This window comes from Canis aureus, chromosome 23, assembly GCF_053574225.1.
Source record: "Canis aureus isolate CA01 chromosome 23, VMU_Caureus_v.1.0, whole genome shotgun sequence".
Taxonomy (NCBI): domain Eukaryota; kingdom Metazoa; phylum Chordata; class Mammalia; order Carnivora; family Canidae; genus Canis; species Canis aureus.
The window spans coordinates 20,682,129-20,754,217 of record NC_135633.1 but is presented as its reverse complement, the minus strand read 5'-3'; the positions used below and the strand labels follow the sequence as shown (position 1 = coordinate 20,754,217).

General features: G+C 37.8%; 4 protein-coding genes across 4 annotated transcripts; 3 read left to right on the top strand and 1 right to left on the bottom strand.

Moving 5' to 3' along the window:
* The first annotated feature begins 16,178 nt into the window (after positions 1-16,178).
* LOC144295299 (olfactory receptor 10A2) lies at positions 16,179-17,132 on the top strand. Its single transcript, XM_077867684.1, has one exon. It carries the CDS (start codon positions 16,179-16,181, stop codon positions 17,130-17,132), a length of 954 nt encoding a protein of 317 aa, XP_077723810.1.
* Positions 17,133-36,802: 19,670 nt separating this feature from the next.
* Positions 36,803-37,756, top strand: LOC144295298 (olfactory receptor 10A2-like). Its single transcript, XM_077867683.1, has one exon. The coding sequence runs from the start codon at positions 36,803-36,805 to the stop codon at positions 37,754-37,756; it is 954 nt and encodes a 317-aa protein (XP_077723809.1).
* Positions 37,757-47,957: 10,201 nt separating this feature from the next.
* On the top strand, positions 47,958-48,905 carry LOC144295297 (olfactory receptor 10A4). The gene has a single exon (XM_077867682.1). It carries the CDS (start codon positions 47,958-47,960, stop codon positions 48,903-48,905), a length of 948 nt encoding a protein of 315 aa, XP_077723808.1.
* Positions 48,906-51,182: 2,277 nt separating this feature from the next.
* Positions 51,183-52,130, bottom strand: LOC144295296 (olfactory receptor 2D2-like). Its single transcript, XM_077867681.1, has one exon. It carries the CDS (start codon positions 52,128-52,130, stop codon positions 51,183-51,185), a length of 948 nt encoding a protein of 315 aa, XP_077723807.1.
* Positions 52,131-72,089: the final 19,959 nt, after the last annotated feature.

Genomic DNA, 72,089 nt, shown 5'->3' with positions numbered 1-72,089 from the left:
TCATGTTTTGCTGATTTTATTTAGTCATATATTTGGATTTCTTTCTCTTTATTCTTTGCATTTTTATTAGTGTTTCTTGATATATGGTTACATTAGGCTTCTATATAACCATTTCTGCATATAGCAGTCTATATTAAGCACAAATGTGTTCTTCCAATCACCAAACCTGAACACAAAAATAACCTTTCTTTTTGATTCTTCATTGAATTATTTTTACCTTCCATCAAGGAACATGTCGAATTCTGAGAGAATAATGGGAATGAGGTGCTGCTATTTAGTTGGTGCTCTTTCAGTAAATGGGTCAGAGAAGTAATTATAAACTGTAATGTTAGAAAACCATAGCTGGGGGAATCACAATGCCAGATTTCAGGTTGTACTACAAAGCTGTGGTCATCAAGACAGTGTGGTACTGGAACAAAAACAGACACGTAGATCAATGGAACAGAATAGAGAATCCAGAAGTGGACCCTAAACTTTATGGGCAACTAATATTCGACAAAGAAAGAAAGACTATACACTGGAAAAAGACAGTCTCTTCAATAAATGGTGCTGGGAAAATTGGACATCCACATGCAGAAGAATGAAACTAGACCATTCTTTTACACCACACACAAAGATAAACTCAAAATGGATGAAAGATCTAAATGTGAGACAAGATTCCATCAAAATTCTAGAGAACACAGGCAACACCCTTTTTGAACTTGGCCACAGCAACTTCAAACAAGAAACATCCATGAAGGCAAGAGAAACAAAAGCAAAAATGAATTATTGGGACTTCATCAAGATAAGAAACTTCTGCACAGCAATAGAAACAGTCAACAAAACTAAAAGACAACCTACAGAATGGGAGAAGATATTTGCAAATGGCCTATCAGATAAGGGCTAGTTTCCAAGATCTGTAAATAACTTATTAAACTCAACAGCAAAGAAACAAACAATCCAATCTTGAAATGGGCAAAAGACATGAACAGAGATCTGACAAAGGAAGACATAGACATGGCCAACAAGCACATGAGAAAAGGCTCCGCATCACCGGCCATCAGGGAAATACAAATCAAAACCACAATGATATACTACCTCACACCAGTGAGAATGGGGAAAATTAACAAGGCAAGAAACCACAAATGTTGGAGAGGATGTGGAGAAAGGGGAACCCTCTTGCACTGTTGGTGGGAATGTGAACTGGTGCAGCCACTCTAGAAAACTGTGTGGAGGTTCCTCAAAGAGTTAAAAATAGATCTGCCCTATGACCCAGCAATTGCACTGCTGGGGATTTACCCCAAAGATACAGATGCAATGAAACACCGGGACACCTGCACCCCGATGTTTATAGCAGCAATGTCCACAATAGCCAAACTGGGAAGGAGACTTGGTGTCCATTAAAAGATGAATGGATAAAGACGCTGAGGTATATGTATACAATGGAATGTTCCTCAGCCATCATAAATGATAAATACCCACCATTTGCTTCGACGTGGATGGAATTGGAGGGTATTATGCTGAAGAAATAAGTCAATCAGAGAAGGACAAACATTATATGATCTCATTCATTTGAGGAATATAAAAAATAGTGTGCTTTAACGTGTTATAATACCACACCTTGATCATTGTTGTAATAGAAGCATTTAACCAGTCTTGGACTCCTGTACATTGTTTCTTGGCAATAAACTTTTTCCTCATCCCTTAGTGTTAATTCCCATTTCTGTTGTCATTGCCATTGGCCTTGTTACTTATTCCTATTTTTGGCTCCACCTTCATTGACATATTCTTTCACTTAATAAGCAAACATTTATATGCTGAATTCTGATCCTACAACAATGAACAAGGCGTTGCCCTATAGGAGCTCTTAGTTCCTTAAGTGAGACAGACAAGTAAATAAACAGCTACAGAACAAAAAGTGCAATTCAAACTGCTTAACTACGTTACAATTCTACATTTAATTCTGCCAACAGAATTGGTTTTCAATTAGTCTCTACATGCTAATTCGTACCTGGCAGAATTCTTCCTCATTCTTTGTTTCCGCTCCCATGTTCTCATTTGCCACTTCTATTGGCCTGGCCAGGCCTTTATTCCTGAATTATTAGTATATAAAGCTTCTCACTGTTCTCACAGTTTCCATGCTTATTTCCCAATCCCCCTTTTTACACTCACTATTAAGTACTGGATTTACACAGTCCCTGCCCTCAAAGACACTACGGTCCAATTAAAAGTGAATTAACAAAGAATTCATAGATAAATGTTAAATCGTATAATGCTATTATTGCTGTGAAGCAAAAGACTAGATTCTTTGAGGAATGATACAAGGGACTTAGAGAACTCCTTTCTGAATAAGTAACATCAGGAAATCAGAAAATGGTACCAGGTAATGGAGTAGGAATCAACCAGGTGGAGATTCGGAGGAAAACATTAGAAACAAATGGATTAATCCATGCAAAGATCCTACTGCAGGAAAGATTTTGGCGCATTTCCTGCATGATAAAGAAAGCAGCCAATCTGAACAGTTAAGTGTAATGTGGAAACAGTGTTGGTAGCAGTAATAGCAGCGATGTTTGCCATGATATAGTCAACTAGAATGCCTCTTTCCCTCCTTGCTGCCCACCTTCCAGTCTCAGGCCGAATAGTATCTTGATGAAAGTTTGCCTTATATGACATTTACCAGGACTTGGCATGTTTTCTACACTTAATTTCATTTCCTTCTCACAAGAGTATTGGAACTTGGAGTAATTTACATATCTTTCTCTAGATCATAAGGCTAGAAATTCATAGGGGAGAAACCAGAATGAAAGTGTTATTTTGTTTCAGTGTCTTTAATTTTTATTAAAAATTTAATAAATATACAGGGTAAAATTAGTCAAGTATAAAGTAAAATACAATCAAAAGATTTCCCTCTCAATCCTCACCAATGTACTTCACCAGTTTTCTTCCCCAAAGGCAAGGATTACTATCAATTTCTTGCGTCTTGGGGGCGGGGCAAGATGGCAGAGGGGTAGGGTCCCCAAGTCACCTGTCCCCACCAACTTACCTAGATAACATTCAAATCATCCTGAAAACCTACGAATTAGACCTGAGATTTAAAGAGAGAGCAGCTGGAATGCTACAGAGAAAAGAGTTTGTGCTTCTATCAAGGTAGGAAGACGGAAGCAAAAAATAATAAAATAAAAAAGAATCCAGTGGAGGCCCGAAGCTGTGCAGATAGGCACCCTCCACCCCCAGGGCATCCAGGCCACTGTGGACTGTGACACTGTGTTAGTTACTGTGGGAGCTGAATCCAGGGCTGGAGAGCAGGCCGCCGCCAGTGGTGTTGTTCCTCCTGGTGTCACCCTGTACCTGGGATGGAGCTCGGCAGCCAGGGAACAGGGGCCTCAAGGGAAAACAGCTCCCACTGAGCTGAGCACACACCTGAAAATCAACACAGCAGCCTCTATCCCAGAAGACCAGCTGGAAGGACAGGGGAAGAGCAAGTCTTGGTCGAGCAGTGCTGGAAAGCTCGAGGGGAAGTCGAGGAATTTACAGTATATGAAATCAGAGGATACCCTACTTGTTATTTTTCTTTTTTTTCTTCATTTTTCCAGTACAACTTGTTTTTAGCCACTCTGCACTGAGAATAATAACTCTTTGTGACAGAATTACAAAATTTGATTTACAATTTGATGTCCGAAAGGCAGTTCAAAAGCATAATTATAAAGCTACTGGTGGCTCTAGAAAAAAACATAAAGGATTCAAGAGACATCATGACTGCAGACTTTAGATCAAATCAGGCCAAAATTAAAAATCAATTAAATGAGATGCAGTCCAACCTGGAGGTCCTAACAATGAAGTTAATGAGGTAGATGAAAGACTGAGAGACATAGAAGACAAGTTGATGGCAAGGAAGGAAGCTGAGGAAAAAAGAGAAAAACAATTAAAAGACCATTAGTAGAGCTTAAGGGAAATAAAGGAAGCCTCAGAAGGAAAAATCTATGTTTAATTGGGGTTCCAGAAGGTGCTAAAAGGACAGAGGACCAGAAAGCATATTTGAACAAATCATAGCTGACAACTTCCCTAACCTGGGGAAGGAAACAGGCATTCAGATCCCGGAGATAGAGAGATCCCCCCCAAAAATCAATAAAAACCGCTCTACACCCTGACATTTAATAGTGAAACTTGCAAATTCTAAAGATAAAGAGAAAATCCTTAGAGCAGCAAGAGACAAGAAATCCCTGATGTATATGGGGAGAAATATGAGATTAATAGCAGACCTGGCTGGCAGGCCAGAAAGGGCTGGCAGGGTATATTCAGGGTCCTAAATGAGAAGAACATGCAGCCAAGAATACTCTATCCAGCAAGGCTCTCATTCAGAATAGAAGGAGAGATAGGCAGAAGATAGGCAGAAACTGAAAGAATATGTGACCACCAAACCAGCTCTGTAAGAAATATTAAGGGAGTCTCCCTAAAAGAAAGACGAAGTCCAAGAAATAATCCACAAAAACAGGGAATGAATAGGTATTATGATGACACTAAATTCATATCTTTCAATAGTAACTCTGAATGTGAATGGGCTTAATGATCCCATCAAAAGGCTCAGGGTTTCAGATTGGATAAAAAAGCAAGACCCATCTACTTGCTGTCTACAAGAAACTCATTTTAGGCCTAAGGATACCTACAGGCTGAAAACAAAAGGTTGGAGAACCATTTACCATTCAAACGGTCCTCAAATAAAGCAGGGGTAGCAATCCTCATATCAGATAACTTAAAGTTTATCCCAAAGACTGTAGTAAGGGATAAGAGGGACACTCTATCATACTTAAAGGGTCTATCCAACAAGAGGACCTAACAATCATGATTATTTATGCCCCAAATGTGGGAGCTGCCAAGTATATCAATCAATTAATAATCAAAGTAAAGATATACTTAGATAATAATACACTTATACTGGGAGACTTCACAGTGCTTTCTGCAAATGACAGATCTTCTAAGTACAACATCTCCAAAGAAACAAGAGCTTTAGAGGATACATTGGACCAGATGGATGTCACAGATATTTACAGAACTTTACATCCAAATACTACTGAATACACATTCTTCTCAAGTGCACATGAAACTTTCTCTGGAATAGACCACATACTGGGTCACAAATCAGGTCTTAACCAATACCAAAAGATTGGGATTGTCCCCTGCATATTTTCAGATGCTTTGAAATTTGAACTCAATCACAAGAAGAAATTTAGAAGAAATTCAAACACGTGGAGATTAAAGACCATCCTGCCAAAAGATGAAAGGGTCAACCAGGTAATTGGAGAGGAATTAAAAAGATTCATGGAAACTCATGTGAATGAAGATACAACCATTCAAAATCTTTGGGATACAGCAAAAACAGCCCTGAGAGGGAAATACATCACAATACAAGCATCCCTCAAAAAATTGGAAATAACTCAAATGCACAAGCTAATCTTGCACCTAAAGGAACTGGAGAAAGAACAGCAAATAGATCCTACACCCAGCAGAAGAGAATTAATAAAGATTCCAGCAGAACTCAATGAAATAGAGACCAGAAGAACTGTGGAACAGATCAACAAAACCAGGAGTTGGTTCTTTGAAATAATTAATAAGATAGATAAACTATTAGCCAGCCTTATTAAAAGCAAAAAAGACTATAATTAATAAAATCACGAGTGAAAAAGGAGAGATCGCAACCAATACCAAGGAGCTATCAATGATTTTTAAGACATATTATGAGCAGCTATACGCCAATCAATTAGGCAATCTAGAAGAAATGGGTGCATTTCTGGAAAACCACAAACTACCAAAACTGGAACAGGAAGAAATAGAAAACCTGGACAGGCCAATAAGCAGGGAGGAAATTAAAGCAGTCATGAAAAACCTCCCAAAACACAAAACTCCAGGGCCAGATGGCTTCACAGAGGAAATCTATCATACGTTTAAAGAAGAAACAATACCTATTCTACTAAAGCTGTTCCAACAGATAGAAAAGGATGGAATACTTCCAAACTCGTTCTATGAGGCCAGCATCACCTTTCTTCCAAAACCGGACAAAGATCTCACCAAAAAGGGGAATTATAGACCAATATTCCTGATGAGCACAGGTGCAAAAGTTCTCACCAAGATACTAGCCAATAGGATCCAAAAGTACATTAAGAAGATTATTCACCATTACCAAGCTAGATTTTTTATTTTTGATCAACCCCCTATTGGTAGAATTAAGATAATTTTCTCATAATTTTGATTTTTTATTTTTGATCAACCCCCTATTGGTAGAATTAAGATAATTTTCTCATAATTTTAATGGTAAAACTTGTGCTACAATAAAAGCTATAAACTTTCTCGTGCCTAAAACTGTTTGGACTACTATGTCTATCTTATTTTGCTCACTGGCCCTTTCAAAACAAATAGCTTCAATTCACTTGATCAGTCTTTGGACAAGGGATACATCCTCAGTTTTTTCATCTTCCTTACCAAGGCTAGTATTAGCAAAAACAACAAAAGCAAAACAAAAATATACAAAAAAACATGTTATAGGGCAGCCCTGGTGGCGCAGCGGTTTAGCGCCGCCTGCAGCCCAGGGCTTGATCCTGGAGACCCTGGATCAAGTCCCACGTCAGGCTCTCTGTATGATGCCTGCTTCTCCCTCTGCCTGTGTCTCTGCCTCTCTCCCTCTCTGTCTCTATGAATAAATAAATAAAATCTTTAAAAAAAAAAACATGTTATATTACAGGAGGTCTAAAAAAATAATAAAGGCAGTCTACTTGACTGAGTCCTTTTTCTCAGCAGTTTCTTGTTTCTTCCCACCTGGATCTTGTTTTTTGCAACTACTTATTCTTATATGCTTACTTGTTTATTTGTTCAATGCCTGGCTTTCCCCATTCCAATGAAAACTTTATGAGCATAGAGATGTTGTTTTGTTCATTTATCTTTCTCAGTGTCTAGAACAATTCCAGCATGTAGTAACCACTCAATAAATATTTGCTGATGAACAATTATTGGCTATATGATAGGCTGTTGTAACATTATATTCATAGAAGATATGAATACACATGCTGTAGTATAATTTACTAGCATTAAAGCTAATAATATATCCATCTAATCATATCAATGCTATAAAATAACATATTATCTTTGTCTTATCAATATAGAAAGTGAAATTTAGAGAGCTTAACAAAATTGGTAAGCATCACAAATCAGAGAGATGTAGTGCCTGAATTAAACTGAAGTCGCTCAGAATCCAAAACTTTTCTGCTTTTCTCTACACAATGCTGCATTCCCAGAGTATAGATTTTATTCCCTGCACTTTATCCTATTGGCATCTGATATTCCTTAGGGCCCCAAAGGACAGTGGATCCAAGAAAGGTCATGTACCCTTGAGGAAGGGAAGGAAGAGAAGCCAAGGTGAGCCCAATTATACCTGGGGGGAAATACAGATGCCAGCCCTTCAGCTGATCCTGAGTACAAAAAATATACAGTTGAGAATAACTCCCTGAAGTCAGGACTGGGAGTATGGCCAACCCAAGTAATTGGCTCACTTGGGCCTGACAAAGAAGTCAGTAAAGACCTGGCTTCAGGTCCAGCCATTAATGGCTCCTCCAGGATAGAGAATATGATTTTCCTTCTGGTTCTTCTGACAGCAGTACCAGAGCTCTTCAAATAGTCAAGGTCAAGCATAAAGTATGGGTGTCAGGCAGAGCTGAACACAGCAGATCTCCCTAGAGATGGGTGGGTACAGGTAAGCCTTCCTTCAAGGACCAGGTCGGTCAAGGGCTCTTCTTGGAGTTCAGATGTTCTCCTAGACCAAGTTTGGCAAGGTTTGGAGGGACACCTCATTCTATTCCTGCATCCACACTGGTAATATCTCATCAGTTTCTCTCTTCCCTAGCCTCAATTTCCTTTTTCTACATCATAAGTGAGATGGGAGACCACAAAAAGATTGAGATTACCAGTTTTCCAAATCTTCCCTCTAAAACTTTCTGTGTCAGAAAGGCTCCAAACCCTGCAGCCTCCACAGGACAGATAATTCCTCCAAATTGGACTCTCCTCTGATTAACTCAGGGAAGACTTGCCTCAATGGAACATTCATTAAGCAGAGCACATCAGTGTATACTACTTACTTAGGGCAACTTTATGGGTGCAAAAGGCCTGGAGGAGTGGATTCCTATTCTTGGGCACTCAAATGATTAGCAGGGTGATGTACCTGAAGAAGTCCTAGAGGGAATGGGTGGGATGGAGCCTGTGGGCTGATCATGAGCCACCAGGTTCTCTGATGCCTTGCAGTCAAGAGCCAGTGTGCCATCTCTTCTTCCTCAGTAGTTTCCAAAAGTTCTACGGGAATCCAACGGGCCATTACACCTCTCCTCCCTCTTCTTTCAAATCCTCTTCACCAGCACCAAACACTCCACTTTGTCCTGAAATGGAGTTTCTAATGAAAGCGGTTTTAGTGTAGAGTGTGAGTAGATGTGGAATCCAATGGAAACTCCAGGAGTAATAAACTTTCTGATATTCTTGTATTCATATTTCCATCCAATTATCCAAAAGTACAGGTGAATAGCTAAATCTGGATATGCATTGGGCTTATGCCTATACATAGTGAGCAGTTTCTGGCCAGAAGGACCTTGCAGATTAAACTGGGAAATTCTGGTATCAATAGCTAATTAAAACATACTGAATAACCAGTATTTTAAAAAGTACCCAGGGATAAGCCTATTTGGAAACATCACAGAGGAAACGTATCTGAGTTTTGACAATGGGAAGGAAGAAGTTTGCTAGGTAGAAGAGGTGGCATGAATAAACCCAGATGATGTTATGTGCAGAGACATTAGAGCAGAGATTGGCCAACTACAACCCATGGGCGAAATCCAACTAGTCCCCTGTTTTACATGGCACAGAGCTAAAATGGACTTTTACATTGTTTTTTTTTTTTTGACTTTTACATTGTTTTTAAACATTTCATTTATTTATTTGACAGAGATAGAGCATAAGCAGGGGGAGTTGTAGGCAGAGGGAGAGGGAGAAGCAAGTTCCCTGCAGAGCAGGGAGTCTATGTGGGGCTTGGTCCCAGGACCCTGGAATCATGACCTACATTCAAGGCAGACTCTTAACCCCCTAAGCCACTCAGATGCCCCTAGACATTTACATTTATTAAGTAGTGAAATAAACAAAGAATAGCGTATAACATCTGAAAATTACATGAAATTCAAATTTTGATGACTATAAATCTATTTTATTAGAACTCAGGTATGTTCATTTGTTTGGGTATTGCGAATATTAGTATGCCCAATGCTTTTTTGTTTACTTGCAGATTAGATATTTTAGGCGTGTGTGTGTGTGTGTGTGTGGGTGCGCGTGCATTTGTTTAGATATTGAGCAGCTGCCACAGAGAACGCATGATCCACAAAGCCTAAAATATTTTATATCTGGCCCTTTACAGAAAAACTTTGTTGACCTCTGGTGTAGAACCATGAAGCAAAGTAGTTATCAATAAATGATAAGAGACTCAGCATTGGTGGAGATCAAGGTACCTGGATGATGAGGAGGTAAAAGGTAAGACCTAAGAACTGTTCTGTATTTGTATTGTGTGTCTTGCTGAAAATCCAACTGTTGCTTTTTAGAAAAAAATATGTTGATTTACAGCCAAATCTATACTATCCCTCTCCTTAGCATTGAGCTTTATGATTATTTTCACTTTTCTAAGTTTGATGGGAAAAACTGAATTTCTTTGTTATTCACAGAATTGTTTAATTTTTATTTCTTTCTACTACTGGGAAAATTGAATTACTTTATATGCTTCTTCCTTTTTTATTTTTTACTTTTTAATAATAAATTTATTTTTTATTGGTGTTCAATTTGCCAAGATACAGAATAACACCCAGTGCTCATCCTGTTAAGTGCCCCCCTCAGTGCCCGTCACCCATTCACCCCCACCCCCTGCCCTCCTCCTCTTCCACCACCCCTAGTTCATTTCCCAGAGTTAAAAAAGATTTTATTTATTTATTCATGAGAGACACAGAAAAAGAGAGGCAGAGACACAGGCAGTGATAGAAGCAGGCTCTATGTAGGGAGCCCGATGTGGGACTCAATCCTGGAACTCCAGGGTCATGCCCTGAGCCTAAGGCAGTCTTAACCACTGAGCCACCCAGGCATCCCTATATGCTTCTTCCTTATTGGCATTATTGGCAAACTGAATCTTTGTGGCCTCTAGTTTTTGTGGCCAGCGATAATGTTTTTTTTTTAAGATTTTATTTATTTATTCATGAGAGATAACAGAGAGAGAGAGAGAAGCAGAGACATAGGCAGAGGGAGAAGCAGGCTCCATGCAGGGAGCTGGAGGTGGGACTAAATCCTGGGACTCTAGGATCACGCCCTGAGCTGAAGGCAGACGTTTAACCACTGAGCCACCCAGGCATCCTGAGATAATGTTTTTCTTTAATGAGGTGTATGACATCTTTACAAATCACTAGAAGTTTTTAATTCGTTGTTGAATAACTACAAATAGCATTCCAAGTTTATCATTTGTTTTTTTATTTTTTTTATTTTTAAAATTTTTTTAATAAATTAATTTTTTATTGGTGTTCAATTTACCAACATACAGAATAACACCCAGTGCTCATCCCTTCCAGTGTCCCCCTCAGTGCCCGTCACCCATTCACCCCCACCCCCCACCCTCCTCCCCTTCCACCACCCCTAGTTAGTTTCCCAGGGTTAGGAGTCTTTATATTCTGTCTCCCTTTCTGATATTTCCCACACATTTCTTCTCCCTTCCCTTATATTCCCTTTCACTATTATTTATATTCCCCAAATGAATGAGAACATACACTGTCCTTCTCAGATTGACTTACTTCACTCAGCATAATACCCTCCAGTTCCATCCACATTGAAGCAAATGGTGGGTATTGTATTTAAACATTTTAAGAGTTCATTTTGAGTTACAGGGGCACTTGGGTGGTTCATTTGGGAGACCATGTGACTCTTGATCTTGGGTTCATAATTTCAAACCCCATGTTGGGCATAGAGTGTACTTCAAAAAAAAAAAAAAAGAAAGAAAGAAACCTAAAGAAAGAGTTGTTTGAGTCACAAAAGTATTGTATTCTCAATCATATATGTGTTTATCTCCATACAAAATAATACATCATCAAGATGAATAATGTGGAATACATGAAATAAAAAGAAGAAATTTGATACACTTATCACAGACTAAGATTGTGACATTTATATGAATACTGCTTCAGTTTTTCTATGTATGGATATAATGTAATATTTTAAAGTAAATATCTTCCCACTGAACATACTATTTTGTAAATTACACCATCTACCTAGCTAAGTATATTGAATATTTCTCATTCTCACTGCAGAACTCCATAGCAGAGATAGAACACTATTTAACTAAGTTTTAATTTTCATTCTTTTTGTTCATTTGTTTCCTGCTACATTACCATAAAGTTGAGAGGAGCATTCTGTTAAATACAATTTGCACTCAAACTTAATATAAAATTATAGATTTGGTATTGTGCAAATATCTTTGATATATTTTGTGAAGTCTATGTATCATTTTGGCTTATCATGTATATTTCCCTTCACTTTTTAAAAAAGATTTTATTTATCTTTTTGAGAGAGAGAGTGAGAAAGAGCATGAGTGGGGAGGAGAGGCAAAGGGAGACAAAGAGGGAGAGGCAGACTCCCTGCTAAGTAGGGAGCCTGACTTGTGTTTCCATCCAGGGACTCTGGGATCATGACCCGAGCAGAAGGCATACACTTAACCAACTCAGCTACCCATGTGCCCCTTCCTTCACTTTTAACATAAATGAGTACCATAATTTTTAAAAATCTGATTTATTTACTTTATAAAAAACTAGATTAGTTAATAAATTTAAAACTTCTACTCTGTGAAAATACAAGATACAGACTGGGAGAAATATTTGCAAAACACATATGTGACAAAGGATTTGTATCCAAAATATGCAAAGAACACCTTAGAATTCAACAATAACAAATGAACTCAGTAAAAAAATGGCGGAACATCTGTATAGACATCTCAAACAAAGATGATGTATCAATGGCAAGTAACATATGAAAAGATGATCAACCTCACTTGTCACTAGAAAATTTCAAATTAAAACCAGAATGAGATACATTGATAAGAATGGCCAAAATCCAAAACCAAAAGCCAAAAACCAACCAGCCAAACAAACAAAAAACCTGACAAAGTATGAAGCAGCAGGAACTCTCATTCATTGATAGTGAAAGTGCAAAATTAACCACTTTGGGACATGGTTTAGCAGTTTTTCTACAGAAATAAACATAATGTTACCATATGATTCAGCAATCACATCCCTATCATTTGCCTAATTGATTAAAAACATATGTCTACACAAATCCTGGACTCAAATGTTTATAGAAGTTATATTTATAATCACCCCAAACTAGAAGAAAGTACAAGTTACAAGATGAAGAGGTAAATTAATGTGGTACATCTATTCAATGATAAAGAGAAATGAGTTATCAAAGAATTATATGACATGGATGAACCTAGAATCTTATTTTTTTAGAAAGTTTTAAATTTATTTCTTCTCTGAGAGAGAGAGGGCAAGAGGGGCACAAACTGGGCAGGTAGGGTGGGGCAGAGGAAGAAGCAAGCTCCCCACTGCAGAGGAAACCCCCCTCCAGGACATGGGGCTCAATCTCAGGATCCCAGGATGATGACCTGAGGCATCATCTGAGGAAGGCAGATGCTTAACCCACTGAGCCACCCAGACACCCATAAAATCTTATGTTTTTAAGTTTGAGTATAGTTGACACACAATGCTATGTTAGGTTGAGGGTTACAAGTTAGTGACTTGACAAGTACATAGTATACATTATGCTATCTTCAACACAAGTGTAGCTACATCTGTCCCATTATATCACTATTATCATTTCATTAACTGTATTACTCATGCTCTGCCTGTTATCCCCATGATTTACTCATTCCATCATTGGAGGCCTATATTTCCCACTCCCCCTTCACCCATTTTGCCCAACACCCCATCCCCTACCCTCTGACAACCATCAATTTGTTCTCTGAATTTATAGTTCTGATTCTACTTTTTGTTTATTCACTTTTTTAGATTCCATTTATGAGTGGAATCATATGGTATTTGTCTTTCTCAGTCTGACTAAAAATCCTGTTTTTAATTTCCATTCACTTTCTGGTAACTTCTAACATTTTTACCATGTTTATAGACACTCTGATTTTAAAGGTATAATTATATCCTTTGCCTACTTTCCCCCCATGTATTAAAAACACTTTTTATCATGATAAAAACACTTAATATGAGATATACCTTTATTTTTTATTTACACAGTACAGTATTAGTAACTACAAGCACACATTGTAAAGCAGATGTCTAGAATATCACTCTAATATATCCTTATGCTCAGAATTGGCTATTATATTTATTAACTGAAGAATTATTTTTATTAATTTATTTATTAATTTTTTTGTCCTTATAATTATTTTTTTATTGGAGTTCAATTTCACACATATAGTATAACACCTAGTGCTCATCCCATCAAGTGTCCTCCTCAGCGCCTGTCACCCGGTTATCCCATTCCCCTGCCCGCCTTCCCTTCCACTACCCTTTGTTCGCTTCCCAGAGTTAGGAGTCTCTCATGTTTTGTCACCTATTATTTTAAATAAATATTCAGGTTGCATTAAGAAAGTAGCCTTCTGGGGGACCTCGGTGGCTCAGTGGTTGAGTATCTGCCTTTGGCTCAGGTCGTGATCCTGGGGTCCTGGATCAAGTCCTGTATCAAGCTCCCCGTTGGGAGCCTGCTTCTCCCTCTGCCTATGTCTCTGACTTCTCTGTGTCTCTCATGAATAAATAAATAAAATCTAAAAAAAAGTAGTCTTCTATCTATGATTAGTAAAATATACTAAGAAATGAATTCATCAAATATTTTCAGGATCTACTGAGATTAATATATTTTTCTTAATTGAATTTTTAAAAGAGATTTTATTCATTTATTCATGAGAGACACAAAAAGAGAGGCTGAGACACAGGCAGAGGGAGAAGCAGGCTCCTCACCAGGAGCCCAGTGCCTGGACTCTGGGAACACGCACTGAGCAGAAGGCAGATGTTCAACCACTGAGCCACCTGGGCATCCCTCTCACTTGAATGTTGATGGGATTAATTATATTTGATTATTTTAAAATTACAAACCAACTTGCATTCCTAGAATAAATGCTACTTGGCCCTACAGATAATTTTTGATTAACAAATATCTCAATTTATTTGATATTTTTGCACTGTAAGTAATTAAGTAAGATTGATCTTTGGGCTTTTTTGAGTGTGTATTATACTTGCAACATTTGAAAACAGGTATATGTAATTGTCATAATGTTAGTTGGGAAACACTGCATCTTTTTCTTCGTTCTGATAAATCACAAGACTTACTGTCCTTGAGGACTCAATTACTATGTGCATTAAACTATCCCAGTTCATGGCCTATTTGGTAAAGTTTTGATAAAATTACTTAACCCACTCACATTTTATCTCTTTTTTTAAAAATCAAAGTGAACTTTACCTATTAGTAGAAAACCACTAATTTCATCTTTAAAATCTGCATTTTTGTGTTCTTATATTCTTTTTTTTAAATATTTTATTTATTTATTAATGATAGAGAGAGAGAGAGAGAGAGAGAGAGAGAGGCAGAGACACAGGTAGAGGGAAAATCAGGCTCCATGCTGGGAGCCCTAGGTGGGACTCGATCCTGGGACTCGGGCTCTGGGCCAAAGGCAGGTGCTAAACTGCTGAGCCACCCAGGGGTCCCCTGTGTTCTTATATTCTAAAAATATAATTGTGTTCTTATATTCTAAACATTGCTGTTCTGTTTCTAAGGGTATTTTTCATAATCTTAAGATTGCATATTTCTGTCTCCTCTCTTTATTAGATTTTTCAACAGTTTATCTCCACTTTTTAACTTTTCAAAGGACAAACTTTGGTCTATTTACTAATTTACAATCTCTAAATAAATTTCTGCTTTTAATTCGATTTCCTCCCTTCTGTATCTATTTTGTTTTCTAGCTTATTTGAAAACCCAGTTAATTTATTTTAGTTATTTATTATGGTATAATAATAAGTCTTAATTTTCCCTTCCAAAAATTTTTAAACTGCATATACTGTGTTTTGTCATGTTTGTCATCAGCAGGAATCTGCTGTTTTTCCAAATTCCTGTATTTATTGCTTCATCAGGATATAACTGATACTTAACATTGTGTAAGGTATACAATGTGATGATTTGATATATGAACGTATTGTGAAATGATTACCACATTAAGATTAATTCACATATCATTCGCTTCACATAATTACCTTCTGAGTGCGTATGTGTGTGTGTAAAGACATTTAAAATCTACTCTTGGCAACTTTCAAGTATTTACTGCAATATTGCTAACTACTGTCACCATGGTGTACATATATCCCCTTATTTGTTTTATAACTGGAAATTTGTGCCTTTTAATAATAATCACCATTTCCCCCAACTCCTAGCCCCTGACCACCATGAATCCATTCTCTGTTTCCATTAGTTTGGCTCTTAGACTCTACATATAGTGAGATCATATAGTATCTTTCTTTGTCTCACTTATTTTACTTAGCATAATGCCTTCAAGATCTATCCATGTTGTTTGCTGCAAATGGCAGGATTATCTCCTTTGTTGTGGTGAATGATATTCCTCTGTGTGTGTGTGTGTGTGTGTGCACGCGCGTGTGTGTTTGTGACATTTTCTTTATCCATTCATCCACTGATACATTTAAGTTGTTTCCATGACTTAGCTATGGTGAATAATGCCACAATGAACATGGGAGAGTAGATATCAACCACACCGCAAAGTTATTAAGTGTGCAGTAGTAAATGAGTGTGAGTAGATATAGTCTGATTTGTTTCAGCAAATATGGTAAAAAAAAAAAAAAACAGGAAATATGTCATAAAAAGAGTAACAATAGGAAGTGATGAACCATTACACATTCCAGACTCAGGCTCTGGCCATTCTTCCTAGTGTCTTTATTCTTAGACAACGCAAGGCCCTTCACCTTCCAGCTAAGATCCTGACCTTGTCTCTTTTCCTTTCCAAAAGGGAGTCTGAAAAACAAACCCAGATTCTGACACTTACAATCAAGAATCTCTCTCCAAGACCACAGTCGGGATTCATTTCTATGGCTGGAGGAAACTGGACAAGAGTTGAGGAATTTATCCTCATGAGCTTCTCTTCTCTACCTACTGAAATACAGTCGTTACTCTTCCTGACATTCCTAATAATCTACCTGGTCACCCTGATGGGAAACACCCTCATCATTCTAGTTACTTTGGCTGACCCCATGCTGCACAGTCCCATGTACTTCTTCCTCAGGAACCTGTCCTTCTTGGAGATTGGCTTCAACCTAGTCATTGTGCCCAAGATGCTGGGAACCCTGCTTGCCTGGGACACAACCATCTCCTTTCTTGGCTGTGCCACACAGATGTATTTCTTCTTCTTCTTTGGAGTTGATGAATGCTTCCTCCTGGCCACCATGGCATATGACCGCTATGTAGCCATCTGCAGTCCCTTGCACTACCCAGTCATCATGAACCAAAGGACACGTGCCAAATTGGCTGTTGCTTCTTGGTTTCCAGGCTTTCCTGTTGCTACTGTGCAGACCACGTGGCTCTTCAGTTTTCCATTCTGTGGCACCAACAAGGTGAACCACTTCTTCTGTGACAGCCCACCTGTGCTGAGACTGGTCTGTGCAGACACAGCACTGTTTGAGATCTATGCAATTGTTGGAACCATTCTGTTTGTCATGACACCTTGCTTGCTGATCCTGTGCTCCTATACTCGCATTGCTGCTGCCATCCTCAAAATTCCATCAGCTAAAGGGAAGCATAAAGCCTTCTCTACATGCTCCTCTCACCTCCTTGTTGTGTCCCTGTTCTATGTATCTTTAAGCCTCACTTACTTCCGGCCTAAATCCAATAATTCTCCTGAAAGCAAAAAGCTGCTGTCATTGTCCTACACTGTTGTGACTCCCATGTTGAACCCCATCATTTATAGCCTGAGAAATAATGAAGTGAAGAATGCCTTTGGCCGGACCTTCCGTAAGGCTTTAGGCCTTAGAAACTGCATCTCATAGGCATTAAGAAATGAGAATAAAGTGTACTGAATGGGGAGCAATCAGTTTCCTATCTGGGCTTCCTCTGTCTCTCTTCCCATCTCTGTTGGGATGAAACTCAGCTGCTGAATGTCAGTGGGGGCGAAGAGAGCACAGAAGTAGATTAGAACTATTGCTACCACCTGAAAAACTCCTGTGCATTAGTTTTCTTATTGATACAGTGATGTTTTGACATTTCTATCAGCAATCCATTCTACATATTTTTACCTTGTTAATATGTGCCAATGTTACATACACTGGGATAAAATGAAACTGCTTATGGTATGAACTTGGAGACAGTAAAGTCATTTTGGCACTTTATCTTGTTTTGGATCAGTTCAATTTCATTCCTTTGGAAAAAAAACCTATAGTCCTGTTTACATAATGTATTCATTTCATTTTGTCCACTTCTGAGGCCGTACTGGTATTTAAGGCTAGTTGGTATTTAACATGCATAGTGGAAAGTGGAAAGTAATCTCCATGCATATTCCTCTATAACCCCAAGAACCTTAATCAGTCCCTTCCTCAGGCTATTTTTCCCAGGTAATATTGTATTGCAAAAAATTATACTCAATATTATCAACTCAACACCAGTAAAGACTTTCCTTATTTGGCTGACAAATAATCTACTTAGAAACGTACTTTGCTTGAAGCCTCATAGTCATTTTTTATTTTTGTGAAGAAATTCTACTTGAGATATTCCATTTAATATTTTCAGATTTTTCTGTTGCTTTTTTGTGAGTTGGAGATAATTTTGATAAGTATTTAACCTAGAGATGTCTACATATATTGTATTCTTTAGCATGGAGTATCATAAAATAATAAACACAATGATTTACCATCTAATTTGATAATAGAGTGAGCTACACTCCACTGCACTTTTTAAAAGTTTTTCATTTTAATTTCATTTAGTTAACATATAGTGTTATATTAATTGCAGGTGTACAATATAATGATTCAACAATTCTATAGATCCTTTGGTGCTCATCACAAGTGAGCTTCCTAATCCCCATCACCGTTTAACCCATCTCCGTCCCCCGCTCCTCCCCGTCAGTAACCATCAAATGGTTCTCTATAATTAAAATTCTGGTACTTAATTATGTGTCTCTCTTTTTTCCCCTTTGCACATTTGTTTTGTTTCTTAAATTTCATATATGGTTAAACCATATGGTATTTGTCTCTCTGACTAACTTATTTCACTTAGCATTATATTCTCTTGCTCCATCCATGTCATTGCAAATAACAAGATGATTTAGTTCTTTTTTTGTGGCTGAATTACATATATATTTATGCAGCTTTGGTGAATACATGGGTTTGGTACCGAGCAGAGAGAAGATGCACATGGCACTCGAGTGTGAGGAAAAATAGAAATGAAGGTACATATATGCACACAAAATTTTGCCTCATTTGTTTGCTGACATTTATCTTCTACCACTGCAACCATTGCCATGAAGAACATGACCATATTTCTGAAGAACATCACAGACATCATTGTGGAATGACAGAATTGGAGTCAAGCAAATTTTCAGTGCTGGATGCTGAAAATGAAGAAAAATATATTGAAAAGCTCTCACTGATATGGTGAAAATGAAAGATTATTGTATAATATATTACATATAATAATATATAATATATTATTAATAATTATAATAATTATCTATATATTTTATGTGTGTGAAGATGTGTGTGTATATATATATTTATATAACTTCTTTATTCATTCATCAGTTGTGAACACTTGGGCTGCTTCTATAATTTGGCTATTGTAAAAAATGCTGCTGTAAACATAGGGGTACAAATCCCTATAAACTATTTTTTTGTATTCTTTGAATAAATACTTAGTAACACTCCAGTCTTCTTTAAAATGTGACATTTGAGAGCCTCCTAGTGACTCAGTAGGTTAAACGTCCAAATCTTGATTTAGCTCAGGTCATGGCCTTAGGGTCGTGTGATGGAGACCCACATCAGGCTCCATGCTTAGCACAGGGTCAGCTTGAGATTTCCTTTCTCCAGCTCCCTTTGTCCCTCCCCCAACTTTTGTGCACTCTAAATAAATAAATAAATAAATAAATAAATAAATAAATAAAATCTTTAACAAAAAAAGAGATTCTCTCTTTCCCTCTCCCTCTTATCCCACCCTGCCCTCTTATCATGTGCTAGCTCTCTCTCTCTTAAAATTTTTTTATAAATTTATTTTTTATTGGGGTTCAATTTGCCAACATATAGAATAACACCCAGTGCTCATCCCTTCAAGTGCCCACCTCAGTGCCCGTCACCCAGTCACCACCACCCCCTGCCCACCTCCCCTTCCACCACTCCTAGTTCATTTCCCAGAGTTAGGAGTCTTTCATGTTCTGTCTCCCTTTCTGATATTTCACACTCCTTTTTTCTCCTTTCCCCTTCATTCACTTTCAATTTTTTTTATATTCCCCAAATGAATGAGACCATGTAATGTTTGTCCTTCTCTGATTGACTTATTTCACTCAGCATAATACCCTCCAGTTCCATCCACGTCGAAGCAAAGATACAGATAAAAGTTTTTTTAAATTAAAAAAATAAAATACAATGTGAAGCACCTGGGTGGCTCAGTTGGTTGGGTATCCACTCTTGATTTTGCTTCAGGTCATGATCTCAGGGTCGTGAGATCAAGCCCCCAGTCAGGCTCTATGCTCAGCAAGGAGTCTGTTGGAGATTATCTCTCTCCCTCTGTCTCTGCCCCCTGCCTCCACTTGCACGCTGTCTCTCAAAATAAATAATAAAATCTTTTGAAAATATTCCAAAATGTGATGTTTGAAGTTTAGTTCCTTTTCCCATTTTAATATGATGGACATGCACTGGTAATAAAATAAATGAATAAAATATTGAAGTGCAGAGATAACCATAACACTCTAATTGCTGTCAAGTAATAACTGCATTATTGTAACATTTTTAAATTTAATACCTATTCTTAGCAGGAGGCAGGGCCATGTCTACACTCATAACCTGAAGAAAGCTACCACAAGACTGGCTGATAAGATTGTGACCATTTCTCTCCGATATTCACTAATCCTGACTCCTGGAAATGTCTTTTTTCAGTTTTATTGGTTTGTAATTGGCACAGAACATTATATATTTCAAGTGTACAATGTAATGACTCCCTCTCTATATAGATTTCAAAATAATTACCACAATAAGTTCAGTTACCACCCATTACTTCACATTGTTACAATGTTTTCTTCTTGGGCATCACTGTGATTTTTAATACCCCCAAGCAGCAGATGAAAGTACAACTAATGTACGGTTCTACACAGCTTCTTAGCTTTGCTGTTGTAGTATGAAAACAGCCATAATGCGTAAATGAATTTGCATGGCTGTGTTTTGATAAAACAATTCTGGATATCGGAATTTGAATTTCATATACTTTTCATGTGTCAAGGAATATTCTTCTGTTTTTTTTTTTCTAACCATTTAAAAATATAAAAACCATTCTTAACTCATGAACTATATAAAGATCAGTGGAGAGGGATTTGGCCCATAGGTTATGGTTTGCTGACATGTGGGTAAAAGCATAAACTCTGAAGCTAAAATGCCTACATTTTATTCTGGTTCTGTCACTTGATAGCTTGATAATATTGGTCAGGTTATTGTTCACCTGTGTGCTTTACTTGCCTCTTCCATAAAGTGAAGATCATCATAACACCTATTTCTCCTTTTTCATTTTAGTTGAGAGGATTAAATGAGTTAACATATGTAAATTACTGTGGAAGAGTCCTGGGCACATAGTAGTTTCTATAGAAAGGTTAGCCATTATAATGATCTGATTATTGGTCTGGGTAGTGATGATGATGATGAGAATAATAGAAATTATGACATGTAGGAAAAACTGGAGGAAGATGAGGGTGGAGGTGTTAGTAAGAGTCAAACCTTGAAAAGTCTTCCATGCCAAAGAGTTTGAACACTATTTTATGCACAATATAGACCTGTTGAATGGTTCTCAGCATGAAGAAATAGTCAACTCTGTACTTGGAAAATATTACTTGGCAGTGGTGAGGAAAATGGGTAGTAAAGGAACACAACCTATAAAAGAGACACCAGTCAAAAGACCTCTGTAATTGGGGAGTAAAGAGATTATAAAACCAAAATTCAGCACAAGGAAAACCACTTCATCTAAGAACTAGAAGTCCTCCATTAATGGTTCGCAGAGCACGCATGCAGCAGAGCTGAAAGATAGGAATGAAATCACTGCTGCTCTGGACTGCATCCACTCCTGTTAGCTGGCAGGCCAACAGGGATTGAGCTTCAAAGCTGACCTGCTTGCCCAGAGAAGTTCATTAGGAGGTGTGGCTCTGCAGCCTGAGTTCATTAGCCCTCTCCCTGGATCTGATGCTACCTATTCACCTAAGCTTTCCCTCCAGGCCCCAGAGCAGGCCACTGGGAGCCTCAGTCAGTTGTGCTCCCTGAGCAGCAGTGTGCCTCATTAACAACTTTTTAATGAGTCACAGGCTGTGACTGCTCATTAATAGGCTGGTTAGTCTGCAACCCCAGGGGTGAGGGAGAGTGAGGATGGAAGCCAGGGAGAACAGAGCTCAGCCTGCATCAGAGCTGCATCAGAGGGAGAGAGAGCTAACCCTCTTTAGCAGAGACTCCTGGGCTTTCACTCTCAGGTCCCCAGGGTCTCCTCTGGCCCTCAGAGACTGATTCTGCAGATAGAGGTCCAGAGGGACCCAGGCCTTAGAGAGGAAGAATGACAACAGAGTCCAGTGATCCCAGACTCAGGCCAGAGATTCTTGAGGAAATCAAATGCTTTTCAGGTTTTCTTTGATGCTTGTGTAAATAGAATATTGTTCTTGGAACTTTTTGTCCTCTTGCTTTCCATAACCATGAATTTCCTTGCTGTCCCCCCACCCCCCACCCCCCCATATCCAAGTGCAGATTCTTTCCTATTATTTCTCAAGTCCTTTTGAACTATACTTTGGGAGTTCAGAGGTTGGCCCTCTTCTTCTGTCTTCCTTGTGTACTATCTTAGACATCCCTTCCATTGCTGGGGTTTCAACAAATCCTGTGGAGATGAAGCCTCCTTGTGGAGATGAAGCTTGGGTAGTGGCTTACATCTCCCACTGGGATTATTGCTGGAGCCTCCTAACTGATCACCAGCCTCTAGTTATACTGCAGACTCACATATGCACCTCATTCTAATTCATCCTTCTTACTGTCTCTAGAGTTCTAAGTATACATGTGAAAATCTGTCATTTTCATGCTTAAAATCCCAACAATTCACCCTCATCGTTAGAATTAAATTAATTTTTATCATACAAGCCCCCTTATATTTCATCTTTACATAGTTCAGCTCTAGCTTATTTTTCCATTTTGGTTCTTTCCATAACTCAACCACATAGTTGCATGGATAGTCAACTACTGCCCTCTTGAAATATTTCCTCTTCCCCCTACACAATGTGTTTCTACTTTCTCTAAATTTAGTCTATTCCCAAGAATTTGCATTTTGAAAAACCTCAGTTCAAATTTCTTGTCTGCTATTTACCAGCTGTCTGTTTATGCAAATCACTCTAAATTTCTAGCCCATTGCTTCCTCATTTGTGAATGATGTGATAATACCTAAGACATGGATTTGATACAAAGATGACAATGAGAACAATGAAACCTACTGTGAAGGTGTTAAAACCAATCATCCTGTGGCAGCAGAGGCACCATGCAGGCAACCACATCTACTTGTATAAGTTTATGAGTTTATTCCTTAGTATTTCTTGCAGTTTAAAGTAGGATATCAATCATGCAGAATTCTCAATTAGTTTGCTACTAATTGTAACATAGGTAAATTGTTAGGTTCCCTCCTTTTCCCAGAAAGCAAAGAAAGGAATTACCATGTATTTACTATCAAATATGAGTTACCTATTTATAAATAAAATATCATTTACTCTTCACAGGTATTATCAGGATGTATAGAATAGCACAAAGGAACAACTGATAAGTGTTGGAGCTTATGTGTGAATCCAGGTCTACCTGTACCCAAAATGTCATGTTCTTTTCAGTATAGCGTATGCCTTTTCCAAAATATAAAGGCAGAAACTATACAGAAGTTAGTAGGAAAGAAAAGAATAATATGTAACATGGAAAGCCAAGAGGTTCCAAGAGCATAACAGAAAAAAACCTTTGAGTCCAATATATATAAATAGAGGATCTACTGTGTATATGGTGAACTATTTCTTTGAACTCACTGAAAGCACTAATGAAGTTATTTTTATTCTCTAAAGAAAGCTACTTGGAAGTAAGTCTTCAGGTAAAGGTAGACATTATTATTATATCTTTATATCTCTACTCACTTTCTCTGTCTACAATTCTTGCCCCTCACCCCCTACTTCTCATACTAAGTTAACTTCTATGTACATTTAAGATTCAGCTTGGACATTTTCTCTTCTATGAGTCTCTCCCTGATTCCTCCAGGCAAATCCAAGTTCATTCCCCTTTGTACACATATGGTGTCTTGCATATATCACCGTTTAGCATTAAAGGCAGTGAAGTTGTATTTTCCACAGTAAGGACGATTTATCATTCATGTTTGTATTTCTGAGGCCTAATTCAGTGCCTGGTGTACAGTAAGTGCAAAATAAATGAACACATGAATGCACAATCCCTAAATGATTTCTATAACCCTCTCCTCTCACTGAAATGTGAGTTCCATATTTCCAACTGCTTCTTCTGAGACACTTATGCCTGGGTATCAAGGCATATGTCTAGCATTATGATTCTAGACAAGCTTATTCTCTCAATCTTCAAATCTTGAAAAAAAATTCTTGTTACTTCTTCTTCCTTTTAACCCCACTATTCGTTGACATTCTTTCATTTAATCAGTGAATTTTTACCTGCTGAATCTTGAAAATATAAGAATGAACAAGGTGCTTCCCTCACAGAGCTCTTGACAACTACATAACACAGCTATATAGAAGTAGACAAATATACAAACAGCTGTAGAACAAAAATAAAATGAAATGAAAAGTGCATTATGTCATAATTCTTCACTTTGATAAATGCTATCATAGAAATGTTCAACTGGTCTCCTAATCATGCTCACTCTTTCTTGGCAAAATTCTTATTCAAACCTTAGCTCAATTTCCATGTTCATTGTCCTTGCCATTACATATCATAAGCCAGGCCCTTAATTCTAAACTATTATTATGAGTCTTATCATTGCTCTCATTGCTCCCATCCTCACTTCCTAATCCTCCTTTACATCCACTGCTAAGTACAGGATTTTTTTTTTCTAAGTACAGGATTTACAAGGATAAGGATGAGCAAACCAGAATCCTTGCCTTTGGGGACATTATAGTCCAATGGAGAGGAGAGATATCAAACAAAGCAATGCACAAATAAGTATATAATTACAAATTGATATCATTGCTATGAAGGAAAAGAACACAGTGCTCTGAGAAAGAATAAAAGGAGGGAGTCCTAATTTGCATTTGGATTAGAGACTGTGGCAAGAAAGTGACTTTTTCTTAGGTTTTTATTTTAATTCCAGTTAGTTAATATATAGTAATATTAGATTCTGGTGTGTAATATAGTAATTCAGCACCTCCATACAATGCCCAGTGCTCCTCACAAGTGTATTTCTTAGTCCCTATCACCTATTTAATTGATCCTCCCTCTCCCTCCCTCTGGTAATCATCGATGTGTTCTCTATAGTTAAGAGTCTGTTTCTTGATTTTTTCCCCTTTTTCCCTTTTTCCCCCTTTTGCTGGTTTGTTTCTTAAATCCCACATGTAAGTGAAATCATATGGTATTTGTCTTTCTCTGACAGACCTATTCTACTTAGAATAATATTCTTTTGCTCTATCTCTGTCATTGTAAATGGCAAGATTTCATTCTTTTTTTATAGCTAAGTAATATTCCATTGTGTATATATATATATATATATATATATATATATATATATATATTTCCCCCTTCAGATCTAGGATTAGAGTTCAATTTATGGCTAGAATAGGGTTAGGGTTAGGGTTATTGCCAGTAGGATAATAGGCCTGTTATCCTACAGTTCAGAACCTCTCCAGAGGGATACATTTAGGGCAAGGGTTATGATCAGGGTTAAGGGTTAGTGGCTAGCCATCAGTGGTTAACAGTTTGGGTTTGCTTTAAGATTAGATTTTCAATTAGAAGAATATTCTCTATTTCCATCCATGTTATTGCACACCCTCTTGGTACCATTTAAACTGGTACCAAGAGGGTGTATAAGAGTTAACCAAGTAAAAATAAAGAGGACTAATACGCAAAGCAAAATGGTTTGTATTTACAAAATCTAAGTCAGTAATTGCAGAAATGGTGTTAGTGGCAATATTAGTAGTGACGTTCATCATATAGTCAATTGGAATGCTCCTTCCCGTCTTTGATGGCAACTTTCAAGTCCCGGGTCCAATAGCATCTTAATGGAATCTTACCATAATATGACATTTGTCAGGGCTTACCATATTTTGTATACTTTATCTCATTTCCTTCTCACAACAGTTACTGGGCATTTTATACATATGAAACTGAGACATAGAATAAATTTCTCCAGGTCACAAGGTTAGGAATCAGTGGAGGAAACAGTTTTGCTTTGTTTCAGATATCTCTTTTCTATTAAAAAAACCCCAATACTTGAACATAATAAAAAGTCAACCAAATTTCTTCCTTTTATAGGTGGAGATACATTTCCCTTTCTTGCATGTGGCTCAGACTTAGCAACTCACTTCTAAGGAGTAGACTGTGGAAAAGCAGTAGTGATAAGTCATGTTTATATCATGCACATTCCAATGTGATGTAATGAGAAAGGCAGTTAACTCTGTGTATTATTCCCACCTCTCCAAACCCAACCTGACCCAACCCAATGAAACCAAAAAACAAACAAACAAACAAACAAACAAACAAAAAAATATATATATATAAACATGAAAAAACAGGAGGATAACACAGATATGACAAATAAATGCAACGTAGTATCCCAGAATGAATCCTGGTAAAGAAAAGAAACATTTGTGGGAAACTGATCAAATTCAAATAAGGGCTGTAGTCCACTAAATAGTACTGTACCAATGTAATTTTTTAAGTTCTGAGAAATGATCCATGGTCATTTAAGATGTTAAAACTAAAGAAGTCTGTATGGAGTATAAAAAAGAATTCTTACTATCTTTCCAACCCTTTAAGTAAAAAATTCAACCAGTATAAAATTATATACAATCAGAAGAGATATTTGTCTCAATACTGACCTCTGGTACCCTATTTCCCTGCTAAGAGGCAACTACTATCAATTTTCTGTATATCTTTATAGAAAATTTCTATGATAAATTTTATTTATAAATTTGAGATTTTCTTTTTATAAAATACATGCAGTTTCATGTGTATATTATATTCTTCATGTTAATTTTTAAAATACACTTTAAAAACTGCTTAGTATCAGGGAGCCTGGCCAGCTCACTCTGTGGAGGTTACAACTCTTGATCTTGGGGTTGTGGGTTTGAGCCCCAAGTTGGGTGCAGAGATTGCTTAAAAATAAAATCTTTTAAAAATAAATAAATAAATAAAAATTGCTAAGCATCATAAACCAGAGAGCTCCAGTGCTAGGATTAAATTTAGGTCATTCTGACTTCAGATTTAGTGCTTTATTCTACAAAATGCTGCTTCCTCTAACCAAGAGATTTTGGGCTTTTGGTTTTTTTTTCTTTCTTGAAATTCATCCTGTTGTCATCTAAAATTCATTGTGGTCTCAAAGGACAATAGATTCAAGAAAGGTCAGGCACCGCTGAGGAAGGGAAGAAAGAGGAACTAAGGTGAGCCCAATAACACCTAGGGGAAAATACAAGTGCCAGCCCTTTACCTGGCTCTGAGGACAAAAGAGGCATAGCTGGGAATAATTCTCCTAAATCAGGACTGGGTATATGGCCAACCCATGTAGTGGGCTCACTTGTGTCCGACAAAGAAAGTAGTAGGGATCTGGCGTTGAGTCCAGCCACTAATGGTTCATCCAAGATAGAGAATAAGACTTCCCTGGTTCCTCTTCTGTTTCTTGTAACAACAGAGCCAGAGCTTTCCAAAACTCAAGGGCAGGCATGAAGTATGGGTGTCAGGCAGAGCTGAACAAGGCAGATCTCCCTACTGGACACAGGTAAGGTTTCTACCAAGGGTCAGATTAGCCAAGGACCCCTCTCCAACCGGTGCTCAACTGGACCATGTATATAGCAGGGTTGGGGGGACACCTCATTCTATTCCTGTGTCCACATTGGGAAGATCTCATCAGTTCCTCTCTTGCTATGTCATAAATGAGATCTGAGACCACAAAAAAGATTGAAGTTACTAGTTTTTTCCCCCTAGTTCTATCCTCTAAAGCTTTCTGACCCAGCCCTGCAGCCTCTACAGGACATATACACCTCCAAGTTTGACTTTCCTCTGACTAACTCAAGGAAGACTTGTCTTAATGGAACATACATGAGGCAGAGCACATCACAGTACACTACTTATTTAGGGCAATTTTATGGGTGCAGAAGGCCTGGAAGAGTGGGTTTCTATTCTTCTGCACTCAGTCAAATGATTAACAGGGTGATGTACCTGCACAAGTTCTGGAGGCACTGGATGGGACAGAGCTGTGGGCCAACCATGAGCCACCAGGTTCTCTGATGTCTCCTACTCTTGAGCCAGGGTGCCATCTCTTTTTCTTTAGTAGTTTCCAGAATTTCTATGGGAACCTAATGGCCTTTTCATCTCTCCTCCCTCTACCTTTCCAAACCTCTTTACCAGCACCAAACACTACACTTTGTCCTGAAATAGAGCTTCTAACGAAAGTAGAGTTCTGACTAAAGGGAGAAGAGTCATCGAGAAAAGTAGGAATTCCAATGATGAATGGAAACTCTGGGGAGAATGAACTGTGTCAGATTCAGGTTTTCATTCAGTCATCCCAAAGCACATATTAATAGTGTACCTGGCTAGATACTGGACTTCTTCCTGTATCGATGACTAAGACAGTTAATTTTCTGAAGGAGTTTACAGATAGAGATGTAAATAGGTAATTATAATATCTGAATAATTGAAATTTTTTAGAGGGCATAGGGAAGTAGAGAAGATGACTAGTTCCTTTGTAAGCATCACACAAAAGACAGAGCTGAATTTTGAGGATCAGAAGGAAGTTCATCCAGGTGGAGAAGGGACTGTGTGTGGGCAGAAATGATGTCACATGCAAAGGCACAGAGACAGAGGGAATTGACTTGTCAAATAAGTGGTAAGAAGCTCAACAGCGAAGCAGAGGAAGGATAGATGGATATGAGGGACCAGAAGTGACACTTAAAGTTCAGGTTATGTTCATTCTGTATGCTTTGTTGAAAACCCCATCATTGCTCCATTGTAAATTTTTCTGATTGTGGCTCTGTTGCTTAATTTCCACCCAATTACAAAGTTTCCTAACTACAAAATTATTAATCTGTTTTTAAATTTACATTTTCTCATCTCTGATATAAGAAGGATAATGATGGTATTTAAATCATAGTTGTAAAAAGTAAATGAGAGAATGAATGTAAAGCACAAAGTATGAATCTATTAGATGCTCAGTCAACATTTCCGAATTGGTTATCAGTATGATTATCAACACTTTCATTTGTAATGTTTTTATTGCTATTATATGACAAATGTAAATCACTGTAGAAAATTTAGAAATACAAGAAATAAAAATAAAATAAATGCTCACTTCTTACCAGTTGAAGTAGATAACTTTTAAATTTTGCATATACCCTTTCAGCCTCTTTCTATAGGCCTATATTTACAAAATTAGAAATTAATCATATGTGTGCAGCACTGACTTTTTTTCGTTTAATATTATATGGTGATTATTGCATGACAGCATTAGTCTTCAAAATTACTTAAATGATTGTATGATGTTTCCTTAAATTTATTTTCAAGTTATCACTATAATGATTGGCACTCAACAAACTTACATGTAAAATCTGTGCCTCCATCTCTTCTAGCAGAGGAGTTCTTGCATCAAAATGTATGAATAGTAAAGGATTCTCACACAATTGAGCCAGGTTGATTTTTAGAGACATTATACAAATTTACACAGCCCTAAACAAAATAAGATATTGCTTACTACATCACCCCTGACTAGCACTGAATATTTTTTTTTTTAGCACTGAATATTTTTCAGTTTTTCAAATTTGATGAAAAAATTGAATTTCAATGTTAATTTTTAATTTTATCACAAACAAAATAGGACAATTTTTATATGTTTATTGGCCATTGACACCTTTTGGTGAAATAAATTTTTGTGTCTTCTATTTATCTTTTGGGGAGATCATGTCTTTTAAAAAATTATTTATATGACTCATTTATTTATTAAGTAGTCAAATGCATTTTATTTGTTGCCATTATTACAAATATTTTCCTATTTTTCACTTATCTTTCCCTTTTGTTTATGGGTTATTTTGTATTATAAGTATTTTATTCTTTATTATGTCTAAGTATTTGTTCTGCAAATAAAAGCCAATATATTTTGGGGGCACCTGGGTGGCTCAGTGCTTGAGCGTCTGCCTTTGGCTCAGGTCGTGATCTCAAGATCTTGGGATCAAGTTCCACATCAGGCTTCCTGCAGGGGAGCCTGCTTCTCTCTCTTCCTATGTCTCTGCCTCTCTCTCTCTCTCTCTCTCTCTTTGCATCTCTCATGAATAAATAAATTAAAATTTTAAAAAATATATATATTTCACTGTAGAGAGTATAAAAAACATAAATACAAAGAAGAAATTTGAAGCACTTGTAATTGTACCACTAAGATATTAACAGAGGAATAAGACTGAAGGTTTCTATATGTATATTTATGCATGTATGTATGTATATATATAAATTTTCATTTTGAAATAAATATCTTACATTTAGCATACTATTTTGTAGCCTAATTTATCAACTTAGCAAAACATATTGAATATATTCCTATGCCATTTGATATTCTTACAACATACTTTAAAATTACTTCATATCATATGATTTCACTCATATGTGGAATTTAAAAACAAAACAAATGAGCATAGAGGAAGGGAAGGAAAAGCAAAATAAAATGAAAATTGAGAGGGGAGCAAACCATAAGAGATGCTGAACTCTAGGAAACAAACTGAGGGTTGATAGAGGGGAAGATGGTGGCGGAGATCAGGAAGGTATTATGAGGTGGGCTTTAAGGAGGGCACTTGTGCTGGGGGTTATATGCAACTAATGAGTCACTAAATTCTACCTCTGAAACTAATGAAAAAAAAATACTTCATATCATTCCATAGTACAGATGTAGTACAATTTATTTCACTGATATATTTCTATACTGTTAGACTAACTTTTATTGTTTATTTCAATTACTCTATTGTAAATAGAACTGAGAGGAGCATCTCAGTTGAGTAGATAAAATTTACACATAATCCTCATCTATAGTTGTAGACATTGAATTCCTAGTTCAAAGAGTCTCTGATACATACTGTGAAATCCACCTATCATTTGGACCTACGGTGTTCAAATGTTTATATTCTTTCACTTTTCCCAAAATAAATACATAATAATTTAAATTTTTAAGAAAAATAATCTTTTTTAAAAAAATTGTATTTGATTTCTGATGACTTTGAAAACTTTTCATGGTTTTTTTGGCATTTGATTTCTGATATGAATTGAATGATTATAGCTTTACCTAGTTTTTTCATGTATAAACTGCAACAATCAATTGAAAACAAAACAAAAAAACAACAAAAAAAGAAATTTATAATTTCTATGTTAGGCTTTTAATGTTAAAACATTTAATTTCATATGTTCAAAATCAATGAATCTTTTTTAGATTCTGTTTTAGAGTTTATGCTGAGAAAGACCTTCTGAAAGCTAATGTAAATATTAACATACATTTTTTCAAACTCAATTACCACTCCCTATTTACATTTAAATCATCCATATTTGATGTATTTTGTTGTATTATTTAAGGTGAGAATATAACATTTATTTTCCCCTCAAGTTGCTCCAGAGCTGATTATTGAATTTGTCTTATATATGCACTGCTGCTAGGATTCAGTTTCAATTATTTGCCTAAAGTACAATACTTCAAAGAAAATACAAATAAATATAATAACACATTTTAATATTGAGACAATATAATAAAGCATTATAAAGTAGAATTATAACATGTTTAAAAATCTGATGGTGTATATACTTCTTGTTCTACTTTTCTTAATGTTTTTGGAATTACATTAAATTTACTTTTTAATTTGTTGGTTATCGACATCTTTACAATACTATTGTTTTCTTTGTAAATACAATATGGCACTCAATTTGTCCAAGGCATTATTCTAACATTATTTAAGTGCATTATATTCCCTAAAGGCCTATTTTTAACATGCTTATTCTAAAGTACTTTATATTTTAATGAAACTTTCCCCTTGTTAGCTCTTTTAAAATGAATATTGGAAAACCACTTATTTGATATATCAATCCTAGAACTAGCCAACCAATTTAATTTCTTAATGTTGATAGTTTCTCATCTTCTTCTAATAAAATGTTATATTTTCCTTTACATCATTTGCTTCTTATTACATTGGCCAAAATCTCCAAAACTTACTATGAAACTAAGATTGGAATCTCCAGAAGGACTTCAGAGAATCTGTGACTTCCTCCAAAATACGCATAATATTATATAATTTTTTTCACCATTTAAAAATTTATTGCCACTAACCAGAGCTTTGGGTAGAGCAAGAAAGAGGTGTGTGTGTAAGTGTGTGTATGTGTTGGGGGTGGGAAGGGGAGCTAGCTGCTGCCCCACCAGTCCTGCAGTGAGTACCAGGTCTAAGAGAGGAGACCTATAGCACAGATTTGATCCCATCCAAAGTCAGCACAGTAGACTGAGGCTAGTAGACTGAGGCACTGAGTATGCAAAGGCTGTCAGAAACTTGCAAGGAATCCATAGAGCATCTCCCACAATCCTTTCTCGGAAGGCTCATTACCTAAAGTGGTAAAAAGCATATGATCAAGTTCACAATGCTGGGATCCTATCTTTGATTGCCCACCTCCCCAAAACCTCACCCCTCATCACTCCTACTCTGCAGCAGGGGTCTTCCCCATCCTAGAGTCTGTTTCCTTCCTCTTTTCTTTACCTTCTGCCTTGGCCCCACAGTGAGAGACTTATTTGGTTAAAGTACCAGGGCAATGGTCCTCAGTAGGGGGCTGGTCCTGGGACTCTACACCTTGATGAGCCTCCTGAGCCCCCATGAAACTGGGGCCATCAAGGGTGAGTGCTGAGAAGGATCATCTGAGGAAAGGAAATTTAGGGTTATATGAGAGACACAGTATAGAAAGAACATAGATTGTTCTCCTTCTCTAGCTTATGGGCAACTCCTTTACCGAGAGATCCCCAATCTCTCTCACCTCTATCATGTTCATCGCAGACCTAAACATACAGGTGCAGCTCAGTGCAGCCATGCCAGCTGCGGGTTCAGGCGCCTCCCCAGATCCTTCCTTCTTTCTGAGACCCAAACCTCCATCCTCCTGCTGCCAAGCACGGTGACTTCTCTGTCACTTCCTGGCTTGGAGTGTGCCCATTCAGGTCCAGTTTTACTGCAGTATATATCGTCATGTGGATAGTCAACTGTTCATCCTGCTCTAGACATGAGCTCCTTGTGTGAGGGATCCACAGGTGGTTCATCAATATTATATAATTTTTAAAGGACAAAGAATTCATAGTTTTTGTCAGATTCTCAAAAGATTGCATGATCCCCCAAATTTAAGAATCTCTGCTCTAATGTTTTACTTGTAAGTGTAGTATTGGCTGTTATTTTTACATAGATATTCAGGTTGTACTGAGAAAGTAGTCTGAGTTATATGAAGCAAAATGAAATCCCAAGGGACTTACTACCATGACCCTCCTAGGGTTCTGAGATACCTAGCTCCTCTAACTTCTGTTCATCTTCCAGAATATTCTTGTGCTTCTTTACATATAATATCTAGGGGTTTTAGTTATACTTAGAGGAAGGAATAAGGAAAAGTACATCTCTCCCATCTTCATAGAAATAGAGTGCTCTGATGTATTTTTTTCCTTTGCAATTGGGCTAAAGTTTTTGTTTGGTTGTGGTTTATAGGGGTGTTTAAGATTCATTTTGTTTTATTTTCATCATTTTCCAGTCCAATTAACAGCATTTTTTTCTTAAAAAAACTTTCACTAATATAAAGAAAGGTTTGTGTAAACTTTTAAAATTTATTTTGCTTTGTACGTGAAGATTCTTTCAGTTAAAAAAGCTTTGCCTTCCTTTAGCTCAGAGATGTTTGTTCTTTCCCTGGTAATTCTTTGAGGATTGTCCCTCTTTTCTTTGTCATGTCATTCTGGAATGCCTAACAAATTGATTTTATTTCCTGTACTTTATTATTCTTATTATTATTTTCATATTTTCAAAATTTGTCTCAAATGTGAGTATAATTCTCAAACTTGTACTCTAATTCACCAAATCAATTTTCTTAAGTTTCTAACACTACGCTCCACTGCCTTTTAATTTGATAATCATGGTCGCTATACTCACACCCCACCCCAGCCACCATGGTCTTTTCTGACCTAAGACTGTCATTTTTATAACTACTTGTTCACTGTTTAATATTTCATAGAGCCTTTTTGAGAGTACATATTAAAAACAATTCAATGTGTCTTCCATTTGTTTCAGATTCTTTTTAAAGAAAGGAAACAACTGTTCTGATATCTTGGATTTATCCCATTAATTTGAATTGTCTTCATAGCTCTAATGACTTTCTCAATTTACTTTTTCTAAAAGCACAGGGCTGGGTTGTATTAAATGACAGTAGGTGTTTCTACTTAAGATTCTATGTTCGCTGCATCGATGATCCTTTCACGTTGGCTTTTTTTTTTTTTTGAAACGTGTATTTGGTTTTCTGAAATTGAGCTCAAAACTGTAGACATTGCTTCATTTAATTTTTAGTGTTTCAAAGAAATCTTAGATTGGTCTGATCATTATTCTTTGTCAAGAATGATTTTCTCTTCTTAAATAGATACTTTGGGGTTTTAAATACATCCTTGAAATCCAAATTACTCACCATGACCTGACTAATATTGAGCCTCTCTTCATTAGTTTGTCTACTGCTTAAAACAGATTGTATATGCAATACAAAGATGAGCATACCACCTGTTTTTTTTATCCCAAGTATACAGATTTGATAGCTCCACTAATTATACCCTATACCATCCACTCTCTTTGTTTTTTGTCCTTTTTTTTTTATTGGAGTTCAATTTGCCAACATATAGCATAACACCCAGTGCTCATACCGCCAAGTGTCCCCCTCAGTGCCCATCACCCATTCACCCCCACCTTCCGCCCTCCTCCCCTTCCACCACCCCAGTTCGTTTCCCAGAGTTAGGAGTCTTCCATGTTATGTCTCCGTTTCTGACGTTTCCCCCTCAACGCCCATCACCCAGTCACCCCAACCCTCTGCCCACCTCCCCTTCCATTACCCCTTGTTTGTTTCCCAGAGTTAGGTATCTCTCATGTTTTGTCACCCTCACTGATATTTTCACTCATTTTCTGTCCTTTCCCTTTATTTCCCTTCATTAATTTTTATATTCCCCAAATGAATGAGACCATATAATGTTTGTCCTTCTCCGATTGACTTATTTCACCAGCATAATACCCTCCAGTTCCATCCACGTCGAAGCAAATGGTGGGTATTTATCATTTATAATGGCTGAGTAATATTCCATTGTATACATACACCACATCTTCTTTATCCATTCATCTTTCGATGGACACAGAGGCTCCTTCCACAGTTTGGCTATTGTGGCCATTGCTGCTATAAACATCGGGGTGCAGGTGTCCCGGCATTTCACTGCATCAATATATTTGGGGTAAATCCCCAGAAGTGCAATTGCTAGGTCATAGGGCAGTTCTATTTTAACTCTTTGAGGAACTTCCACACAGTTTTCCAGAGTGGCTGTACCAGATCGCATTCCCACCAACAGTGCATGAGGGTTCCCCTTTCTCCACATCCTCTCTAACATTTGTGGTTTCCTGCCTTGTTAATTTTCCCCATTCTCACTGGTATTAGGTGGTATCTCATTGTGGTTTCGATTTGTATTTCCCTGATGGCAAGTCATGCGGAGCATTTTCTCATGTGCTTGTTGGCCACGTCTATGTCTTCCTCTGTGAGATTTCTGTTCCTGTCGTTTGCCCATTTCATGATTGGATTGTTTGTTTCTTTGCTGTGGAGTTTAATAAGTTATTTATAGATCTTGGAAACTAGCCCTTTATCTGATTTTTGCAAATATCTTCTCCCATTCTATAGGTTGTCTTTTGGTTTTGTTGACTGTTTCTTTGCTGTACAGAATCTACTTATCTTGATGAAGTCTCAATAGTTCATTTTTGCTTTTGTTTCCCTTGCCTTTATGGATGTATCTTGCAAGAAGTTACTGTGGCCAAGTTCAAAAAGGGTGTTGCCTGTGTTCTCCTCTAGCATTTTGATATACCATCCATTCTCAATGTCAGAGTAATCTTTCTACATGACATATATAACAATCTCACTCCTGTTCTTCCAATATTCAAGTGGCTGTCTTTATAGGATAAGGTCCAAATTCCTCAGTATAGAATAAAAGTCTATTGATGGAATGTATCCAAAACAAGGACATGTTTGTTTCTCTTCTACTTTGTTTTAATTCTGGTTTCTACTGCTCTTAATAAATGTTTTTATTTCTGTTGTAAAGTTTGCATTTTTTGTACAGTAATTCCCTATCCACATCCAATTCCTTTTTAATTTATTTTCCAATTTTATCTAATAATTATTCCATTAGAATTCAATATTCTGATTACCAAGATAACAAGAAAAGAAGTACATATGAAAGTAAGTTGCAAATTAGAAACAAATAATACAAAACATGATTTTGCAGAAATTCATGTTTTAATTTTCTTAAGCATTGAGTTAGTCCTCAGATCAAGGCAGACTAGTCTGATGAAGCATGGTCCAGTGGAAATCTGGGAACTCTGGAATCCAACAAATTTGTTTGCTTTTGAGATTTACCACTTTAACTCATGTTCTTTTACTTCTTAAAGATCAGTTTCCTCACCTATAAAATGCATTGTAAAAGGACAAAACACAGGCATGTGTTAACTGTCCTCAGTATATACTCACCTCCCAAATTTTAATGAGTAAGAAAGATTCATGATGAGTAGAAAAATTATTAGATGCATCATTCTGCATTATAATCTGTATATTTCTAAAACTTTGATAAATTCACATGTATGTGTATTTAATGAAATCATGAACATTCGGCTTGTTTCTCAAAAGTTTAGGTGTTTTCATGAATATTATTTCTCCCTCCCAAAATGTGACATTTGGTGGCCCCTTCAGGGACTTATGGTTCTGATTTGGTATGACTTTTCCAGATATGTTAATGTACAAATAGAGAAATATCAAATCATCTAGAAGCTGGCCCACGCCCAATCTCTGAGTTTAATCTCTGACCATTCTTCCTTGTGTCTTTACTTTTAGACAACACAGGCCCTTCCTCTTCCAACTGAGATCCTGACCTTGCCTTTTTCCCTGACACTAAAAAGGAGTCTGAAAAACAAACCCAGATTCTGACTCTTCCAAACAAAAATCTCTCTCCATGACCACAGCTGGGATTCACTTCTATATCTATGGCTGGAGGAAACTGGACAAAAGTTGAGGAGTTTATCCTCATAAGCTTCTCTTCTCTACCTACTGAAATACAATTGTTACTCTTCCTGACATTCCTAATCATCTACCTGGCCACCCTGATGGGGAACACCCTCATCATTCTGGTTACTTTGGCTGATCCCATGCTGCACAGTCCCATGTACTTCTTCCTCAGGAACTTGTCCTTCTTGGAGATTGGCTTCAACCTAGTCATTGTGCCCAAGATGCTGGGGACCCTGCTTGCCTGGGACACAACCATCTCCTTTCTTGGCTGTGCCACACAGATGTATTTCTCCTTCTTCTTTGGAGTTGATGAATGCTTCCTCCTGGCCACCATGGCATATGACCGCTATGTAGCCATCTGCAGTCCCTTGCACTACCCAGTCATCATGAACCAAAGGACACGTGCCAAATTGGCTGTTGCTTCTTGGTTTCCAGGCTTTCCTGTTGCTACTGTGCAGACTACATGGCTCTTCAGTTTTCCATTCTGTGGCACCAACGAGGTGAACCACTTCTTCTGTGACAGTCCACCTGTGCTGAGGCTGGTCTGTGCAGACACAACACTGTTTGAAATCTATGCAATTGTTGGAACTATTCTGGTCGTCATGACACCCTGCTTGCTGATCCTGTGCTCCTATACTCGCATTGCTGCTGCCATTCTCAAAATTCCATCAGCCAAAGGGAAGCATAAAGCCTTCTCTACATGCTCCTCTCACCTCCTTGTTGTGTCCCTGTTCTATGTATCTTTAAGCCTCACCTACTTCCGGCCTAAATCCAATAATTCTCCTGAAAGCAAAAAGCTGCTGTCATTGTCCTACACTGTTGTGACTCCCATGTTGAACCCCATCATTTATAGCCTGAGAAATAATGAAGTGAAGAATGCCCTTGGCCGGAACTTCCACAAGGCTTTAGGCCTTAGAAACTGCATTCCATAGGCATTGAGAAATGAGAATAAAGTGTACTGAATGGGGAGCAATCAGTTTCCTATCTGGGCTTCCTCTGATTCTCTTCCCATCTCTGATGGGATGAAACCCAGCTGCTGAAATGACTACTGGAAAAACTCAGTGGTGGGAATAGAGCACAGAAGTAGATTAGAACTATTGCTACCACCTGAAAAACTCCTGTGCTCATTGTAGGCTTATTTTATGAAAAATAAAATAATTTTTATTAGTATTTCACAATTTTGTGCCAAGTAATTCCAGATATTTGCATTCCTGTATCCACATTACGAACAGTATGAAACTGCTTATAATTCTAATCCTAAATTATACATTTAATAACAGAGCAAAATCAGCAAAAATCCTCATGTCACTTTTTCTTCCTTTGAGCAAGTCTAACTCTATTTATCAGATAGAAAATCCTATGACCTCTCCCAATGCACAACTCTCATTACTGTCTTATTTCTGTTTACATGGCCTTAAAGCAGTTCTTGGAAGCTCACTGGTGTGTGGTATGAATATAGAAAAGTGTATTGATAATTCCCATACTTACACCTTTATAACCCCTACAATTATTTTATTCCTTACTCAATGTTTTCCAGGAAGAATGAGATGAGGTTTCATGGGCTCCCTCTATCCCATATTCAGGTTCTTAAACTTCATTGGGATAATATTATAAATTTCTATTGTGATTCTGTTTTCATCAAAATTTAAAAAGGATCTAGCTAACTTCAGCATAGCTCTTCTTTAACCACAAAAATATTTCTTATTCTTTTTATAATTTCTTAGTACTCCTTTTCTAGGTATACCATAGCTTACTTAACAAGTCTTTATAATTACAAATCATGCTATAAAAATAGCTTTATATATCATCATTTTCATATTTTTGCCAGGATATCTGACAAATGGAAATCTAGAAATTGGGCAAAGGGTAAATATGTGTAACATGTTGTTATATATTGGCAAACTTCCCTCCAAATTGATTGTACCATTTTACATTCCCACCAGCAGTTTACAAGGGTTCTTGTTTCCTCACAGCTACATCAATAAGATTTGTTATCAAACGTTTGAAATTTTGCTTAACTAATAGGTAGAAAAATAACTTAAATTTTAACTTTAAGGAAATAAATTTTGAAGAATATGGAAAAATAATTGAGTAAATTAGAGAAAATTGTAAGTTTCATTGAGGCTTTGGAGTTAATAGTTTAGATTATTAGCAGCTGGCGATGTTTGATACTTTGTTTTCTCTACTTGAGAGGTTCTTTCCATCTTTATTTTAGACAGATCCATCTCATCTTTCAAGGTCCCACTATGATCCCTCAAGCAGCATAAATTATTATTTCCTATATGTATCTATTCCAATTTTATCAACAGATAAGTTAATTTTTGTATATACTATGCTGTACTTGCTTTTACATGTTTTCTTCCCCCAATGTACCTGTAACTCTTTGAAAATGGAAGCTGCACAAGTATTTCTGTTTTATATGACATGAGCATTCCTGAAAAACATATTCTGAAAAACTCTGTACTGAAAATACTATGGGAAAATAGGGTTAGGGCAGACCACCCCGAATATATGCAAATCTGAAGCCAGAGAATTAACAGAAACACAGATGGTACTTAGAGAGACAACATAGACGGCTCAGACATGCAGTCTGGAGATAGCAGAGGTTGCCAGAGTAAGTATTAAACATGCATAGTAACAGTAGAATGAAAATGTTAATAATGGCTTATTTAGTAAATGGGTATGTGGTGCTGAGATAATGCAGAGGATGTGATGCTCTGAACCAGATGGAGCAGCCCTTATCTGGTCATGAGAGTCAGTGACACTTTACTGGAGCCAAAAGCTGCACAAAACAAGGGATGCTTCTCTTTGTGAATGGAACCTCAAGTACAGGCATACTTCTGAAATTTCTTTAAAACAGCTAAGAAGTGCCAAGGTCTTATGATATTTACTTCCGTGTTGAAAGTTATCACTTTATCTATTCTCGTTTGCTTTGCCTAATACAAACTTTATATTTTAATGAAATTATTCTCCAATTTTTCAATAGTGTATGAAAGATGAATAAATGAATGGATAATCCAATTGAGAAATGCTGGTGACTTGGAATAGAGAGTAATTTATCAAATATCAGTAGAAATTAATTTTAAATAATTTTTAGAGGAAGAATTGATAGGACTTGATGGTAGATTGCATGTGCTCAAGAGAGAGGACTTGATTCTAGAGCAAAACCAATTCCTGTAGTAGAGTGTAGGTGTTCTGAAAGTCTGGAGGAGATCCATAAAAGAGGTATGAAAGAGACTTTTTTTTAGAAAGGTCAAGCCTTTTCCTTCACATCCCTGTTATGAATCTCTTTTTATCATTTGGGGAAACATCTTCCCAAAGTTGGACTAACTAACCTTGCCTTGGGGCCAGCCACTTTCATCAGGTTATCCCAGAACTGGATATAGAGCCAAGGACTCAAGTGCAAGCTAATTATTAAGGAGAAACCATTAAATGAATGACCAAAGTAGAGTTGGAATGGAGGAGAAGCTAAGCAACAATACAATTAATTCAGCTTGATCCAGCAGGAAACTCCAGAGCATAAATAAAGCTTAGTTTGTTCTGCTTAATTCATAAGAAGTAGGCTTTTGTATTTCCCTTTCACTCATCCACTGGCTATTGGCAGACTGTGGGGTAGAGAAGAAGGGGAATTAAAACTCCCAGGCACCACTGTCTCCCAGTGCCCTAGGCCATTCTTCTGAAGTTCTCAGGTCCAAGCTATTAGAAGTAAACCTTGCAGAAACTGACAAAGGTTGCTCAGAGCTAGTCAAAATGACTGAGGAGGATTGAGGAAAAACTTCAGTAGTCTCTACTACAGTCTGCCCTTCAGAAGTGCTTTTCATCATTGGAGTGTTTGAGTCAAGGAAAACCTCCAAGTCTTTAATCAGAACATTAAAAAGTGGACATTGAAAAAAATAACTGCTGAAACTCTAAATCTAGAGCTCAGTTCAACATACAGCAATCTCTCCAAGTTCAACATCTACCCAGCAGTGTGAGTTCTGATAATTTATTTTTCCAGAGGAGTATTTGAATCAAACACACAAATCCAAAAGCATTGATCATCAGAAACAAAGGAGTTAAACACAGAAGTATGAAATAAATACTTTCTTTTTATTGCATAAAGGCATCTTTGTTTTTCACAATGGACTCAGAACCACAAATCATTATATAGGGCAATGATAGTAGCTTTACTTCATCTCCCATTTATACAGGGGCCCCTTTGAGATTGCTGGGACTGAGAAAATAGCTCGAGATGATTAATTTATATTTGAAAGGATTTTGTTTTAGGCAAAGACATGGCTGAAACTTTGGGATTGCTGCTCTATTTAAGTTTATTAAATTGTAATCCAAGTCAATTACTTCCACACAAATGGGAAATGGTGGTACTGTTTTAGCAGCTACATCATTTTCTTCCAATTACATATCCATTACAGTTGTAATTTCACATTTTTATATAATTCTTTAATATTTGTCTTCCCACTTAAACTGTATGTTCTACAAGGCCAGGAACAATGTTTATAAAATTTCCTACTGAAACTTTAGTGCCTGGATCATGTTAGGTATCCAAGAATTATTTGTTAAATGAATGATGGACATTCAAGTGCATCTTGTGGATTTGCTCATTGGCCATTGGAGCCCGTAATACAATTGTTCCTCTTCCAAATGCAAGTATGCAGCATTTGAGAAGAGAAAGGATGAGAGGAAGAATAGCAGACAGAGGTCATGTAGCTATTTCTATTCTCTCACTACTTTTGGTTATAATCCCAAGTAAATATGGGAACAGGAATTTATATTATATACTAAACAAAGAGAAAAGTTTGAAGAATTATTCTCAAGGGGAAGAATAGGAAGGGAGAAGAAATGGGTAGGAAATATCAGAAAGGGAGACAGAACATGAAGACTCCTAACTCTGGGAAATGAACTAGGGATGGTGGAAGGGGAGGAGGGTGGGGGGTGGGGGTGAATGGGTGATGGGCACTGAGGGTGGCACTTGACGGGATGAGCACTGGGTGTTATTCTGTATGTTGGCAAATTGAACACCAATAAAAAATAAATTTATTATTAAAAAAATAAACATGCAATAAAATTCCTGTTTCAGAAGCTCTATAAGAAATGTTCAGATGTACATTAGAATCAGCTTGGAGAAATTTTATCTCAAAGCATAGACAAGCATAGACATCATCTTACTCCCTCAACATCAATTCTTATTCCAGAAGGGTTAGCATTCTGAGACTGTTAGTCAGATTTTCTTCTTTTCATCATAACCAGGAGTTATTAGTTCCCCAACCAACAGCATCCCCAACCAATTGCTTGTGGTTTTCATTAATATTCTTCAGTTGGCTTAGACAATAATTAATGAGTTCTCCTCTCCATGCCTGAAAACTTCTGAGCCCAGGCTAGAAACACTCCCAAAGAACCAACCCAATGAGAATCAAAAGGGAGGGGAGATGTAAAAGGATACTGACATGATACAAGTGAAATCACTGACTTAAAGAGATGCTTGCACTTCCAAGTTCATTGTAGCATTTTTCACAACAGCCAAGACATGGGAACAACCTAAGTGTCCATTTATAGATGAATAGATAAAGAAAATGTGGCATTTGTATAGATACATACAATGAGATATTAATTAGCCATAACAAAGAAGGAAATCCTGCCATTTTGACGACATGGATGGACCTCAAAGGCATTATGCTAAGTGAAATAAGTCAGACAGTTATTTGTCAGAAAGACAAATACTGTTTGATCTCACTTATTTGTGGAATTTCATTCATATGTGGAATCAAAGAAAAAGAGAGTGGAATAGTGGTTATTGGGGGCTGGGGTAGAGTAATATTCGTCAGAGGGTACAAACTCAGTTATAAGATGAATAAGTTCTGAGGATCAAATGTACAACATAGTGACTATCATTAACAATATTGTATTATATACTTTAAAATTGCTAAAAGAGTAGATTTTAAGTGTTTTCACCACACACATATACAAAAAGGTAGTTATGTGCAGTAATAGACATGTTAACTATTGTGCTAATTAGTTGAATATAAATACATGTATCGAATCATCACATTACACACCTTAAATTTACACAATGTTAGATGTCAATTTTGTCTCAATAAAGCTGAGGGAAAAAAGAATGCTAGCATGTTCTTCTAATCCCTCTCTGGTGCAAACCTTGGAGAATAGACAGACTGCTTAGGTTTTTTTTTTTTTTCCCCTTTGCTCTTGTAGCCTCATGAGTGCAGGAAAAGTTGGAGCTGCAGCAAAGATCTCCTCCATTTATGAGACTGCAGAATCTTTATGAATTTCTGCACTTTTAGGAATTCCTCAAAACTCACACCTGTCAGAAAGTGAACTTACGACTTGACTTGAGGAAGAGGAAGCATTGGGAGAATCATTCCCTTACAGTAAACAGCAGGGACCAAAAATAGTCCTGAGACTCAGCCTGGAATCCTCTAGAGTGATTGACACTCCTCTAGAGTGATTGCCCAGCTCAGAGCTCCTTTACAGGGACTGACTCAGCCACAGTTTAGGTTTTACCCGGAGTGTCTGGCACAACCCTGGACAAAGCTTCTTTGAGAATGTGACAAGGTAGAAACCCAGAGTTCACCAGCAATGAGGACTGAGAGTACCTTTGAAATGACTGGCACAGATACATTCAGGGCTTTTATGAAAGGATTTGCACAGAAATAGTCATATTTTAGAACTCCCCTGGTTTCGCTCATTTGGACAGAGTGTCAGGGTACTCTAGAGTGGCTAACACAGACCAGGGATTCTCTGGAATGTGATACAAATATCACTCACAGGAGGTAAGTAAAGAGCAAAGTGGACAGAGCACAGATGTGAACTCATTTGTAAAGAGGATGATGGCTTATTACCATGAAAACATGTTTTCTCTGACACATTTCTGGGAAATAAGAAGGGATATCAGAGGTCTCAAACAAAAAAAAAACATGTAGTTTTATAAGACTTGACAAATTAACTAATCTGGGAAAGGATGAAAACAATGGTAATGTATGTACTGGGCTTTAGAATATTTGAAGCATTTACATATGTATTATCTCATTTCACATGATTTGGGCACCATATAGTAGTCATTTTATAGTTGAGAAAAACCGTAATTCAGAAAATATGTCAGTAGCTCTGTTTCTCACAGCTAAAAAATAATCAGTACTTTTAACTCTGATTTTATGACTCTGAAGTCTTTGCCTTATAACTATGTGGCCTGAAACTATTATTTATCTGAGAGTATAACAAAGTTTTCTATTTATTTATTTATTTATTTATTTATTTATTTATTTATTTATTTATTTAAGAGAGAGAGAGCGAGAGAAGAATGAGGAGGGGCAGACGGAGAAGGGGACAATCTTAAGCAGACTGACTACTGAGCAGGGAGCCCAAGACCAAACTCCATCCCACAATCCTGAAATCACCACTAGAGCTGAAATCAAAGAGTTAGAAGCTCAACACATTGTGCCACCTAGACACCCCCCGCCCCCCTCCCCCCAGTTTCACAAAGTTTTCTTAAGTATGTTACCTAGTTCTTTCTTGTTCAAACAGTGCATGGAATCTCTAAGATGTTACCTCAGAAAGGAGATACTCTGGGTAGTAGTGTAGCTGACCAGACTACCTCAGCTAAGTTTCTGCATAAGTTCCCTTTCCATAGGATTCTCTCCTACTCTGATGGCTGCAAACACAACTCCATTTATCTGAGGCTCTGTGCTTGCAAGACCAGTAGTAAAAAAGCAGCTGGATTATATTCATCTATAACATCCTGATAACCACAATTGCATGCATGCAGCTACAGGAAGATCAGTTCTTCAGAATATCATCCTAGCAACATCCCCTCCACCATCTCTTCCTTGCTTAGGAGAGGAAAACATATCAAAATTAAAAAAACATTATTTATATTTATATTCCCCAAATGAATGAGACCTTATAATGTTTGTCCTTCTCCGATTGACTTATTTCACTCAGCATAATACCCTCCAGTTCCATCCACATTGAAGCAAATGGTGGGTATTTGTCATTTCTAATGGCTTAGTAATAATAGTGAAAGGGAATAGAAGAGAAGGGAGAAGAAATGGATAGGAAATATCAGAAAGGGAGACAGAACATGAAGACTCCTAACTCTGGGAAACGAACTAGGGGTGGTGGAAGGGGATGAGGGCGGGGGGTGGGAGTGAATGGGTGATGGGCACTCAGGGGGGCACTTGACGGGGTGAACACTGTGTGTTATTCTGTATGTTGGCAAATTGAACACCAATAAAAAATAAATTTATTATTAAAAAGACAAAATTAAAAAACCAATGGGAAAGGTGAAAGATGGAAGAAAAAAACAAGAAAGGCTAGAACAAAGATGGCAATATAAAGGGATGGTTGGAGAAGGATCAAGACAGATGATGGAAAATATGGAATTACAACTGTGGGAGGGGGGCAAGTTGTTTTTTGTGTAGCCCTAGGACCCTAAGAAGCATGAAGGGGCAGTTTCAGGGGACAGGAGAAAAGTGAAGCCAAATAAGTGGGAATCTGAGCCTCTGCCCATCTCCTTATTCATCTTCATTGGACTTAGTGTGGAGACTCTCTGCAGGATGTGGTTTGAAAGAAAAGGGAAAGTCATCTCTGCTTCGTTAGCTGAGATTTTCTTTGATAACATCTGAACTTTCTGCCCAAGAATCTTTTCTGTCCCTTCGACATGGATGGAACTGGAGGGTATTATGCTGAGTGAAATAAGTCAATCGGAGAAGGACAAACATTATATGGTTTCATTCATTTGGGGAATATAAAAAATAGTGAAAGGAAATAAAGGGGAAAGGAGAAAAAATAAGTGGGAAACATCAGAAACAGAGACATAACATGAAAGACTCCTAACTCTGGGAAACGAACTAGGGGTGGTGGAAGGGAAGTGGGCGGGGGGAGGCGGTGGTGACTTGGTGACCGGCACTGAGGTGGGCACTTGACGAGGTGAGCACTGGGTGTTATTATATATGTTGGCAAATTGAACACCACAAAAAATAAATTTATTTAAAAAAAAAAAGAATCTTTTCTGTCCTAGACTTTTGTTACATGGCGTTCCTCTAGTTTCAACTATCATGGGTCTCAGCTACACTTTATTGGATTCTTTTCTATCTACTGCTTTACCAAAAGGTTTGGTTTAGAGTCTTTTTGAAACTATAAAAACTATAATAATATTGATGATAATGACAATCACAAGAATTTAAATTTGTGCCATGTTTTACAATTGTACATTTATTTCCACATCTCTTAGCAGATGATAATTTAAAACATTTGTTTGTTGGTAGAGACAATGTTTAAATTTTTTAACAAACACTTAAAAAATAATAGTGATGACTCCATCATGGATTCACTAAGAATTTCATGAATAAGAACTTCATTACTTTTTAAAGATAAATATTAGCATGTTAAGTCAATTAACTGATGTTGTTAAGATAAATGTTAGTAATTCAACAAACATTTATTGTTACTTCATAAGCAGCAGGCAATATAATATGGATAGAATGATGTATATCATTTGGTTTGTGTCTTCAAGGAATACACAATTTGTAGGAGAGGACAAATATAAAAATAACTCTGATAAAACCATTATTACAATAAGGATATTTTAAAATGCTATGAGGAATAGGGCACGTGGGAGGCTCAGTCAGTTAAGCTTCTGACTCGATTGTGTCCCAGGTCATGATGTCAGGGTTCTGAGACAATGCCTGTGTTAAGCCTGGCATTGAGCTCCTTGCTGAGCATGGAATGGAGATGGCTTAAGATTCTCTTTCTCTCTTCCCCTCTATCCCTCACCCACTAGCATGCACTTTCTCTCTCTCTTAAAAAAATATGCTATGGGGAACACAATGGAGAAAGTAACCTAACCTGATTGGGGTTGGAGATAGAAAAAGCTTCACAAGGAAGTTGACATTAGATCTTAGATAAAAGAATGAGCATTTGATATGGTTTATCGGCCTTTCACTAAGGCATTTAATGAACACTTTCCTGAGATATTTGTTATTACATTAAGGTATATTCCATGTAATAGTACATATAACTTTATTGATACACAACCTAGGTCTCAAATGATTTAAAGTCACAGATAAAAAAAATAGATCACTTTGCTAAATAGCTCAAAAAATTAGAGATTAAAAAATTGATGCCAACTCATTTTGGGATATGACTTAAGTGATCTGCCCCAGAGTCGAGGCTCTGTCCTAGGAAACATTGATTAAATATTTGAGGGGAATGGACATCTGTGGCATAGTGAGTGACAGAGCTTTTATAACAAAGCTTTTAAAATATCTTCTCAGAACATAGCAAAACACTTAAAATAAATGGAAGACAAAACTGAATGTACCACCTATAATATGCACAAACGCAAACACACATACATCAGAGGTTTTACTTAACTGTAAGCTTAACTATATAGACTGTTTAGCATCATCAAACTGCTGTAAAAATAAAACCTTAGGCTACATCAATTACCAAGCACTTGGAGTTAAGCATTCTGCTAGTTGCAAAAGATACAATAATGACTGAATAGGTTTTCTTCCTGGCATCTACTAAAATCATCGTGAATGTGGGCTGCTTGAGGTTAGGACATATTCAGGTCTCTTCCTCAGGGATCATTGGTAACTGCTGGTTCACTTTCCTTGATTTTCCCTTTCCTGCCCTTTCATTTTGCAGAAATCATATGATGGCTGACCTCACCACCTTTCATTGTGCATTGAGAACCCTCTCTTCAGAAATGTTTGACCTGGCTTCTTTTTTAGTACCAATGACTGGTGAAGAAAGAGAGTAGGAGTCCATAAATGAAGATGTGATACTGAACATTATCTATAGAGCAAAGAAAAGTCAAGGGATGATGTATAGATATATATGATGTGCCTCATTTCAGTCTGAAAAAAAATAGGTTAGTATTCTTCCCAAAAATTGTGAATACCATAGACCAGCGGGTTTTTGTTTGTTTGTTTTGTTCTTGTTTTTTGTTTTACATTTTGGAAGGTACAGCTTCTGATTTGCAACAACTAGAATAAAAAGGTGGAGAATGAGTCCATAGGGGCTTTTCTTTCCCATTGTGTATTAGAGGTCTAAATATCATATGGAGCCTTCTGCCTTCCTGGAATATGAATGCTCAGTGAAATCCTGGGCAGAAGAATGACTTGGAGAAACTGGACAGTTGTCAGTGAGTTTGTTCTTGTGAGCTTTTCAACTTTGTCCTCTGAGATTCAAGCTCTGCTCTTTTTCCTGTTTTTGACTATTTACTTGGTTACTCTAATGGGAAATGTTCTCATCATCCTGGTCACTACAGCTGACTCTGCTCTACAAAATCCCATGTACTTCTTCCTCAGGAACTTGTCCTTCTTGGAGATAGGCTTCAACTTAGTCATTGTGCCCAAGATGCTGGATACTCTGATCATCCAGGATGCAACCATCTCCTTCCTTGGCTGTGCCACTCAGATGTATTTCTTCTTCTTCTTTGGGGCTGCTGAGTGCTGTCTCTTGGCCACTATGGCATATGACCGCTATGTGGCCATCTGTGACCCTTTGCGTTACCCAATCATTATGAACCGCAGAGCCTGTGCCCAGCTAGCAGCTGCCTCTTGGTTCTCAGGATTTCCAGTGGCCACTGTGCAAACCACATGGATTTTTAGCTTCCCTTTTTGTGGCCCCAACAGAGTGAACCACTTTTTCTGTGACAGCCCCCCTGTCATTGCACTGGTCTGTGCTGATACCTCTCTGTTTGAACTGGAGGCTCTGACAGCCACTGTCCTATTTATCCTCTTCCCATTCTTGCTGATCCTGGGGTCCTATGTCCGCATCCTCTCCACTATCTTCAGGATGCCCTCAGCTGAGGGAAAACGTAAGGCCTTCTCTACCTGTTCCTCCCACCTCCTGGTTGTCTCCCTCTTCTACAGCACCGCCATCCTCACATACTTCCGACCCCGATCGAGTACCTCTCCTGAGAGCAAGAAACTGCTATCCCTCTCCTACACCGTGGTGACTCCCATGTTGAACCCCATCATTTACAGCTTAAGGAATAGTGAAGTGAAGGCTGCACTGAGGCGAGTCCTCCACAGGACCCTGGGCCCTCAGAAAATCTGATGAGTGAGATGCAAACCTAAGGGATGAAATGCAAGGACAAAGGAAAGAAAAAATAACTCCTCCCATGGGTTTTGGTCCCTACTTATTCTAAGAGCTGTGATATACCCACTAGGATTTTGGACTTAGTAGGGTCTGTTTCTGAATGAAAGAACATGAGTGATAAAGGAGAACTTCTGTAGGCCCAGGATTCTGTGGGACCGATGTATCTGAGGATGCTGCTAGATTACACAGATTGGGAAAGTTTACAATTGTTGTAGTAACAACACTACAGCTCCCCATTCTTTACTTTATTTTAACTTTTCTTGAACTTCTTCATCCATATCTTTTTATGATCTCCTCCTTTATATTTTCTACTTGTCCAAAAACTGTGGCTGCAACTTTCCAGGATCTTTCTCCTTTCAAAGTAAAGTTTTGATGATGGCGAAAATAAATAGCAGAGTTTTGTTTCATTCTTCACTTGGAACTCGAAATTTCAACACATTTTGACACAGTGCTGAATATAATAGGTGATTTCTTTCCCTGTAGAATATATATTCTAGTGAAGAAGAGAAATAATAAAGCAATACTTAAAAACTTTCACTGGCTTATAAAGTACCCATGTACTATTAGGTTGGCAAACGATAACTTCTTCCTCTGCTACTATAATTGGTCTGTACCTCATATGGAGAATGACTACTCCACATGGAGACTGCCTCAATCTCAAATTAGTCACGTTGGATCTGAGAGTTGTTTGACAGAAAGAGTGTCCTAAGTTAAGTGGACAAAAATATAGGAAATGGCTGTAAATAATCCAAGATTCTTTGTTTACTAGATTTTTATGTAATCATATTGTGACTAGATGATATCAACTGTTCTTATAATTTTGTCTATTACTCAACCAGTGTAGTAGCCCATCTTTAGAATTTTGTCCAGTGAATATAGACCAACTCTGGACTCTTGAAAAAATAGCAGACTTGGGATGTGGGCACCATAGCTTTGTGTAAACTATTCATAAGAATTTATTGATAATTAACAGAGTAAAATCACATCTACTGCATAGGCATGTTTTCTCCACAAACTCTATAAATAACTCTCTGTGTGCCATAGAGGTATCAGGGCCAGTTCAGTCTCCCACACAGTGTATCCTTCAGCTCTCCTGTACCAAGGACCTAGAAAGGCAGCACATTCTAATTATCACTATAAGAATTTGCATATTAAAAGGTAGATCATGAGGTTCTGTTTCAGTGATAGCAATCACACAACTAACTGTATTGGCACCATTATACATTTATAATCTCCAATTTTAGCCAAACTTTAATCACTCCTTCACATTCATTTTATTTGTCCTTATATGGTAGGCAGAATAAAGATGTCCATGTCCTAATCCCCAGGACCTATAAATATGTTACCTTACACAGGAAAGAGGACTCTGTAGACAGAATTAAAATAAATATCTTCAGATGGGGAGGTTATCCTTGATTGTTTTTTAATATAGTAATAGGTAATCAGAAAGTAGGTACAGAATGAACCTGAAATATTTATTTCTGTAGCTTTCTTGCCTCTACACACCTAAGTCCACAACTACTGTCTTCTGCTTTCTATATAGACCTACCCTCTCCAAGTCCTAGTTGTCCTTCAGGCCCAGGCTTAGTATCAGCATTTTCCTCACTCTTGCTAGCCCTGGAATGTCACTATTTGTTCTTAGTTTCCAAAATACAGTTTTTACTCTTATCTGACAGATAAAATATTCATGTCCCTAATAAGAGTGTGAGAAGGACAGCAGAAACCATATGTACATCTTCATTGTACCCACGCCCTTAACTACCCACTTCAAATACATATACAGAATGCATGTGCCAGTAAACACGCATGTAGCACCTTGCTCACCTAAGTGATTAAGTAATGTTTGTTAATTTATTGATTATTTAATGTTGCAAAGAGATTCAGAAATACAAAAAGATAAAAGAATTAGAGTAGGATCTGGGATAGATTGATAATAATACATAACATGGTAAAAAAAAAAAAAAAGATAGATTTACAGACTCCAGGGTTTTTGAAATGTAAATGTTTTTTTCAGGATTTCCAAACTCTTAGGTGCCAAAAACCAACAAGAAGGAAGCAGACCCTCCTTCTATTGGTCCATGAATTATTATCCTTCTTCTTTTACAAAGGAAGTGTTGGATGAAGGATGGAGGGTAGGTCTCAACAAGGTCCCAGGATGAGGATCTTGCCATATTCCAACCTTGCTGAGGAAAACTACTCAGCAAATCTTATATGCAAGGAGCTAAAGTCTCACAGTCAGTGGCAGATTTCAAGCCTGCATGGGAAATTCCTTGTGGCCACTTTCCTCAGAGCTCCCTTCACATCCTTGTTCCTCAAGCTATAGATGAGGGGATTGAGCATGGGTGTCATCATTGCATAGAACACAGACACCAGTTTTTCCTGTTCTTTGGAAGACTTTGGTATCATGTAAGTGAAAATTGCTGACCCGTAAAAGAGGATGACCACCATGAGGTGGGAACCACAGGTAGAGAATGCCTTGCGCCTACCAATGGCTGACTTCATCCTGAACACAGTCACTATGATGTGGCCATAGGATACCAGAATTAGGGATACAGGTATGAGGAGAATCACGACACCCATGAGGAAAATGGCCATCTCTGAAGTGTGGGTGTCTGTGGATGCCAGCATCAACAGTGCAGGGGCCTCACAAAAGAAATGAGCAATACTATTGCTGCCTCGGTAGGGTAGCCTTAGTGTAAAAGTGGAATCTACCACAGACACCAGAATGCCGCTGGTCCATGATCCCACAGCCAGCTGAACACACACCCTCCAAGTCATGATTCTAGGGTAATGCAAAGGGTTGCAGATGGCCACATATCGATCATAGGACATCACCGCCAGCAAGGCACACTGTGTACCCCCAAAAATGAGGAAGAGTAAAAGCTGAGCTGCACAACGTGTGAATGAAATGATTTTCTTCCTGGATAGCAGATGAACCAGCGCCTGAGGAACGATGTTGGTAGAAAAACAGAGGTCAGCCAAAGATAAGTTGCAGAGGAAAAAATACATGGGTGTGTGAAGCCGAGAGTCAGCCTGAACAAGGCGCATGAGAAGCAGATTTGCAAGCACAGTAACCAGGTAGACACCCAGGAATAAAATAAATAGGAGCTTCTGAGTGTGGGGGTCATCAGAGAGTCCCAGGAGGAGGAACTCTGTCACCTTCGTCTGATTTGCTTCTCTCATACTTTGTTGTTTGTGGAAGAAGTCAACATGTTAAACATAGGTCCATAGAACCTCAGATTTGGAGGGCTTTCTTTCTTTTTTAAGATTTCATTCATTTATTAATGAGAGACAAAGAGAGAGAGGCAGAGACATAGACAGAGGCAGAAGCAGGCTCCATGCAGGAGTCCGATGTGGGACTCGATCCCTGGACTCCAGGATCATGCCCTGGGCTGAAGGCAGGCACTCAACCACTGAGCCATCCAGGGATTCCTTGGAGGGCTTTTGAATTGCTCTCAATCACTATCAACCATTCCAAAATTCCCCTTTATATAAAAGATGATATGCTGCTTTAGTTGGAGCATTTTCAGTGTTGTAAAACTTCATACTTTTAAGATGGCGCCTTCATTTTTAGTGTCATCTGTAAGTGTAGAGTAGATCAAAAGTATCATCTTCCTTAATCCAAATACCAAACATCTAATAATAAAAAAGATTCAATTAATCTATAAATCATGGTATTTATTTCACTTTATTATCAACTAAAACTCTTGAGTCTTAATGCTGCTTTTGCCACATCTCCTCATTTTATAATGGCATAGTTTTTTTCTATTCTTTGGGCATATGACTGTTGTCTCTTCCATGAAAAGACAGTCACTAAGATATAAGAAATCAAAAAGGGCCTTGGAGAATTGGCAGGTTATTTTCTCCAGCAAAAATGTCAGTTCTTCAGTATACTTTGACTAGTTTTCTGTGTGCAGATTACACAGCACTAATCCACCGCCTCTAGCTCATCGTCTCTCACTGCCTTGCATTATTTGTCTATTATTGCCAGAGATTAAAAACTCTTGAAATCTATATCTTTTTCCTTTTTGTGACCCTTTATAAACATGGTACGGGAAGGTATTTGATCAATTATCATTAACTAAGTCAAATTAAAAAAACAATTGATCATATGGTTTAGTAGAGTTGCTTAAAAAGCCTACCAGATTCTGATGTCACTAAGGAGGCAACATTGGTTGTTTCTGACTTTGTTCTCCCTCACAAGAACAACCAACAACTATTCCAGAATAAAACATCACTGAGAAGCAACCTGCACCACAGAGACCAAGAGAGATGGCATTAGAAAGGTAAAAGAAGTAGCTACATGTTGAATGCATTGTCCTTCCCCCAGACCAGAGCAACACCATGTGGTGAGGTCTGCCCTGAGCCTCCTATTCCTCTAATAGGAAAAGAAAACCCAGGGGAGATGATCTGTACTGCCCCAACATTGTGGGTGCTTTGCAGGAGCCTCTGCTCTGATCCCATACCATAGGGACTGCAGGGGAAATAATGGGGCTCTACCACTGGAATCTGGTTGCGATAGAGAAGGGAGAGAGGCTTGCAACAATCAGTACATAGATCTTGGCAGACCAAATTCATACCTGCTGTGCCCAAGACTAATCCCAACCTGTAGCTTTGCTCATCTGCAGGACTAGCTCAGATGTACTCTGGCCAGGGAACAGATGGAGTGCAGAGTTGCTTGATTCAGATCTTCAAAGGAGTTTTGCTGACCTCAGAGACTGGTTTTCCCAGGCTCAGGCAGGGGGGCGAATCACAACCCTGCATGCTGTGAAGAGTGTCTTCTGGCCCCATCTGACCAGAGGGCTGAGGACAACTCCTGGAAGCAGTAGAGCCCAGCAGAGCTCTAGCTGATAGGTCAGTGGGCAGAGCTGATTGCATCCAGAGCAAAGCCAGTACCAGAGGAACATTCCTGTGCTACATACAGGCAGAGGCAATAATTCATAACCTAGACTGAAGGTAAATCCCAGCCCCTCCCAACTGGATAACCTGCCTGGGAAATTGAGAGTAGCCTGAAGTGACTCAACTCCCTCCTACCCAGGCAAGGAAGCTAAGGCATAGTAGCTCCACCTACTATCAGGAGTGTCTCCTGGCCCCATCTGATTAGAAGGGCTGGTGACAGCTCCTAGAAGCAGTGCATCCCACGGACATTCAAGCTAAGAAGCAGGTGCACAGAACTGAAAGTTTGCAGAGCAAAGCCAGTGGCTCTGTTCCGTCAGGAAACTTGGAGTGTGTCAAGACAAAACAACAAAGAGATTGCCAGCTTTAGAGCTGCTTTCTCACTGTGCTCAGACAACAAATCTTGTGTAGCTCTACTCATCACTGAATACAGCCTTCAGCTTGTGCAACCAAAGAACCTAACCAGAGAACACTGAAAGCTGCCTAGCCCATCCAATGGCCCTATGTATGGTGGCACTAGAGCAGAGAGCACAACTGTAGCATCCCTCATCTGCAGAGCAAAACTGATGATGTCACTTGGCCAGGGAATTCAGTGAACCCTCTGAAGGATGGATTGGGGTCCTTAAATAAGAGCTGTACAGGCTTTGTGTTCTGTCTTGCTGTCCTGCCAGAGGAATAATTTAATTTTAATAATAATTTCATATATTATTACTAAATATAGTACCCTGTCTTGATCCTCTAATAAGCCTGACCAGAGAATCCAGGCAGCCACGGAGCCCATCCTACAATCTCACTTCGGTATGGAACTAAGACAGATAGATGTCCTACCCAACTGTTCTTGGCCAGTGGCACACCTCCCATCACATAAATAGAATGAAAGAAAAGAATCATATGATCATCTCAATAGGCACAGAAAAAAATAAAGATTTGACCTAATTCATCACCCATTTGTGATAAAAATTCAACATGTCATGCATAGAAGGAACATATCTCAGTATAAAGGCCATATGTGGGGATCTCTGGGTGGCTCAGCGGTTTGGCGCCTGCCTTTGGCCCAGGGTGCAATCCTGGAGTCCCGGAATTGAGTCCCACGTCGGGCTCCCGGCATGGAGCCTGCTTCTCCCTCCTCCTGTGTCTCTGCCTCTCTCGCTCTCTATCATGAATAAATAAATTAAAAAAAAAAGAAAGAAAAAAGTTATAAAAAAATAAAGGCCATATGTGATAAGCACACAATTATTGTCATAGTTAACGGCGAACAGTTGAACGCTATTCCTCTAGGATCAAGAACAAGACAAAAGTGCCCACTTTCACCACTGTTAGTCAACATACTATTTGAAGTCCTAACTGGAGTAATCAGGCAAGAAAAATAAATAAAATATATCACAATTGGAAAGGAAGAAGTAAATTGTATTTACATGTGATATGTTTTTATAAATAGCAAATCCTAAAGACTCAATCAAAAGAAGAAAACCTGTTAGATCTAGTTAATGGATTCAGTACAGTTGCAGGATCCAAAATCAACATACAAAATCAGTAGCATTTCTATACACCATCATAACAGTTTCTAAAACACAAATCAATCCCATTTGTAGTAGCATCAAAAACAATAAATACTTTGGAATAAATTTAAGGAGATGTAAGTTCTCTACGATGAAAACTACAAGACATTGATGAAAGAAATCCAAGACACAAAGAAATGGAAAGCTATCTTATGTTCATGTTTAGAAGAATTTTAACATTGTTAGAATGTCAATACCACCAAACGCTGGCTATAGATTCAAAACTATCCTTATCAAGAGTCCAATGGTATTTTTACAAAAGTAAATGAAACACTCCTAAAGTTTATATCGAACCATGAAAAACCACAAATAGCCAAAGAAATCTGAGAAAGAACAAAGTGGGAGGCATCACACTTCCTGGTTTCTAGCTATATTATAAAGCTATAGTCATCAAATTGGCATAAATACAAATAAACCAATGGAACAGAATGGAGAAAGCATAAATAAATTTGAACATATAGAGACAAATAATATCGGACAAGGGAACAAAGAATGCTCAACGGAGGAAAGATGGTCTGTTCAATAAATGGTGTTGGCGTAATTGGATAGTCACATGCAATAGACTGAAACCAGACTCATCTTTTATACCACTATCAAAAATTAACTTCCAATGGATTAGACTTAAATGTTTCCTGAAACACAACAAATACAAAACAAAAAAATAATTTTAAAAAGTGATTAAACTTGTTACCAGAGGCAGAGGGTGTGGGGAGGAAATTTGGCGGAAGGGGACCAGAAGGTACAACTTCCAGTTATAAGATAGATATATACTAGGGATAGAATATAGAACATGGCTATAGCTAAGACTGCTTTATAGTATATTAGAAAGTTGTTAAGAGAGTACATTCTAAGTTCTCATCAGAAGGAAAATTTTTTTGTTTTTTCCTTTTTTTCTTGTTTCTGTAAGAGAAGATGGATATTAGTTGAGCCTATTATGGTAATGGTAATCATATCATAATATATGTAAATCAGGCCATCATGCTATATTCCTTGAACTTATATAGTGATGTATGTCAATCATTTCTCAATAAAACTGAGTGGGTAGAGGATGGAAGACTGTCATTGTGCCTAGAGAGATTTGCAAGACTCTGAGAGTAATAATAAAATTTCGTTCAAAAAGAAGGGAGACAAAATTTAAGGTCTAAAGATTAAGGACCTATGCAAAGTTTAGGCATTTGAGCTTTTATCTGCTTGGTAAAGTTGCCTCAAAATAATGGTTTAAATGCAGCATATAGAATGTATAGGATTACCAAGGAGACCAGTCATACTAACATACAGTTTATTACAATAGTTTTAGGAAGCAGTTATGTATAATGATACATGTGATTCTTTATTAACACATTAAATTTCAAAATGTTGTGGCAGGCCTAATAACCACCTTGATTGGAAAATTAATTAGCTTAAGGGATATTTTTTTAGATATCTTCAACAACTACAATATGATATAAAAATGCCTGTGATTTCTGTTGGTGATATGATAAAGTCATAGATACTGCTAATGATAGTTTGGCTTGGCTACCAACATTCAAACAAGAAGGATATTTTGAATTCCAGTTAGAGTAAAGAAGAAATAAAAAAGTGGCATTCACAACTTAATTGAAGAGCACTCTGAAGTTCAACTTAAGAAGTCCTAGGCTAGGGGGACCTCGATGGCTCAGTCAGTTAAGCGTCTGCCTTAGCTCATGTCATGATCCAGGGTCATGAGATCCAGCCCCACATCAGGCTCCATGCAGATCAGGGAGCCTGCTTATCCTCTCTTTCCTGTCCCTGCTCTCTTACTAGCTCTTTCTCTCTCTTTCTCAAATAAATAAAATCTGAAAAAAAGAACTCCTAGGCTAAAGAAATGCCCACTTTTCTCCAAAAGACATTGTCACATTCTATGTAATCTGATAATGGAATCTTAGTCACCTGATAGGTCTATGAGTTAAAGTGATGAAAGGTTCCAATTCATTATGAAAGAATGCATGACTAAATAAAATATTAATATAATCAATCATACCTCTGGCCAACCATCATTGATGGTTCTCTTATCTGACCGCAGGTCACCTTTCCAGCCATTTTCACATAGCTAGGACACATTGTATTTTTATATTCCACTGATTTTTGCTGGGAAAAATCCCTTTATTCAGAGATGTGCCCATTACTAGATTTAGTATCAATTTCTTGAACATTCATGACACTTTGAATATTCACTTGGCTTATTTGTGAATCAAATGTCATTGGCCAAGCATGTGTTTGGTACTAGAGATATAGAAAAAAGACCCAGCTACTGAGACCAAAGGATCTCAAGGAAAAACTAAACTATAGTTATGTTTCATCCTCAGTATCAGTGTGGTCCCAAGAACATCATAGATTCAAGGCAAATAATAGTAAAATTAATGAATGTACTGAGTCAAGTGAGTCCATATGACCTAACAATTACTTAAATCAAACTAAAAAAGAATAGTTTCTAAAGAAAAATATAGTCTATTGCTCAAAACCTGACATAAAAATAAATTTTGAGACCACATTCTATTTTAATTTAGGTACTTTGGGAATTACCATCCATCTAGCAGAAGGTATTACCTGGTTAGTTCTTAGAGTATCCCCAAGTCCTTGAGACTTTGCTACTAACCTACCACAGTTCACACCCTATCCAGAGTAGAAATTAATGCATGTTTTGATGACAAGAAATAAAAAATATAAAACTGAACACTTGTCTCAAAGTTTTAAGTGATGCCTATAATCAGTGGCTAACTTAATGAAGGGCAGCTGAGGATTTTGCTGATTTCTATACCTTCAACTGACTAATAACTACAGGTTTTTAAAGATTCCATTTAGGAAATATATTGCCAGGAACACTTTCTTTCCTGACCCCACATGTTTCCCATTCCCCACTCCCATCCACTCCAATACGTATAGACATATACAAGTCAACACATTCGCACACATCTAGAGACTAGATACATTAGTATACCTTCAGCATTGTGTACCTAATTTTATTATAGCTGATAACATTACATTGAAATTATTATATTTTTCCGTGACAGTAAGATTTTCAAGGGCAAGAACTGCATCTGACTCAAATTTAATTCAGCAAATAGAATAAACAGAGACAGAATAAGTGTACAATACACAGTTTTTGAGCTGATTTGACCTGAGCCAGAATACCGAAGACAGAGAGATCAATGTGAATCAGAGATGAGTGTGACTTGTGATCTGTCAGATGATAGGAGCTCTCACCAACTCTGGCACAATAGTGAAGACTACACCCCTGGCCTCTCCTGATTTGTTTTTAAAACCATATTATTCTCTAATGCAAATGTGGAGGAGAAAATGTTCCCCCAAGTGACTGTGAACCTGCCCCCAGAGTCAGGAAGCTTCTGAAAGGAAATCATGTGCACTGCCAACCTTTCTCTCCCATCATTCTGCCCTTACCCTAGCTTGAACATCAACTTTAAGTTCATTTCTCTAAAAATGCATTAGATGATGATCAAACAAGATGATAGGGTCATGGAGCAATGCACATTCTCATCTGATGTTTCTTTTAGGAAGAAGATTCTGAGGGAATCCATAGGAATCAAGAGAAAATACTAAATTTCAGTTCTGATTTCAAGATCTTTTGTGCTCAAAATCACCTAGTTGCTATCCTCCATACCCACTTTCAAGCCCAGCCCAAAAAGGCATCAATGTCACCACTCAGAGGATCAATACAGATTCCATGGAAGTTCTGCTTATGTCCACTCTAGGTGAGGACCATGGTTCCTCTTGACAAGTAATTTGGCATTGTAGTTGTGGTTTGATAAGGAAGATCCACTGTGGAAAACACCTTGGCTAGATCTATGAGAGAGATTTACCTGTAAGGATCTGATTGTTTGGACAAAATTAGTTGAATTTTAAAGGCCAAATCCTAGTTCTCTCCCAATATATGCCAGGTTATTACCTTTGTTCACCTTGTGCCTTCTCTTTCCATCCCTTTAATAATCTTACCACCATTTTCTCATCTGAGGAAGGAAAAAAGATCACATTAGCATGTTAGTGGGCAGAGTGGAGGAGAGTGCAAGAATGTGAGCATCTTGTCACAAGTCATCTCAGTCAAAGAATTCTGTAAAATCTCTGAAGCCAAGATCAAAGACAAGACAGAAAGGGGAATCCCCACAACTCTGCTGTCCTGTTGCTTCCAAAGGTGTTACTGACATCAAGGCATACTGTGCAATAATAGTTCCCTTTAAATGATGTCACCAGAAGGATACTGGAGCAGTCTCTGAAGTGGGTAAAGTGCTCAGGAGAATTCTGAATCATTAGGGTGGATCTTGAGCTCTGTTTCTTTTCAGAGGTTCCCAAATGATTAGAAGGAGAACATAAAATACCATACAGTTAGCACTCACATCTCCATTTATGGGCCCCATTATCAGTTCTGCTTACCTGTCTTCTTTTTTGAAAGGTGTTGTATTGTTGGAATTAAGTATTGGGTTTCTAGGTTCTACGTTGCAACTCACTTGTATTACATATTCTACATATGATTTTTAAGAACTTCATAATTTGTAGAATGTGAATATGATGTGCCCTAGATAATAATAGATTCTTCAATCATTAACATTTAACGCTATTTTCTTTGTCTCTCCTTATACCCGTAGTATTTTAATAACTTGATGCTAAATTGTAAACTTACTGCCCAAAATAAATAAGGAACTGCCACAAGTAGGAATGGTCAGATAATTCCAGATTTAAAATGGGTAAAGGGGCAGCCGGGGGGCTCAGCGGCTTAGCGCTGCCTTCAGCCCAGGGTGTGATCCTGGAGACCTGGGATCGAGTCCCACGTTGGGCTCCCTGCATGGAGCCTGCTTCTCCCTCTGCCTGTGTCTCTGCCTCTCTATCTGTGTCTCTTATGAATAAATAAATAAAATTTTTAAAAATAAATAAATAAAATGGGCAAATGCCTAGAACATGTCTTTACTGCATATTGAATACAAATAGCTAATAGGCATATAAAAAGTTACACAACAGAATTAGCCACCAGAATACATAAATTAAAACCATCATGAAATACCACTAAGCCTAATAAGTATGGATTAAAATGTCTGAGGATTTGTAACAATTTTCATTGCTGATGGGAACTTAACTTGGTACAATCAATTCAAAAATTCCATTTGCAGGCATCTAAAAACTTACCTTAAATATATGGTTTTCGTCCTACAATCCTGTTTTTTCACTCCTCTGTGATATACATGCCTTGTGGATATGAGTATTTATATCCACCAGAAGTATGTACAAGGATTTTTATAACAGTCGTATTACTCATAATAGGTGGATGTGGAAACAATATAAATTTCCACGACAAAAAGAAGGTAAAATTGTGAATACAGTCATGTAGTGCCATACCATTGAATATTCTTCAAAGAATATGCTACTATTTGCAACCAGGTAGATATAAAGATATTTTATAAAAGAAACCAGACATTAAGGAGTATATTCTTTTTCTAAAAAGATTATATTTATTTATTTTTTGAGAGATTGCATAAGTAGGGGAGGGGCAGAGGGAGACGGAAAAGCATTCTCCCTGCTAAGCAGGGAGCCCTATGTGGAATTACATCCCAGGACCCTGAGCAGAAGGCAGATGCTTAACCCACTGAGCCACTCAGGTGCCACTAAGAAGTATATCCTTTGGATTCCATTTCTTTGAAGTTAAAGTACAGACAAAATTAATTTATAATTTTAGAATTCCAAATAATGGTTACCTTTAAGAGATTTTGATTTGGAGTTGACTGAGAGCCTTTTGGTGGCTGTGAGGGTTCTACATTCTGATCTATATAATAGTTACACATATATACATACATAAGATTTTGTTGAGTTATACTGTAGATTGGTGCACATTCTGTATATCAGTAATACCTCATTAAAAGAGGGAGATATGCATGTTGGCCATGTCTATGTCTTCCTCTGTGAAATTTCTGTTCATGTCTTTTGCCCATTTCATGATTGGATTGTTTCTTTGGTGTTGAGTTTAATAAGTTCTTTATAGATCTTGGAAACTAGCCCTTTATCTGATATGTCATTTGCAAATATCTTCTCCCATTCTGTAGGTTGTCTTTTAGTTTTGTTGACTGTATCCTTTGCTGTGCAAAAGCTTCTTATCTTGATGAAGTCCCAATAGTTCATTTTTGCTTTTGTTTCTTTTGCCTTCGTGGATGTATCTTGCAAGAAGTTACTATGGCCGAGTTCAAAAAGGGTGTTGCCTGAGTTCTTCTCTAGGATTTTGATGGAATCTTGTCTCACATTTAGATCTTTCATCCATTTTGAGTTTATCTTTGTGTATGGTGAAAGAGAGTGGTCTAGTTTCATTCTTCTGCATGTGGATGTCCAATTTTCCCAGCACCATTTATTTAAGAGACTGTCTTTCTTCCAATGGATAGTATTTCCTCCTTTATCGAATATTAGTTGACCATAAAGTTCAGGGTCCACTTCTGGATTCTCTATTCTGTTCCACTGATCTATGTGTCTGTTTTTGTGCCAGTACCACACTGTCTTGATGACCACAGCTTTGTAGTACAACCTGAAATCACTTGCCATCAGGGAAATACAAATCAAAACCACAATGAGATACCACCTCACACCAGTGAGAATGGGGAAAATTAACAAGGCAGGAAACAACAAATGTTGGAGAGGATGCGGAGAAAAGGGAACCCTCTTACACTGTTGGTGGGAATGTGAACTGGTGCAGCCACTCTGGAAAACTGTGTGGAGGTTCCTCAAAGAGTTAAAAATAGACCTGCCCTACGACCCAGCAATTGCACTGTTGGGGATTTACCCCAAAGATACAAATGCAATGAAACGCCGGGACACCTACACCCCGATGTTTATAGCAGCAATGGCCACGATAGCCAAAATATGGAAGGAGCCTCGGTGTCCAACGAAAGATGAATGGATGAAGAAGATGTGGTTTATGTATACAATGGAATATTACTCAGCTATTAGAAATGACAAATACCCACCATTTGCTTCAACGTGGATGGAACTGGAGGGTATTATGCTGAGTGAAGTAAGTCAGTCAGAGAAGGACAAACATTGTATGTTCTCATTCATTTGGGGAATATAAATAATAGTGAAAGGGAATATAAGGGAAGGGAGAAGAAATGTGTGGGAAATATCAGAAAGGGAGACAGAACGTAAAGACTGCTAACTCTGGGAAACGAACTAGAGGTGGTAGAAGGGGAGGAGGGCGGGGGGTGGGAGTGAATGGGTGACGGGCACTGGGGGTTATTCTGTATGTTAGTAAATTGAACACCAATAAAAAATAAATTAAAAAAAAAGAGGGAGATAAAGTTTTGAAAAACTGAAGCTAGGCATTTAATTCAAACTTCTGGGTACAGGAGCGTGAAAAAGCAGAGCTAATCCAGAGGCACAAACAGGTAAATAATAAAGATCAAAGGTAGAAATCAATGAAATAAAAAACCCAAAATATAAATATGATAGTTTTAACACAATACCAAATATTTCTTTATTATAATTACCAACATAGTCAAACCATATCAAAAATTCTATATAAGAGGGAAAATGCTAAAGTAGGGAACTGCAAGTGGCCCTCCCTCCAAAGAAATACAAAAAACATGACAAATACTGTCAGTACTAACTTTATCATGTTTTTGGAAAATAGAAGTTTACAGTAACCAATTGAATGTTTAATCAAGAGAAAGACTACTGAAACCATGTTTGTGTTTACCTTAGTTTCCTCATGAAGTTGAAGTGACATCTCACAGAATGGGGGAAAATATTTGCAAATCATATATCTGAGAAGGATCTAGTATCCAGAATATATAAAGAACTGCAACTCAAAAACAAAAAAGATGAACAACACAATTGAAAAATGAACAAAGGACTTGAAAAGGTATATCTCCAAGGAAGATAAACAAATGGCTGACAGGAACAGGAAAGGATGCTGCACATCACCAGGCATTTCGGGAATTGCAAATTAAAACCACAGTTAGAAATAGAACCTCTACCTTTTCTTTTTTTTATTTATTTTTTATTGGTGTTCAATTTACTAACATACAGAATAACCTCTTCTATTGGCAATATTGCCAAGCCTCGAAAATAAAAACCAGATGGTTCTGGGGAAAAAGAACAACAACAAAAGACTAATAAATGGAACAGAATTGAGAGTTCATAGATAGACTTATGTGAAATTTAATGTCCAACAAAGGTAATTCCAATAATCCTTGGGAAGAGGACAAATAGTGTAGTAAAATGTTGCTAAATACTAACTTACTATCTAGAGAAAAATAAAACGGGATTTCTACCTAATATGACACAGAAGGTAGACTCTAAATGGATTAAATAACTAAAATTTAAAATAAAACAGTGACATTATGCAAGAAAACATAAGGTAACATCTTTCTGACCTAGAGCAAGGAACCTCCAAAGCACAGACCATAATGAAAAAATTGATGAATTTGATTTCCTCAAAAATTGAGACTTGTCTTCAATGAAGAACATTATGAACAAAGTAAAAAAGAGGAGAAAATGGAGGAGATATTTGCAATATGTGAAAGAAATAAGAAATAAGACCTTAATATCAAGCATTCATTACACTAGAAATAAGAAAAGAAAGAAACCTCCAATAGAAAAAAGAAACCACAGAGTATATAGAAGGGAATTCACGAAAATTAACATTAAAGGCCTATAAGAATAGAAGGTGATACTGAAATTCATTCGTATTGAATACAAATTGAAACAACAGAGATATCTATTTACCTCTGTTAAGCATACAGATATTAGAGAGTCAGATAGTGTAAAGTGTTGGCAAAAAGTAGAAAAGAGAGGAATACTCATTTACATTTGGTAAAATGTAGAGAAGTACAGCCATCCTGGGAAGGTATCTGATATTACTAGGTCACCTTATGCCTGTGCATTTCTATGATATAAGAATTATTTTAAATAGAGAGAGCCCACAGTCATATGGCATATTCCTGTAATGTGTGTGGTTCAGTTATTTGTGTTGGCAAGGTGTTGTGTGATTTGGATATCCTTCACTGGGAGAAGGGAGAAATGGAAATGCCAGGGATGTGCACCAAGGATATTGCACAGCAGTAAGGACAAGGATTAGATGAACACCTGGCATTGCAAATGACCTTAATGACTGAGTTAAGTGAAAAAGGTAAACAAAGAGGCATATAACACAGTATCATTTATGTAGAGTAAAAATATATGCACAAACTTAAAATCATTTTTTGATGAAAATAAACATCACATAAACTAGAATGGTTATGAAGTCATTGGGAATAATATATGGGTGTATCTCATGCAAATAAATGCATAAATAAACAAGAGGAGGGCTTTAAAATCACTAATCATGCAAGATATATACTGAGGAATGTAAATTTATTTATTTATTTATTTATTTATTTATTTATTTATTTACTGTATATTTTTTTATTGGAGTTCAATTTGTCAACATATAACATATCACCCGTGCTCATCCCATCAAGTGCCCCCCTCAGTGTCCATCACCCAGTCACCCCAACCATCCACCCACTTTCCCTTCCACCACTCCTTGTTCGTTTCCCAGAAGTAGGAGTCTCTCATGTTCTCTCACCCTCACTGATATTTCCCACTCATTCTCTACTTTCCCCTTTATTCCCTTTCACTACTTTTTTATATTCCCCAAATGAATGAGACCATATAATGTTTTTCCTTCTCCAATTGACTTACTTCACTCAGCATAATACCCTCCAGTTCCATCCACGTTGAAGCAAATGGTGGGTATTTGTCATTTCCAATGGCTTAGTAATATTCATTGTATACATAAATCACATATTCTTTATCCATTCATCTTTCAATGGACACCGAGGCTCCTTCCACAGTTTGGCTATTGTGGCCATTGCTGCTATAAACATCGGGGTGCAGATGTCCTGACGTTTCATTGCATCTGTATCTTTGGGGTAAATCCCCCAGCAGGGCAGATCTATTTTTAATTCTTTGAAGAAACTCTACAGAGTCTTCCAGAGTGGCTGCACCAGTTCACATTCCCACCAACAGCGCAAGAGGGTTCCCCTTTCTCCACATCCTCTCCAACATTTGTTGATCCTGCCTTGTTAATTTTCCCCATTCTCACTGGTGTGAGGTGGTATCTCATTGTGGTTTTGATTTGTATTTCCCTGATGGCCAGTGATGCGGAGCATTTTCTCATGTGCTTGCTGCCATGTCTATGTCTTCCTCTGTGAAATTTCTGTTCATGTCTTTTGCCCATTTCATGATTGGATTGTTTCTTTGCTGTTGAGTTTAATAAATTCTTTATAGATCTTGGATACTAGCCCTTTATCTGATAGGTCATTTGCAAATATCTTCTCCCATTCTCTAGGTTGTCTTTTAGTTTTATTGACTGTTTCTTTTGCTGTGCAGAAGCTTTTTATCTTGATGAAGTCCCAATAGTTCATTTTTGCTTTTGTTTCATTTGCCTTCGTGGATGTATCTTGCAAGAAGTTACTGCGGCCAAGTTCCAAAAGGGTGTTGCCCCTGTTCTCTTCTAGGATTTTGATGGAATCTTGTCTCACATTTAGATCTTTCATCCATTTTGAGTTTATCTTTGTGTATGGTGTCAGGGAATGGTCTAGTTTCATTCTCCAGCATGTGGCTGTCCAATTTTCCCAAAACCATTTATTGAAGAAACTGTCCTTTATCCAGTGAATAGTATTTCCAGCTTTGTCGAATAGTAGTTGGTCATAGACATGAGGGTCCACTTCTGGATTCTCTAATCTGTTCCATTGATCTATGTGTCTGTTTTTGTGCCAGTTCCACACTGTCTTGATGATCACAACTTTGTAGTACAACCTGAAATCTGGCATTGTGATGCCCCCAGCTACGGTTTTCCTTTTTAAATTTCCCCTGGCTATTCGGGGTCTTTTCTGATTCCACACAAATTTTAAAATAATTTGTTCTAACTCTCTGAAGAAAGTCCATGGTATTTTGATAGGGATTGCATTAAACGTGTAAATTGCCCTGGGTGGCATTGACATTTTCACAATATTAATTCTTCCAATCCATGAGCATGGAATATTTTTCCATCTCTTTGTGTCTTCCTCAATTTCTTTCAGAAGTGTTCTATAGTTTTTAGGGTATAGATCCTTTACCTCTTTGGTTAGGTTTATTCCTAGGTATCTCATGCTTTTGGGTGCAATTGTAAATGGGATTGACTCCTTAATTTCTCTTTCTTCAGTCTCATTGTTAGCGTATAGAAATGCCACTGATTTCTGGGCATTGATTTTGTATCCTGCCATGCTACCAAATTGCTGTATGAGTTCTAGCAATCTTGGGGTGGAGTCTTTTGGGTTTTCTATGTAGAGTATCATGTCATCGGCGAAGAGGGAGAGTTTGACTTCTTCTTTGCCAATTTGAATGCCTTTAATGTCTTTTTGTTGTCTGATTGCTGTGGCTAGGACTTCCAGTACTATGTTGAATAGCAGTGGTGAGAGTGGACATCCCTGTCTTGTTCCTGATCTTAGGGGAAAGGCTCCCAGTGTTTCCCCATTAAGAATGATACTTGCTGTGGGCTTTTAGTAGATGGCTTTTAAGATGCTGAGGAAAGTTCCCTCTATCCCTACACTCTGAAAGTTTTGATAAGGAATGAATGCTGCATTTTGTCAAATGCTTTATCTGCATCTATTGAGAGTATCCTATGGTTCTTGTTTTTTCTCTTGCTGATATGATCTATCCCATTGATTGCTTTATGAATGTTGAACCAGTCTTGCATCCCGGGGATAAATCCCACTTAGTCATGGTGAATAATCTTCTTAATGTATTGTTGTATCCTATTGGCTAGTATCTTGTTGAGAATTTTTGCATCCATGTTTATGAGGGATATTGATTTATAATTCTCCTTTTTGGTGGGGTCTTTGGTTTTGGAATTAAGGTGATGCTGGCTTCATAGAAGGAGTTTGGAAGTACTCCATCCCTTTCTGTCTGTTGGAACAGCTTTGGTAGAATAGTGTTGTTTCTTTAAACATTTGATAGAATTCCCCTGGGAGGCCATCTGGCCCTGGACTTTTGTGTCTTGGGAAGTTTTGATGACTGCTTCAATTTTCTCCCGGGGTATCAGCCTGTTCAGGTTTTCTATTTCTTCCTGTTCCAGTATTGGTAGTTTGTGGTTTCCCAGAAATGAGTCCATTTCTTCTAGATTGCTTAATTTATTGGAATATAGCTGTTCATTTTTAAAATCGTTTGTATTTCCTTGGTATTGGTGGTGATATCTCCTTTTTCATTCATGATTTTATTAATTGAGTATTTTCTCTCTTCTTTTTAATAAGGCTGCCTAATGGTTTATCTATCTTCTTAATTCTTTCAAAGAACCAACTCCTGGTTTTGTTGATCTGTTATACAGTTCTTCTGGTCTCTATTTCATTGAGTTCTGCTCAAATCTTTATTAACTCTCTTCTTTTGCTGAGTGTAGGATCTATTTGCTGTCCTTTCTCCACTTCCTTTAGGTGCAAGGTGAGCTTGTGTATTTGAGTTCTTTCCAATCTTTTGAGGGATGCTTGTATTGTGATGTATTTCCCTCTCAGGACTGCTTTTGCTGTATCCCAAAGATTTTGAAGGTTTTATCTTCATTCTCATTAGTTTCCATGAATCTTTTTAATTCTTCTCTAATTTCCTGGTTGACCCTTCATTCTAAAGCAGGATGGTCTTTAACCTCCATGTGTTTGAATTTCTTCCAAACTTCTTCTTGTAATTTAGCTCTAGTTTCAAAGCATTATGGTCTAAGAATATGCAGAGGACAATCCCAATCTTTTGGTATCTGTTAAGACCTGATTTCTGACCCTTTATGTGGTCTATTCTGTAGAAAGTTCCATGTGCACTTGAGAAGAATGCATTCAGTTTCATTTTGATATAAAGTTCTGTAAATATCTGTGACATCCATCTAGTGCAGTGTATCATTTAAAGCTCTTGATTCTTTGGAGATGTTGTGATTAGAAGATCTGTCATCTGCAGAAAGCATCCTGTAGAAGTCTCCCAGTATAAGTGTATTATTATCTTAGTATGTCTCAATTTTGGTTATTAATTGATTGATATACTTGGCAGCTCCCACATTCGTGGCATAAATATTCATGATTGTTAGGTCCTCTTGTTGGATAGATCCTTTAAGTATGATAGAGTGACCCTCTTCATCTCTTACTACAGTCCTTGGGATAAACTATAATTTATCTGATATAAGCATGGCTACCCCTGCTTTCTTTCCAGGACCATTTGAATGGTACATGGTCTTCCAACCTTTTGTTTTCACTCTTTAGGTGTCCTTAGTCTCAAATGAGTCTCTTGTAGACAGCAAATAGATGGGTCTTGCTTTTTATCCAGTCTGATACCCTGTGCCTTTTGATGGGGTCATTAAGCCCATTCATGTTCAGAGTTACTATTGAAATATATGAATTTAGTGTCATAGTAATACCTATTCAGGTCCTGTTTTTTGTGGACTATTTCCCTGGGCTTCCTCTTTCTTTTACAGAGTCCCCCTTAATATTTCTTGCAGAGCTCGTTTGGTGGACACATATTCTTTCAGTTTCTGCCTATCTTGGAAGCTCTTTATCTCTCCTTCTATTCTGAATGAGAGCTTTGCTGGATAGATATTCTTGGCTGCATGTTCTTCTCATTTAGGACTCTGAATATATCCTGCCAGCCCTTTCTGACCCTCCAAGTCTCTGTGTAGAGGTCTGCTGTTAATCTCATATTTCTCCCTATTAAGGTTAGGGATCTCTTGTCTCTTGCTGCTTTAAGGATTTTCTCTTTATCTTTGGAATTTGCAAGTTTCACTACTAAATGTTGAGGTGTTGAATGGTTTTTATTGATTTTAGGGGGGGACCTCTCTATCTCCTGGATCTGAATGCCAGTTTCCCTCCCCAAGTTAGGGAAATTCTCAGCTATGATTTGTTCAAATACACTTTCTGGTCCTCTGTCTCATTCGGCGTCCTCTGGAACCCCAATTAAACATAGATTTTTCCTACTGAGGCTATCATTTATTTCCCTTAACATTTCCTAATGGTCTTTTAATTGTTCTCTCTTCTCTTTTTGCCTCAGCTTCCTTCCTTGCCATCAACTTGTCTTCTATGTCGCTCACTCTTTCTTCTCCCTCATTAACCCTCATCGTTAGGACCTCCAGTTTGGATTGCATCTCATTTAATTTATTTTTAATTTTGGCCTGATTCTAAATTCTAAATTCTGCAGTCATGAAGTCTCTTGATTCCTTTATGCTTTTTTACAGAGCCACCAGTAGCTTTGTAATTGTGCTTTTCAATTGGTTTTCTGACATCGAATTGTAATCCAAATTCTTTTTTTTTGTAACTAGGATTTTTTTATTATGCAGAATAATTGTGAGGCTTACAGTCCAAAAGAGCCATGCTCATATAGGATTATTTCCAGAAGGTTTGCTATAATGAAAACCATAAAATGATCTAAACCAGAGGTTGAGCAGATTTAGCCCCCATCCTGTTCTTATGAAAAGTTTTATTGGAACGCAGGCATGCCCACTTATTTACACTTGTCATTCTTCTTGTTCTAATGATAGAACCTTTAAGCATTAAATTGAGATCCCATGACCCACAAAACCTAAAGTATTGACCATCTGGCCCCTTACAGTAAAGTTTAACATTTCTTTTTTTTTTTTTTGTTTTTTGTTTTAGTTATATTTTTGTTTTCATTTGTTTTCAAATACATATAATAAATTTGAAATAATACTGAAGTGAACACCCACAGAGCCATCATCATTCCACCAATTTTAACTTTTTGCAAAATGTCATCACACACATACACAGATGTTTAAATGTACACACTTTTGTCCTCAAATTCTGTAACTCTGTGGCAGACAGTACTGTTTCTGATTCTTTCTTTTGTGGTAAGTTCTTTCTAGTCATTTTGCTCAGTGCAGAGTGGCTAAAAACGAGTTGTACTGGAAAAAAGAAAGAAACAAATTAAAAAAAAACAAGAACAGAAAACAAGGAGGGGTACCCTCTGGTTCTATATACTGTAAATCCCTCAACTCCCCTGGAACTTTCTAGCACTACTCGGCCAAGAACTTGCTCTTCTCCTGTCCTTCCGGCTAATCTTCTGGGGGAGGGGACTGCTGTGCTGATTCTCAGGTGTGTGCACCTGGGCGTGCCTCCCCGCCCCCTGCCAGGTGCAGGGCCCAGGGGAAGCTGTTTATCCTGTGAGGCCCCTGTTCCCTGGTCCCCCCCTCCGTCCCAGGTACAGTGTGACACCAGGAGGAACAACAACACTGGCCTCGGCCAGCTCTCTGCCCTGGAGGCAGCTACCCCAGTAAGCACCCACAGACTTCCAGTCCACACTGGCCTGGATGTTTGTGGGGGGGAGGGTGGGCACTGATCTGCACAGCTTGGGGCTGCCGGATGGCAGGAGCGTCCTCACTGTCCTGTGCCCTCCTTGCCTCAGCCTGTCCCGCAGGCAGCGCAGGATCCTGGGCTGTGTCCCCCACACCCTGGGGTCCGGGGCCTGTGCTGCTGGAATCGCACTCCTGGGCTGCAGCTCCCCAAGGCAGCAGGGCACAGCCCCCTCCGCCCGGAGCCCCCGCCTGAGCTGCTCCCGAGGCCCCACGTGGCGCACACTCCAGCGCTTTACCCGCTCTGCCCACGGTGTGTGGCGCGCTCTCCCCCAGGAGCACTTCCTCTGTTGGTGACCCCAAGAACCTGGGGGCTCCTCTGCCCCTCCTGCGGTTCTGCCCGATTTCCCTGCGAGCGCCTTTCCCTCCGGGAAGAATCCAGTGCAGATATTTAAAGTTCCTGCTTCTCTGGGGCTGGGCTTTCCTGTCCTGGAGGCTCTCCCCGCCTGGCCTTAGTCCGGCTCCTCACGGGGACCCCGCCCCCATTGGATTCTTTTTTATTTTATTTTATTTTTTTATTTTATTTTATTTTATTTTATTTTTCCACCTTCCTACCTTGTTAGAAGCACGAATTCTTCAGTCTGTAGTGTTCCAGCTATTCTCTCTTTAAATCTCAGGCCAAATTCGTAAGTTTTCAGGATGATAAGAAAGTTATCTAGGTAGTTGGTGGGGACAGGTGACTTGGGGACCCTACTCCTCTGCCATCTTGCTCCGTCCTCCCCAGGAATATAATTAACTCCATTCTCCACACCTGAGAACAGGCACAAAAACCAGGAGAAATTAAGCTTGCATGGTACTTGTACAGAAATACAAAGTCAGTAAAGGAACCATCTACAGAGTGCAAAACTGATCAAATTTAGCAAGAGTTTACTTCTCCTATAAAGGACACTTAAAATTGATAAGAATTTTCCCATAAATGGTGCTAAGTGACCATTGTGAGGAAAAAGGTCGGATCTCTGCAGCATTCCTTACATCAGAATAAATTGTAGATATATCAAAATGTAAATGAAGTCATGCATGTAGCAAAACTAAAAATTGTAGAAAAAGATGATTTTTGAAAAGCATTACCTTTTAACAACAGACTTTTCAAATCTTAACACAAAATCAAGTCATAAGGTAAAAGGATGATTAATTATACATGTGTGATATAAAAATCCATAAAGTCAACTTGCAAAGTAGAAAAAGACTTATTTTTAATGCAAAATCAAAGATCCCATTCCTCAAAATATTCAAGGGTTTTATACAGCAGTGGAAGAAGGTTGAAGAACCCGATAAAAGTAGCAAAGAAATACTCAGAACATCACAGAAGAAATAGGAAATGAAAATGATCTG

Bases quoted from the DNA above. Each gene is read 5' to 3' on its own strand.
- LOC144295296 (XM_077867681.1), bottom strand. From the start codon at position 52,130: ATGAGAGAAGCAAATCAGACGAAGGTGACAGAGTTCCTCCTCCTGGGA.
- LOC144295298 (XM_077867683.1), top strand. From the start codon at position 36,803: ATGGCTGGAGGAAACTGGACAAAAGTTGAGGAGTTTATCCTCATAAGC.
- LOC144295297 (XM_077867682.1), top strand. From the start codon at position 47,958: ATGACTTGGAGAAACTGGACAGTTGTCAGTGAGTTTGTTCTTGTGAGC.
- LOC144295299 (XM_077867684.1), top strand. From the start codon at position 16,179: ATGGCTGGAGGAAACTGGACAAGAGTTGAGGAATTTATCCTCATGAGC.